General features: G+C 40.3%; 2 protein-coding genes and 1 pseudogene across 3 annotated transcripts; 2 read left to right on the top strand and 1 right to left on the bottom strand.

Moving 5' to 3' along the window:
* Positions 1-35810: 35810 nt before the first annotated feature.
* LOC143610494 (origin of replication complex subunit 2-like) lies at positions 35811-40009 on the top strand. The gene is made up of 6 exons (XM_077084961.1): positions 35811-35953; positions 36064-36170; positions 36372-36504; positions 37327-37618; positions 38449-38676; positions 39595-40009. The coding sequence occupies exons 1-6, from the start codon at positions 35819-35821 to the stop codon at positions 39792-39794; spliced, it is 1095 nt and encodes a 364-aa protein (XP_076941076.1). The 5' UTR covers positions 35811-35818; the 3' UTR covers positions 39795-40009.
* A 3093-nt stretch (positions 40010-43102) lies between these two features.
* LOC143610495 (protein WEAK CHLOROPLAST MOVEMENT UNDER BLUE LIGHT 1-like) lies at positions 43103-65048 on the top strand. Its single transcript, XM_077084962.1, has 5 exons — positions 43103-43128; positions 57107-57425; positions 61967-62057; positions 62124-62254; positions 63213-65048. The coding sequence occupies exons 1-5, from the start codon at positions 43103-43105 to the stop codon at positions 65046-65048; spliced, it is 2403 nt and encodes an 800-aa protein (XP_076941077.1).
* On the bottom strand, positions 64165-68579 carry LOC143610492 (uncharacterized; annotated as a pseudogene). The gene is made up of 5 exons (XR_013149599.1): positions 68514-68579; positions 67243-67608; positions 66963-67158; positions 66170-66300; positions 64165-66037 (listed from the first exon to the last, which is right to left on the bottom strand). The product of XR_013149599.1 is annotated as an uncharacterized LOC143610492 (transcript).
* Positions 68580-72089: the final 3510 nt, after the last annotated feature.

Below are 72089 nucleotides of genomic sequence, written 5' to 3'. Positions count from 1 at the left end.
AGAAACCGTTAAAACTGAATTGTGAACGCCTATATGTAACATGCTACTTTTTTTAATTGAAAAAAACTATAGCAATACCATACACAAATTAAAGACAATAAAATGCTCGTTTTTATGGTGTAATTTTTAAAAAAGTGTATTAACGTATGAAAAAGTTACAGCCGTTGGAAAATCGTTGGTGGAGCGTGGCAACACGTCCGCCACGTGTCGCCACGTGGAGCGGCGCCTGCCACGTGTCAACACGTGGCAGGTCTAGTGTGTGACTGGCCAAGCCTACGTCGCGGTACGCGACGGGCCAGCCAAAGGACCGGGCACGGTACGCAATGGGAGCCAATTGAGGCCTATAAATAGCGACCATGGGCATCTCAAATTTGCACACCAAAACAGCTCTCACATCTCACTACTCTCTCTCTCTAGCCATACCTCGATAAACGTGCCATAATATCTCGTTAAGCGAGCCCCGATCCCTCGTTTGTGTACAACGTTTCCTCGAAGTGTGTGCCACCCTCCACCCACATTCAACCAAGCAAGGAGTTTGTTCTCGAAAGGCGTGCCAATAAAGGTGTGTCCAAGATTGATCGAGAAAGTAAAGCGGCGTTGAAGTGTTGCTCGAGTCCCTAGGGTTTCTATACGCCACTAAGGTTAGGCGTAATAATGAATTCAATATAATTTAACATTATATTAAAGGCTTAAGTCTTAAGTCGATGTTATACTCGATACCTCGATAAAAGAGAAATAAACATAACAAAGAAATGAATAAAAGATTTATTAGGGAATATGATGAATACGTATATATGTGTGTAAGTATATATGTATATTTATTCTTTGTTATGAAAATATTATTTAATGAATAAAGAGTATTCTTAAATAATAAAGAAAATGATTACGTTTCTTGGAGAAGAAGAAATGTCGGGTTTTTAATATAAACTAAAGGTTTATAATTTACTTTTAAACTAAAGGTTTTCAAGTAAAAGAAAATGAACTAAAGGTTCATCGAGGATTGAGATAAGACTAAAGGTCTTAAGCCGGATCGTGTATCCGACTAACAAATATTTATACTCGTACTATAGGTGCGAGATAAAGAAGGGAAAGACCCTTGGACGGTGAGTGAAGCCGATCCTAAAGAGATAAGGTGAATACGCCTCCAAACTTTTATAAATTGTTTTAAAAAAATGAGTCAACTTGTTATATGAAATTGTTTACAAGGAACTATGTGTTCCTAAACCGATATAAATAAAGGGTATAAACCTAGCCCTCAGGCTGTGGTATACGTATGTCTGGATCCTTACATAGGTGGTACTATGCGATGTATGGGCATGATCGCACCACCCTTGGTCGTAGGATGCTCTCCTGCATGGAGTACGACCGTTGTGTATATTTACGGGTACTTAACTAAGTCGAACGATGCGGTGTTTGCTGAGGTGACCTAGAGTAGAGGCTCGTGTTTATAATGTGTTATTTAACTTTGTTATTCCTAAGCCACGTTGGGCCGAGGAAGTTGTAGTCTCGAGGGGTAATAAAGTAAAAGAAAATATTTTTGCGTCAGCGTGTTCACCAGCATTCGTTGCTGACGTATTTTATTACATTTTGCAGGTGAACAAAGTTAGAGCTTGGAATTGACGAAGTACTAATATCCGATGGCTCGGATTCATTTTGTATAAGTTTAATATGGTGGTTTGTAAACATAAACAAGTAATATTATTTGTTAACAACTTAAACGGGTATTTTATAATCCCGTCTTTTGAATGTATATATAAATTACACTTTCGATCGTTAAAGTTTTATAAGTCTTCCGCAAACTAACGCAACTCTGATTTATTTACAATTACGATACCAACTTATGGGTCGCACTCCTAGGCCTAAGATGGGGGTGTGACAGGTTGGTATCAGAGCCATCGATCTTAGCGAATTGGGTATCATAAAACAATACCTAAGCTTCGATCCAAGTATAGGAAATAATTGTTTATGTGTTTTAGGGATTAGATAGGCTGGTAATCTTTCTTTCTCACTCTACATTCTAAATCACCTATAATATTAGATGTCATTTAAAGCTCATATCGAAGAATTTGTACGCAAGGCCAAGGAAGCCGGAATAGCCGAACCATACCCCAAAGACAACATGAGCGACGGTTACTATGAAGCGTTCTTTGATCAAGACGTGGAACGATACCTGTCCAAGCCTTTATACTATCCTGGAAGTAAACATTACCCGATTGACATCCCCGATAGTTCACCAAAACCAAGTGTTGAGCCACCGAGGCACTCAAGCTATCACCCACCAACAATACCGATGTATCATCCCTCTGAGATCCCGACGTATTACCCATCGGAGATCCCAACTTATCAACCCGTGGAGATACCACAACATTTCCCGACTGGATATGTACCGCTAAATCCACATCCATCATATGCCTTCCTGTCCAACATACCTGTCAAGGAAGAACCAAAATCCCCATCCTCCGATTGGATGCAATGTCACTCCGATCCATGCCGATGGTTTACTGGAAGCTCCACTTTTAATGAAGTCAACTCACAACCCAACAATGGAGAAGGGCCGTCCCGGAAGCCCAAGATGAGGATTATGATGCCTATGGAGAGTTTCCAGATGCCCCCAATAAACATTGAGACCACACAAATCATGGAAGAGGATGAATCAGAAGAAGAGGAACCGGAAGAGGAGGAAGAACTAGAAGGGGAGGAAGATCTTGAAGAAGATGAGGACACTATGGAAGAGTCCGAGAAAGAACCGGAAGAAGAGCATCCTGATAACCCTAATGAAATGTCAAGCCCAATGGAAGGATCACTCACTTCCCAAAACGCAAGCTATGGTTCTATGGATCCGTATGTCCAATACTTGGAGAAACTTAGGATTCGAACTTCGTCAAGCTTTCCGCCATTTCAAGGAGAAATACCCTCGATTCAAGAGCAAGCCGACGAAATCCGAGAGCAGAACCGAACTGCCAAGACCTACCTCTACCTTGATTCCGACAAGACTTGTGTTCCGTATCCGGAACCGAGGAATCATTACGAGATGTTGACACTGGGTTACCGCGACCCACCTCCGTAGTACGGATACCCCAATATAGTCCCGCAGTCATATGAAGAACATATGGATCGTGCACTGCATGAGACCGATGACTGGAGAAAGAAGGTAGATAAGGAAGGAAAGAAGAAGAAAAAGATGGGAGAGAAACTTCTTTACAAATGCAACAAGTTAACAAAAGTTGTGAAGAAGTTCTTGAAGGATTAAAGATGGTGGAACGTGATGTGAAGTTATGTGTAAAATAGTGTTGTATGTAATGTGTGTACAATAAAGAACGTTTGAAACGTTCTTATGTAATGATAGGACAAGTTGTATATATATCGTTGGAACGATATATATATGTATGTGTATTGTGAAATATATATATATATCCTTAAGATATATATATATATATATAATTGTGTAATAAATAAAATTTGTGTGTTTAATAATAGAAATATTATTAAAATTTCAGACTTAATTAAAAAAAGAAAATGTCTGAACAAAGTAACAATAACGAGAATGCTCGTAAAGAAAGAGAGATAAAAGCTAAGGGGAAAGGCCCCGAGAATGAGAACGAGCGAGAGGAAGAAATTCCTGATAAGTATATGAATAAAATTCAAAAGATGATCAAAGATGCGGTTAGGGAAGAATCTTTGAATAGAACCCATTCTAGACAATCCAGAAATTCCCAATCTGTAAACCCTTCCGTTCATCCCTCTCAAAAATCCGAAAAAATCTCGTCCGAACCCGTCTCGTGTCGAGGAAAGTGTGCGTGAATCTAACGTCAATGGTGGTGTTAGACGTGAGTTCAAGAAATGTAAGGCCCCGTTACCGGTGCCTCACATTTGGACGTTGGATTTACTCATAAACACAGTTCATAATATCATAGTTAATAAAAACATTCGCGGAATCTTAAAACATTCAAACCATCATATTACAAAACCATACTTTGTTGTCTTAACGGGCATTCAAATCATTTAAAACATAAAACATTGTCTTTAGAATAACATAACATTTCTTGAGATGCCAGCTTCTTCAATTCCATGTCATGTGCTTCCTCTTATGCAAGCTGCCTCAATCTACTCACCTGCGTGCATACTAAAAGTCAGCTACGCTGAGTGAGTTCTAGTTAATCATACAACATACAATCTGTTCTCATACTTGCACACGTGCCCGAAGGGGTGTACATTATTCATACTTACTTTTCATACATAACTATCCGTTCTATTTAAAGAGCCTTCCACTCTATAACCTCACAGATATTATAAGGGTCTGGTCCCTAACATCACAGATATTATAAAGGGTCTGGTCCCTAACATCACAGATATTATTAGGGTCTGGTCCCTACCATCACAGATATTATTAGGGTCTGGTCCCTACCATCACATATATTATTAGGGTCTGGTCCCTACCATCACAGATATTATTAGGGTCTGGTCCCTTTGTTTCGTGTAACTGTACCGTACCTGTTCATACATACTTTCCTTGACAATACGTGCAATCTCTGAAGTGCGTTCACGTACCATCATCATAACATACATACATTATGCATACATCATATATTCATACATACATCATATCTTTCATCATACTTATCAATCATATCTTAACTACCACCTAACGGTACATGCAATATCCGAAGATCGTTCACGCACCGTCAAACAATCATCATACATAAATCATACAAGGCATACACTTACCACTTAAGATAAGTGTATTAACTATCACATCGAGTATGCACACAACCCCGAAAACATAACAAGGAAGTGGGGCTAGAAACTCACCTCAATGCTTGCGTTCACCGTTTACGGTTATTCCCTTCTTGAGCTGTGCACGACTAACTGTATAATAATTATACGTATCAATAAACTATCACTACACATATCGTCTTTCTAGTTTAATCATTACCCTCAACGAACGGGGGTCCGGGGGCAGCGCCCCTGGCAGCGGGGTTCTAGGGGCGGCAGCCCCTAGCGGGGGTCCAAGGGGCAGAGCCCCTGGCTGGGGTTATTTTCATTAACTGTCTTAACACATTTTCCATTAGCATTTTGAATCATTGAATAATATGCTACTTAAAAGTTCAAGGGCTTATTTGTAATTAAATCATTCTTTTCTAAGTCCAGGGATCATTCTGTCATTCTGTTAAACTTCTAATTCGTTACTTATCCTTAACGAACTGACTTGCCATGACGAACTGGTTCTTGTAACGAATTGGAACCTTTAACGAACTGGTTTACTTACACGAATTGGACTTTTAACGAACTGGACTCTTAACGAATCAGTCCATGTAGCGAACCAGTCCAAGTAGCGAATTGGACCTTCTAATTCGTTATCTCCTTTAACGAACTGATCATAATGAATCAAGGGTAATTCGTTACCCTTTTCCCTTAACGAATTGGATACGAACTACAACTAGTCCGTTAATCTTTCCCTAGCGAATCAGATGGCGAATTACCTCTAATTCGCTAGTTATTTCTTAGCGAACTAGGGTTAGGTCAGATTTGTCAGAACATTCCCTGACAACCTCGTACACGTTTTTCCGGCGCCGCCTTTCCGGCGCCGCCATTGCCGGAAAACTCACCGGAAAAACGTATCTTCACCGTTTTACACCGTTTTTTATCGTTTTTCGTCCCGTTCGATCCAGATCTGAGCTAGGGTGACCCCTAAGCTCATATTAGGTTCGGTTTATACCCGATTCCACCCGGATCTCATGACTTAAACGGTTTAACGGTGTCGGCTCGTCGTTTCATGATTATATCTAACGGATTTAAGCTCATACGACAAAATACTATCATACCTTGGGTTGGGATCCGTTTCCTCCTCGATATTTCGGCTAGAGAGAGAGAGCTTAAGTGTGTGTTTTTGTGGTGTATGGAATATGTGTGAAATGAGTAATAAATGGGTAATTAAGGTTTATATAATTATGGATCATGGGCTTAAGCCCATGGTCCTTTCCTCTTTCTTTCATAATCCAAGTCCATAATCCATATCCATTTAACCCAACTGTAGGTTCCCTGGACGGATCGCACGAGATATCTCGGTCTACTCAGGTGCGGAATCCCTGCGTAGATCGTTACGAGTATAGAACACGAGTCACACGAACACACGAGACGAACACACGTTATATATTATAACTCAAACACGTGATGTAATATCACTGTTACAGACTCTCGTCCTCACGTTAAAATGAACTCGAACAATTGACACGAACTTAAACAACGATTACAATCAAGCCGTAACCTAGGACTATTTATACACGACAACTTCGCCTGGCATGTTCAGGCGAAGTTGTCCATAACTTCGCTTGACTAACAAGTTCGCCTGTTAAGCGAACTTGTCAGTAACTTCGCTTAAACATACAAAACATAATTAAACATTACAGACTCGATTACAGACACTAGACTATGAACTACTGACATTATGCACCAACAGACTCCCCCTTGGCAGTAGCTTCATATCTTGATCTTTAAGCACTTGTCTTGTAATCTTCAATCTTGTATCTTCACGCATGCACTCCTTCTCTAACACAAACTGACACAACTCTTTGATACTTCCTCGCTTCGTCCTTCCAAGCAAGAATATAAAAGATTTTCTTCTCATTAAGCACCTTCAGATCAGCTTGCGATAAGTTTACCAAATGCATCGGATCATAAACTCTTAGGAGCTCTTGTTCATCCTCGTCTTCCATCACCGCCTCTGCTGTCTCACAATCCACATACCACCACTTTAGGTCTTTAAGCACATCCTTGGGCATTAGCTTCATCGGTACTTCTTTAAGGCACCGGATCGGTTTATACTTCATGACCATCCAAGGTTTTCCATCAGCTCTCAAACCTCTATCCTTGTCTTCAACTAGTTTTCCCTTCTGTGGTTTCAACAGCTCAAACTTCTTCTCTTTTATACTCTCTCTCCATACAATTTTCTCAATGACTCTGGCCATATTATCGTCATTTCGATTGATTAACCCCAATCTGGCTAAGTCTTTCACTTCACATTCCGGCAGTGTATTCAACGACCTTAACATTCTTTTAAAATACTGAACGTCGTCATACCGTTTAATCACAAAGAGCTTCAACTGCTCATCATAGATCCAGCAAATAATCCCTTTCTTCGCTTCAGCATAGCCTTTAATATTATAACTCTTCTTGAACATGGTTGGAACAGCAGGCTTCTTAGTTTTGATAAACCAATGAGCATAGCCTTCCTTCCACCTAGGCTGCTCCTCCCATTCAGTCTCATCATTTTCCATATCATTACCCATATCGGCTTTCTCCACACCTGGAATGTCATGCTCTACATTCTCTTCTACTATTTCACCTTCTTCAACATCTTCTTCAATCACAATCTGTGCGCCAATCTTCTCAATCTCCTCAATAGACAGCACATCATCATCAAACATCACATCATCATCTAGCATATCATCATCTAATTCTTTCAAAGCATCAATCACATCATCTTCATCATCAACCATCACCACCTCATCACCACCAACTGCACCTGCAGACTCCCCCTGAGCTGTGGAAGTCCCAAGAGCTTGAGTAGTTCTTGGCAACTCACCACCTGCACCTTTCAATGCATTGGGATCATCGTCTCTATCATTTCTCTTCTTTGTCCTTAACTCGTCGCCTCTACAGCTTGTCTCCCCCTGAGATGCCAAGAACTCCTTCATAGCATCTATAATTCGCCCATGTTCAACCAGGAGGGACGACTGTAGTTGATTCTCTGCTACAAGGCGCTGAATAGCCTGGGTCTGGATAAAGTTTATCCTCGATTGCTCTGCCACGACCCGTTCAAGTGCATCTATTCTCTCCGAGTCTGAGAGGGTTGCATCGAAATCAAACCTCATGTTAGATGTGTCTTGAGTATACTCAACAGGGATCTCGAATGTAACCGGGACATCAGAAGCAGTTGTGGACGTAACCGCAGGTGGTATCGTGACCGACAACCCTGCAGTTGCAACGACTGTCGACTCTACAAATTGTGCCACCACCTCTGAAGGAGTAAGCGTTGGAGGTGGTAAAGACACAATCTCCGGAGTCGTCAGCTGGATAGTAGTGATTGATGGGATGCCGACAGCTGATGTAGCCACCACGAGAACTTCCGCGGCGCTTAAACTTGTAACCTGTACAGATGTAGGAACAATCGACATACCTGACAGTGCGGATGGAGCGAAACGTACAACTCTTGAAGTCTCTCCAGCTCCCATACCTGCACCTGTCCTTTCCCGTCTTGAACGTCTAATCAACTTGTGAATATCCTCTTCTTCTTCTTCTGACTCAGTATCCTCAACTGTCCTCTTTCTTTTCCCTAACGTCCTTTCTCGTGTCACCAACATCCTTCTCGCCTCATCCATAACATCATCAAGATCTGAGTCAGCCACCGTCGTAGCTGCTCTAGTAACATTCACTTCCCGAACCTGTGCAGCAAAAGACCTGCACCTCTTCTTGCGGATCAAACCGGTCCATGTCGAAGAATCCTTGGCCGCCAAATGCAGCATCAAGGTCTACATCCTCCTCAGCCGACACAACAGGCACAGCAGGTACATCTCGAGGTGCTCCTACCTGTCGTGGTTGAGGGTCTCTGAACTCATCCCCAGTAGCAGGAACATACTCCGGGTTTATTAAGTACCCAAAGAGTGGAGTATGCCTTGGACGCAGTTCAGGCTTGCTCCTCGCACTGGATGTTCGGCATTGAGCGAAGATACGTTTACTCACATTCTCCACGTATCGTATTGGATGTCGTTGAGGCAACGTGGGAGCAACATGATTCAAGATCATCTGAATGAATCTTGGATACATGATGAACCTCTCACGAGCCATCGCTCTCCTCTGTCTATCGATCTCATAAAAGACCATCTGACTGAAGCTATAACGTTTGTTATAAGTCAGAGCAGTCATTGCTTACTGCATGGTTGCACCCATCCCGTCAGTGCCCGCCTTCCTCCCTGACATGCAGACAATCATTACGTGCATGAGGAAGCGTTACTTTTCGAGTAGGAAACCCTTCCTCCTCTGAGTATCACCTAATGGACCAGAATAGCCCATTCGGAGAAACCCTCCATCACGGAACGGAGCCACAAACTCTGTAGGGTCATCCCTAGTCTCCTCACCGAACCATAAAGCCACCCGTATTTGTTCAGATGAGAACTGAACCTCTTGATTGTTGACGGTTGCTCGCATAACCGGGGGCTCAACGCGGCAAACGTATTCCACAGTCTGCCAGAAATCCTCGATATTGGGTAAGGATATCGGCAGAGTCGTAGTGATAGCGTGGAATATCCTCGAGCGAAGGAGGAATGTGATTATCTCGCGGTAATCCTCAACACCGCTCGCTTCCGGGTCTAAGGTGATGAACATGTTGTGACCTGGGAAGAATTGCCTCTGATTATCTCCATCGTCACCTCCAGCACCTCCAGCACCTGCTACTGCAGCCATATCTGCAACAAACGAACCAAGTTAGATAAACGTTAATGCGTAGCACAAGTTCGCTTGTTACCATGTGCGAAGTTGTGATAAAATCTGTATAGGCGAAGTTAAAGTTGGGGCGAAGTTGGGAACAACTTCGCTTCATCTTTAAGTTCGTCTAATAATTAAAAAATTAAAAGGTCCAGGCGAAGTTAATGATAACTTCGCCTCACCACAACATCGCCTCAGGCGAAGTTGAGCCTCAGGCGAAGTTACGGATAACTTCGCCTAAACCTTAAGTTCGCCTGAATCTGAAACGGCGACAGTAAGGTCTATTCAACATCGAAAATCCGGTGTTTCGGTCAATTTTGACGATTAAGAACTCCCAAACACAAGATATTAAGGATATTTAGACGATAAGGTTGTTCATGAACACGTAAAAACAAGTTTGGAAAATGGTTTCAAAAATCCGACGGTCCGAGGTTTCGTAACGGTTCGACATGTCCTTTGATAAAACACCAATGACAAAGATTATTAGCTATGACGACACTACGAACCTTGAATCGGTAACAGAAACTGAGAAAAAGAACAAAGATGAAATCAAAAGACAAGATCGCTTGTTTATCGGATAAGTTCGCTGGAATTTTCGGAATAAGTTCGCTGATAATGAAAATAATGAACGAATGACTTTAAGTATTCTTTATATAGGGGCGGAGTTATACAGGCGAAGTTACGGTTAACTTCGCCTAGGCGAAGTTATTCACAAGTTCGCCTGTTTAACAACATCGCCTATATTTACAAAATCAACCCTTATAATTCCTACATTTTGCAATTAACTTTTAAAACTTCCCTTTAAGAATTAAATAACACGATCAAGTCCAAGTAACCAGATACAAAATTATAAAACTAACTAAGTACAAGAAACTTTTTAAAAATTAAAGTATAAGGGATCAAATTTCAGTCTCGATAGGGACTACTACGTTTTAGAAAAGATCCGAACAGAAATCATACTAATTACGTGACTGTCACATAGATCCGTGTTTAGCTGTATTATGACATAAAGAAACAGGTTGTAAGCAGGTAAATAACTTAAGATGGTTTTCATCGTTTCTGTGATACGAGTTAAGTTCAATTAAGCCTCAAAATTTAAGTGGGCAACAACTCAGAGATTATGATGCCTCCTATCTATTCTCAAAGCATATTTGGCTTTCCCCAAGTCACCCCGAATTGACTTCGACCCATAGTGTCTGATTAAGTTTGTAAGTACTCTTCATCTGCTTCCCGTTCTCTTTCTTACTCCATGATTAAGAAGTCTTGATATTTTGAACTCTAGAATGTTTCAATAACTCATAAGTTTTTTTTTTTTTTTTTTTTTTTAATCAAACATTCATATAGACTTCAGAGTAGTAAACAACTGCAAGTCCCGAATCTGGATCACTGCAGTTTCTTGAAACGCTATCTTCACGGGAATCAGAACACTTACGGGCTCGTGTATGACTGGGTAATCGCTTTTCTGCCTATCATTCGGAAAGATATATATGAAGACATGCAAAACTCGTAAGGAGTTTCCACGTAAAATCAAGTAGATTTAGTTTGTATCACCTCCACTTTTACGCACCATAAAAAGCTACCATGACATACAATAACTGTCCTAAAGCCTTTTAAGCCTAATAACTTCACTAGTTAAGCACACAGAATCAGTATATCTATCATTTTCCAAGGTTGGATCAATTTTCTGTTAAACATAGCAAACGAACTTCTTACGAAGTAGTAGACTTGAAAAATAATTTCATTTCCCTTTTAAAAATTTTAACATTAATCGCCCCGACCGAAACAAAGTCTTTAGGTAAACGGCTATCCCGAAGATCCAATGGATCAGCTGGACCGACCACATACTAGTATGTGTCCTTCTAACTAAGTATGATCGACTAATTTTAAGCGAAAGAATGAAAACTCATCATAAACCGCCCCGGTCACTTTCAGTCCTTTGGTTAATGGCTATCCTCAAATACTACAAGTAGAAAATGAGGACCAAAACATATCCGAAGACAAGTCCTTCAAACTGAGGCAACCGACATATTTTTAAGCGATAGTGACGGTTTTTTTTTTTTTTTTTAAATATAACATGAAAAGCATGGTTACTCGGGATTGATCATCCCATTCAACTCGATAAGGTTTTGAAATCTTGTTTTGTCAAACGCTTTAGTATAAAGATCAGCGAAATTATCAAGCGTATCCACCTTTTCAAGCACAATTAGTTTCTTCTCAGCACAATCCCGTATAAAATGATGACGTATGTCAATATGTTTAGTTTTACTGTGCTTCACGGGATTGTTAGTTACTGAGATAGCAGCTGTGTTATCAATGCAAATAGGAGTAAGTAAGAAATTCAGACCATAGTCGCGCAACTGTTGTTGAATCCAAAGAACCTGGGAGCAGCAGTTGGATGCTGCCATGTATTCTGCTTCACAGGTTGAAATTGCGACCGAAGTCTGTTTCTTGCATTGCCACGACACCAATCTGCCACCAAGAAACTGACATCCTCCAGTTGTTGACTTCTGACTCTGATTGCACCCTCCATAATCAGAATCTGTGTAAGCGACTAGCTCCAAGTCTCCTTGTCTCGGGTACCACAACCCCAGCTTCGGTTTGCCCTTGAGATACCTCAGTATCCTCTTCACACCCTTCAGATGAGATTCTTTTGGGTTTGCCTGAAAGCGTGCACAAAGACAAACAGCAAACATTATATCAGGCCTAGAAGCAGTTAAGTACATTAAAGAACCTATAATAGCCCGATATTGAGTTGGGTCCACATCTGCATCACCGTCTGACTCAGCACCCAATTTGTGATTGACGCAGATTGGAGTGTCGAATGGAGTGCTGTCCTCCATCTTGAAGCGTTTGAGCACATCATGGACATACTTGGTCTGATGAATGAACATCCCATCCTTCTTCTGATCAACCTGCAATCCTAAAAAGAAAGTTAGTTCACCCATAGCACTCATTTCAAACCTCTTTTTCATGACGGCCTCAAAATCTTGACACATGGAGACTTTTGATGCAGCAAAGATAATGTCATCCACGTAGACTTGCACCAGCAGGAAGTCGCTTCCATCTCTCTTGAAGAACAACGTGCTATCTATCTTCCCTCTTTCAAACCCATTTTCAAGCAAGTAATCTGATAAAGTTGAATACCAGGCACGAGGTGCCTGATGTAGTCCATACAATGCTTGCTTAACTTGTACACGTGATCAGGAAAGTCTGGGTCAGGAAAACCCGGAGGTTGCTCAACATACACTACCTCATCAACTTTCCCATTCAGAAACGCACTCTTCACATCCAACTGAAATACCTTCATCTTCTTATAAGCAGCGAACGCCAAAAACAATCTAATGGCTTCCAACCTTGCGACAGGAGCGAACACTTCATTATAATCAATCCCCTCTTGTTGATTAAAACCTTTAACGACTAGCCTCGCCTTGTTTCTTATGATAATCCCTTTCTCATCTTTCTTGCACTTAAACACCCATTTTGTGCCTATCGCATGCACATGCTTCGGTTTTTCAACCAAAGTCCAAACTTCCATTTTCTTGAATTGAGCCAACTCTTCTTGCATAGCTTCGACCCACGAGCTGTCCTTGAGAGCCATTTGATAATTCTTCGGTTCAATCTGGCTGATAAAGCAGGTGTACAAGCATTCGTTGATTATCCCTGTCTCCTTGATGCTTGTGTAAACACAGGTGTGCTCATTCAAGCTACGTCTTGTTTATACACCGGAGGACACATCACCAATCACATTCTCCAAAGGGTGATCTTTATGAATTCTCGTGGTCGGAACAGAACCAACATGCAAATTGTCTTCCAAGTTAGAAGAGAGCTCGTCAATGGTTGTTTCATGCTGAGAGTGAAATGGATTGAAAAATTCTTCTTCAGTCGAGGCAGCAGGGGTATCGACAGCATTTGATGAGGAAGGTTGACATTTATCGATCAGCTGTCTTTGCAATAGGTTTTCTTCCTCATCAAGGACTTCGTAGCAACTCTCTCTTCTTCTTCAGCAATATCCAAATACGGTATGTTAAAAGACTTAAAAAGTTTAACATAGTCGAAAAACTCAGCAGGTCCGTTGCTTGGTTTTGGCGGTTGGTAACTTGTGATATCGGTGTTACACACCACCTCAACCTTGCTGGTCGATGTATTAAAGACACGTCTGTTGGGAGTCCCAACAACATAACCGACTAAGATTCCTTCATCGGCTACTTCACCAAATTTAGAATTTGTCTTTAAAATCGAACAAGGGGACCCGAATGGTTCAAGACCACTCAAGTTGGGCTTTCTCCCATGCATAAGCTCATAACACGTTTTACCAAGTCTTTTAACAGTCAAGACTCTATTCAGAACATAACAGGCTGTAGCAACAGCTTCAGCCCAAAACACCACAGGAAGCTTTGAATCAGCCAGCATTGTTCTGGCTCCTTCAATTAATGTTCTGTTCTTCCTTTCAGCCACTCCATTCTGTTGCGGTGTATACGGAGCGCTGTATTGGTGTTCAATCCCTCTCTGAAGGCAGAAGATCTCCATCTCAAAATTCTTGAACTCCGTTTCATTGTCACTCCTGATGAACTTAACCCTTTTATCCATAACGTTCTCAACTTTGGTAATCAAATTCTTCACCATCTGAGCCGTTTCGTCTTTTGATTTCAGGAAATATACCCACGAATATCGTGAGTAGTCATCAGTGATCACCAAGCAATAAGAAGTACCTCCTAGACTTTTTGCATTCACGGGACCGAAGAGATCCATGTGAAGCAATTCTAGAGTACTGGCAATTGAATTGACTTTCTTGGTGAGATGGGATTTCTTGTGCTGCTTTCCCTTCTTGCACGCTATACATTTATCTTCAAAATTGAAATTCTTCAAGAGAACGCCCAGCACAAGTCCATTCTTGACAATGTTGTTCATCTTCCGAAGATGAATGTGCCCCATTCTTCTATGCCACAATTCGGACTCCGATTCGCTCGCTTTTGTCATAAGGCATGATTCTTCCGTGGCCATTTCAGTCGACCTCATATCCATAATATATGTATTCCTTTCACGTGGAGCCATCATCACAATCCACTCCTCTGGTATCTGAAAACCAGGTTGCAACACAATCGCCTCATTCTTAGTAAAATGAACGGTGTACTCCTTATCACAGATCTGCGACACACTCAGCAGATTGTTCTTCAATTCTTCCACAAAGTTAACTTTCTCCAATGTCATCTTTCCGTTCGACACCATTCCCATTCCTGTAATCTTGCCACCACTTTCACCGGCAAAGCTCACTCTCCCTCCTTGAACAGGTTTCAAATCGTGTAACAAGTATTTGTTACCCGTCATGTGTCGGGAACAGCCGCTATCTACAACCCAAAGATTGTTGGCAGCCCTGTTCAACTGTTCCTGCACAATAAAGCAAAAGATTAGAATTTAGGGACCCAAGACCAATTGGTCTTGGATCTATACATCCCAAACTTTGGCTTTCCAAAGTTAGTATCTCGATAATTCCTGTAAGTCCTATTAGGATACCTCCTTGAAGATTGATTGTGAGGCCTTCCAAACCTTTGTGAATTGAAAGAATTATAGCTTGTAGTTTGGTTATTAGCAGTGTAAAACTGAGATTTGTTTCTATGAAAACCTGAATTAGTCACATTTTTGAATTTTAAATGGTTTTCATTTTTAGGAGCATAATAATTACTATTAGGCTTATTCTCAGTTTTAGTAGGCCTTACACCTCTGAATCGCAGCTTCAGAGGGCAATCTGCAACCAGGTGCCCTAATTGATTACATCTAAAACAACACCTATGCTCAACCTTTTTATCAACCGGTGTTTTAGATGTCGAGGCTTTATTACCGCCCGTTCGTCTCACATATAGTGGGACGTACGGGTTTAGTGGAGTACTCTTTTTATTCGTCTTATCTTTCTCTCCACCATTGGGTAATACCACCTCCTCTTTTGCCTTACCAGACTCGGATGACTTATCCGAATCCGATGAGACTGGACTTGGATCAGAAATTTTAACACTTGAAACAGGCGAACTTGTTTCGCCTCCACTAACATTTGGTTCTTTACAAGTTATTTTAACTGGTACTGTCTGAGCAACCTCAAAGTCAACAGATTTCTGAACACTAGGGTTAAAAGTGTAATTGTGATTATAAGGTGGTGGAACCTCATGATAACCGATTCCTCCTCTCTTAGCAGAGGAACCTTGATCACTAACAAGGTGATCAAGAATAGCAGAGGAATTTCTGAACTGCTCTAGTTTTCTATTCAGTTCCACCACTTTTACCTGGTGATCAGCAATCTGTTTTTCTCTATCAGCAATTAGTTTGGTTTTTTCCTCAAAAACTTCATAGCTTAAATCAATCACTTCAATTTTTTCAGCAAGTTTTGTTTTTAGACTTTTAACATCTTTTTCACAAGCTTTTATTTTGACTTTATAGCTATTTTCTCTTGCTTTTGTAAAATGATGATCTTCTTTTAGGGTTTTAAATTCAGCATCCAACCTAACATATTGATCGGTTATAGTTGCTAATTGCTCAGACAAGTTTTCACATTTAGAGCATGTAGGTTTAGAACATACCTCGGAGAGCTGGTCATTAACGTCTGCCATAAGAGCTTTTTCTTCTCCGGTAACCTTCTCATTTTCTTCAGTTTCAACCTTCGCCAAATTTGCCTGCTCAAAAGTTTCTTTAGAATGCAGGTTCCAGTTGTATTCCCATCTTGTCTGGACATCATTGCACTATAATCTTTAGAACCCCCACTTTGCTGTGGAGACCTGCCCTGATGTAACGATTCCGGCAAATTCAGGTATACCTTAGCCGGAATATACCATTTATGTGTTATTTAATACTGAATATATAAATTATAATATATTTATACGAGTATATAAGATTCACAAGTATGAATTATACTCGAATGTACAGCTAGTCGTATTGGAATTACGATTAATCGATGAACGATTATTGAAACCCGATCGAATCGGGGATTACATTATAGACGAAATATATGATGTTTAGTAAGGTTCACGAAGTATTAAGGCTACGGGATAAGTGAATTATAGCACAGAAAAAGGATTTCGATTTATTGGTACGTCGGTACGATAAACGAAACCTTTAACATCAAACCAAGCAAGAGAAGATCGATCAAGCCGAAAAAGATGCACAATGACCGACAATATGATGTGTTGAGTCAATAAATGGCATGGTTTAAGTTTTTAAAGTTTTTAAATCGGTTTTATATAAATTTTATTTTTAAGCCGAAAAACGACCGTTTTAGCCTCGTTTTAAGCCGAATTAAGTGTTTAACCGAAAAACGAACTGAACCAGATTATCCACAACATTATCCGGATTACACGATCTGAATGTGTGGCCAAGGTTTGAGATGTGGGCCCCACCCCACACCATACATGGACCGATCGGTCCATTTGGTGCACAAAGACATATCATTTTCTTTTTTTAACACTCCAACTCCACATTTCTCTCAACACTCTTCAACATTCATCCAAAAACCCAAGTTTTTAAGCAAGAATCATAAGGTATAAACATGTTATTATGGTTTAATCTTGGTTTTTAATTCCAAAATCTTGAGAAAATGAGGTTTCAAGTGAAAAATGGGTGAAAACCCGAGATGAAACCGATTCTTGCATGATCAAGTGATGTATACAAGTTATACAAGGGATCTTGGTCCAAGAAAGGAGTTAAAAGAGTCAAAAACGAATTTTTACGGTTAAAATCTTTGTTTTGATGTCTTAACCGAAACCATGAAAGGAATGGCTTGATTGTGGGTATAACTTGCTTGGTTTGGTGTTATTGTGCTTGTAGGTGTTATATCTAGTTGCTAGCAAAGGCTAGAAAACAAGATCTTTGCGATCTAAAGCTAGAAACACAAGGTAGTTCGGTTTTTCGTATGATTTGTGTGATTTGGACAGATTGTGGTAGACTTAGAGTTTGGTCATGAAATTTCACAGAGATGATCTACACATGAAAATATGAGATCTGTGAAATTTTGGTAATTTTTGGATAAAGGATGAATATTTGGTGAATTTAACGCTCGGTTTTGGCTAAAAATGGTGAAAAATAGCTAAACATCATGAAAAATTCTGGAAAAATTCAGATAAGCTTTTTATAACATATAAAAGTCACACACAAAATTTCAGGTCCATTGGAGAAGTCTAAGTAGGCTTTTCGGTAAAACGAGTTCTAGGGTTTTCTAGCTCGGTTTTGGTGAAAATGGCATGAAAAATAAGTTTTTGGTTCTGTAAAAATTAATGGGAACTATGTGGATGGCAGGAGTCATCCCAGAAAAATTTGGGATTTTTCTAAGGTCGTTTGGTATTTTCGACATATTTGGTGTTTAAATGACGTTTAAAAATAGATAAATAAATGTTAAATATAAAAATTAATTCTGGAAATATTTTTATAAAATTCCTTACTGTCAAAAACTGATTTTTGCAAAATTTCAAGATCCGAGACTAAACGGATAATTATTTGTGCTAAACAGAACATAAAAACAAACTTTTAAAGCTTAAAACGCGTAAACCGGCAAAGTTCGCCTAAGCGAGCTGACTGGTGTATAAAAACCCTAAAAATGGACTATTTTCATGAAACTAAGTTAATCAAGTAAAAATAAATCATCCGAAAGTAATTCGGATGATTTGGGTAATTTTACCCGATTTAGCAGTTTCCGGTATACTAAAGACGGAAACGGGCCCCGCGGCCAAACGGGGTGTCTAAACCGAGCTCTAATTTCACCACTTTAATTAAAATATCAGTAACAACTATTTTCGGGTCGTATGTGACCAAACTCATTTTTGAAAACATAAAGACGGTTAACCGTGCTAGGCACGCAAAACGAGAAAACAAACTAATGGTAATTTTGACTAAAGAACTCTAAGTGGTATCACAATCTAAGTCCTGAGAAGTGTTTCGGGGTTAACATTGTCCCCGGATCGTGTACGGTACTGGGTTAACAGTGTCCCCAGACGTACCGGTTAACACGAATTTAAGTTATATTAATAGAAATTGTGTAGTAACGACTTAGGGATCGTATTACAGATCCGGACCGGTAGCTGTGCACAGTATTACATCTTTGCTCACAAAAAGGTGAGTTTCACGAGCCCCTTTTTACTGAACTGGTTTAAATATTTTCCCGGGGCGGAAAGCATGTTTTTATCAAAGTGTTTAAGTACATGCCGATCGCATGGAAATGAATGTATTATATAATGTTTATTGTACGGGAATCGTACGGTAATGTATCAAGATGGTAATTGTCTGAATTGCTAATATTGTAAGGCCCGAAACAGTGTTCTGGGTTAACAGTGTCCCCAGAGGTTATTAAATGTATTTCTGGGTTAACAGTGTCCCCAGAGGTTATTAAATGTGTTTCTGGGTTAACAGTGTCCCCAGAGGTTATTAAATGTGTTTCTGGGTTAACAGTGTCCCCAGAGGTTATTAAATGTGTTTCTGGGTTAACAGTGTCCCCAGAGGTTATTAAATGTGTTTCTGGGTTAACAGAGTTTTCACTTGTAGGCTCAGCATAATTACATCATTAATTTATGATTATTAAAATGATTTGTCATGGTTTATTTAAATTAGTGAAACTCACCAACTATTCGTAGTTGACCCGTTTTCTTTACATGCTTTCTAGGTACTCCCAAATTGGAATGAGTGATACGTGCTTGATGATGTGTGCTATTTTGTGGAAGCTTAAGGGTCTTTATTTTGTATTAAACATGTTAACATACTATTGGTAAAACTTATGTGATAACGCCTAGTCGGTAACGAAACTCGGAACAATGTAATACGTTTAAATTATTGTAGTGGTGTTTTCTTTATAAGCAATGCTGTTGATATCAGATGTGTCTGTTGCATCCCGTTTACGTTTCCGCTGCGGTTACGGGGTGTTACAGAACTTGGTATCAGAGCCATTGGTTATAAAGAATTAGGATGTCTTTAAAAGATACCTAAAATATAACCAGTAGCTCAAGTGTTATAGGATCTGAATATCAACTAATAATTTATTGTGACAAGGTCTGGATGAACTTGGATGGACAAGTGAGTTATTATGGTCCGGAACATAATAACAGACTTGTCCGCAAGAGGGAATTCAGGGGAAGTCACGGGGGACTTTAATAGGTAAAATTGGCAACATATGTGCAAATATATGATAATATTGTTATGTGGTCAAGTTGTATAAGTAAGTGCATATTAATTTGTTTATAATTTACACTATGGAAAGAACTATATGTTTGTTAACTTGTGTGCAGGAAAGAATGTCGAGGACTCCTAGTTTGTCGGTGGAGGAGGACCCGGAGGAAGTCAGCTCCGGGAACTCTGGGAGCCTACGCGTATCATCCAGCTCTGAGCCTAGCGAGGCTAGTCGTAGGAGCTCTGGCCAGTCCTCCCCAGTCAGGATTGTCAGATCTCCTACCCCGCCCGCACCACAGGTCATCCCTGTTCCGCCCGGATTCGGACCCCGCCTCACGGCGCGGATCAGTGTCCCACATGTCCCACCTACCTCTCCCCCACCCAGACCTGCTACCCGCAGGGGCGAGTCCTCCCGCTCCCAGCCCGAGCCTGTGACTCCACCTGTGTGGGGTCTCCCTAGGCAGGAAAGGGACGCGGCGGCATGGCTTCGAGTGCTCACCGAGCAGGTGAATGAGCACTCCGCCGCCTTGACAGTGGGTGTGCAGAGGCGAATGTACTTGGGGGACTGCATACTGGACCACCAGTATGCGATTTCGCAGCTGAAGAGGGAGTGCTCATACTCCCAGTGGATGATCGGCCGTATGGAGACGCGGATCCGGGTTATGCTGGCTGTGATGGTGGTGTTGGTGGCTGTTTTGGTGGGGTTGGTATACCACCGTGTTTAGTTGTGTTAGAATGGGAGTAGACAGAAACCGCTTTTTGATACTCTGTGTAAGCATTTAGTGGTGATGCTAACATAGAGTGATTCTTGGGTAGTTATAATACAACCACTGGCCCTTAGGGGGGTCTCTTTTGGGGTATATCGTTATAGATACTTTTGGGTATCATTCAGGCACTGACCCATTGTGGGTTATGTCGAGATGATGCCGACATAGGCCCTATGTAGGAAAACTTAACTTATGTAATGATGACAGGAAAGTATGTGAACTGACATGGATGTAATATGTACTAATGTTTGTTAATGAATGGAATGTTTGTTGTGTTTTATGATTGGAACTTGTATTAATTATATGTATTTTCTGATGATGTGTAGAATGGCACCAAAACGATCAGCTCAAATGTCGGAAGTAGATGTGAGCCGTTTGATTGCTCAACAGTTAGAGGCGGCGATACCGGACATAGTATCGCGCATCGCCGCCAGTATTAATAATTCGACCAATCCAACCCCTCCGAGCAATCAAACGACCACCAATAATGACGGGGAACAAAATGTTAATCCTCCACAGAATGATAACACGATTCCGAGTAATGACGCACCGCCTAGAATGGTCGTTACGGACAGTAATGGCCCTATACCAACTGTAGAGACGAACCGTACTGAACCGATTCCTGCATCCAGGGGATGTTCGATCAAAGACTTTATGTTGTGCAAACCTCTAGAGTTTAGCGGGTCTGAAGGACCAAATGGGTCAGGCGGCGACAAACCGCATGACCTGGACAGAGCTTAAGGCTCTTGTACTGGAACATTTCTGCCCGAAAAACGAATTGCAGAAATTAGAAAATGAATTGTGGAACCTGGAGATGCAGGGGGCAGACCATTTGGGTTATACGAACCGGTTTAATGAGTTGTCGTGATTGGTACCATGGTTGGTCACCCCAGAGTCGAAGAGGGTTGAGCGTTATATTTGGGGTCTAACTCCGGTTGTAAGGAGTATAGTCAATTCTGGGGGACACCAGACGTATGAGGGTGCGGTGACGCAAGCTGGTGTCGTTACGTATGATTTCGTAAGGAGCGGGTCACTGAAGGTGGCGGGAGAATCCGCTGGGGGAAAGCGGGGTACACATGACCATAGGATCCAGGAAAAGCAGCAAGGTAAACGTGCTAGGCCCGCTGCCCAGAACTACGCTATGACTAGTTCGGGCGGAAGGCAAGAACCGCAGACAAGGACGTTTCCCAGGTGTGGGAAATGCGGTTACCAACATGGAGGCGAGTGCAGGTTGGTAGTGTGCCATCGGTGTGGCAGGGAAGGGCACTCCGCACCGAGATGTAGGACAAACCTGAACAACCTGAACCGACAACCGCAACCTATCCGTGCGCAGCCATTTAGGACCCAACCAGCCCGACAACAAAACCCACAAGGAAATCAAGTGATGACCACCAGCCGTGCTTGCTTTGAATGCGGCAGCACAGAGCACTTCAAGAGAAACTGTCCGAAACTGAACCAGGGAGGAAATGGGCGGCAAACCGCGGGTCCGGCATCGTCGTCCAACCCAGCGCGAGGACGAGCATTTGTGATGGGGGCGAACGAAGCATGCCAGGACCCCAGCGTAGTGACAGGTACATTCCTCGTCTCTGATCATTACGCTTCTGTATTATTTGATACAGGCGCCGATAGAAGTTTTGTTTCTGTTAAATTCCTATCGATTGCAAACCTTCCAATTAGTGAAACCATAGAACCTTACACCGTAGAAGACGCTAATGGTAAAACCATGATAGTTAATCAGATAATTCGGAATTGCCCTTTTATTCTGAACGAACAATCCTTTCTGATTGACTTGTTACCGGTAGAATTGGGTAGTTTCGACGTGATAGTGGGAATGGATTGGTTAGCACGTAACAAGGTAGAAATAAACTGTGAAAATAAAATCGTCAAGATCCGGGTGTCGGATGACGAAGAGGTATTAGTGCAGGGTGAGAAGTCGGGCAATATGATACCGTTTATATCCCACCTCAAGGTGTTAAAATATATACGCCAGGGATGCGTGGCATACCTAGCGAGCCTGACGGCCACGGATCCTGAGGAAAAACGGGTGGACGATATCCCAGTGGTACGCGAATTTCCACAAGTTTTCCCAGAGGAACTTCCTGGATTACCGCCAACTCGACAGGTCGAATTCAGAATCGATCTATTACCTCAAGCTGGCCCTGTTGCTAAGGCACCCTACCGACTTGCACCATCAGAGATGCAAGAATTATCCAACCAGTTGCAAGAATTGTTGGATAAAGGATTTATACGTCCTAGTTATTCCCCGTGGGGTGCACCGGTACTATTCGTGAAAAAGAAGGACGGAAGCCTTAGAATGTGCATTGATTACAGGGAGCTGAATAAGTTGACAATCAAAAATAGGTATCCTCTCCCCCGAATTGATGACCTGTTCGACCAACTGCAAGGTGCGAGCTATTTCTCAAAAATTGATCTTAGATCGGGATACTATCAGGTTAGAATTCAGGAGGAGGATATCCCAAAAACCGCATTCCGGACTCGCTACGGCCATTATGAGTTCTTAGTTATGCCTTTCGGGCTAACAAATGCGCCAGCAGTGTTCATGGATCTCATGAATCGAGTCTGTAAACCCTACCTCGATAAATTCGTCATCGTGTTTATTGACGATATTTTGATATACTCGAAGAGTAAAGAAGAGCACGAGCAACACTTAAGATTAATTTTAAAGCTTCTAAATCAGGAGAAGTTGTATGCAAAATTCTCCAAGTGTAACTTCTGGTTACAAGAAGTGCAATTCCTTGGTCACGTTATAAACCATCAAGGAATACACGTTGATCCAAATAAGGTTGAAGCAGTTAAGAATTGGCAAGCGCCTAAATCGCCAAAGGAAATCCGCCAATTCTTAGGCTTAGCTGGATGTTATCGTCGATTTATAGAGAACTTTTCCAGCATCGCCCAACCTTTAACCCTTCTGACCCAAAAAGATCGAAAGTATGAATGGGGTGAAGAGCAGGAAACGGCGTTTCAAACGCTAAAACAAAGATTGTGCCAAGCACCGATCTTAAGTCTCCCCGACGGAGACGATGGTTTTGTCGTGTATTGTGAAGCATCCCGGAGAGGGTTATGATGCGTGTTGATGCAAAATAATAAGGTTATAGCCTATGCTTCTCGACAGTTAAAAATACACGAGAAAAATTACACTACTCATGACTTAGAACTGGGAGCAGTTATCTTCGCACTTAAAATCTGGAGACATTATCTCTACGGTACAAAGTGCACCATCTTCACCGATCATAAAAGTTTGCAACACATATTCGATCAGAAAGAACTGAATATGAGGCAACGAAGATGGGTCGAGTTGTTAAGCGACTATGACTGTGACATCCGTTATCACCCCGGCAAGGCTAACGTCGTAGCCGATGCCTTGAGTAGGAAGGATCGGGTTAAGCCATTGCGAGTGCGAGCACTGGAAATGACAGTCCAGTCGAACCTTTCGGACCTGGTTCGAGTCGCTCAACGCGAGGCGTTGAAAGAGGAACAATTGGTAAAAGAGGGACTTTATGGTAACGAGAAGAATTTCGAACAGCGCGTGGACGAAATTCTCTATTTCAAAAATCGGATTTGGATCCCGACCCTCCATGACCTCCGAGAATTAATCATGGACGAAGCGCATAAATCGAAATATTCCATACATCCGGGATCGGATAAGATGTACAAGGATGTGAAGGAGTTCTACTAGTGGCCGGGTATGAAAAAGGATATAGCCACATACGTCGGCAAGTGTACGACGTGTGCGAGGGTTAAGGCGGAGCACCAGAAACCCTCGGGGATGTTACAACAACCGGAAATTCCCGAATGGAAATGGGAGCAAATCACGATGGATTTTGTGACACATCTCCCTAAGACGTCCCGTGGACACGATGCAATTTGGGTAATCGTGGATCGACTAACCAAGTCGGCACATTTTATTCCGATTAGAAATAATTATAACACCGAAAGACTTGCGCAGATTTATATAAATGAAATTGTGTCTCGTCATGGGATACCCATCTCAATCATCTCCGATCGAGATAGCCATTTCACCTTCAATCTTTGGCAAGCTGTACAAAAAGCGCTGGGAACGCGTATTGATCTAAGCACAGCTTACCACCCTCAGACCGACGGTCAGTCTGAGAGGACCATCCAAACACTGGAGGATTTGCTTCGTGCATGCGTACTGGATTTTAAGGGAAATTGGGATCAACATCTCCCACTCGTTGAATTTTCCTATAATAACAGTTACCATAGCAGTATAAAGGCAGCACCTTACGAAGCATTGTATGGACGGAAGTGCCGATCACCACTCTGCTGGACTGAAGTGGGCGACACACAGGTTATTAGATCAGATCTGGTCCAGGAAACGACCAGCAAAATCCTTGAAATTAAGAACAATTTGAAGGCCGCACGGGATCGGCAGAAGAGTTACGCCGATACCCTTAGAAAACCGTTATCATTTGACAAAGGTGATAAAGTGTATTTGAAAGTATCACCTTAGAAAGGAGTAGTCAGATTTGGAAAGGCGGGGAAGTTAGCCCCTAGATACATTGGACCATTCGACATTACTGCAAAAATCGGTCCTGTATCATACCGATTAGAACTGCCTGATGAATTAAGTGCAGTTCACAACGTGTTTCACGTGTCAAACTTGAAAATGTGTCTGTCGGATAAGACATCGGTGTTACCACTAGAGGGTGTCCAATTAAACGATAAGCTTAATTTCGTAGAGGAACCCATAGAAATAGTGGACGCGAAAATCAAGCAACTTAGACACAATAAGATCTCGTTGGTCAAAGTTAGATGGAACTCGCAACGAGGCCCAGAATATACATGGGAACGAAAGGACGAATTTCGGAAGAAATACCCCCACCTATTTCCTCAAAAGGAAGTAGTTGACGCGTAAAATTTCGAGGACGAAATTTTTGTAACGGGGGGAGAATGTAACGATTCCGGCAAATTCAGGTATACCCTAGCCGGAATATACCATTTATGTGTTATTTAATACTGAATATATAAATTATAATGTGTTTATACGAGTATATAAGATTCACAAGTATGAATTATACTCGAATGTACAGCTAGTCGTATTGGAATTACGATTAACCGATGAACGATTATTGAAACCCGATCGAATCGGGGATTACATTATAGACGAAATATATGATGTTAAGTAAGGTTTACGAAGTATTAAGGCTACGGGATAAGTGAATTATAGCACAGAAAAAGGATTTCGATTTATTGGTACGTCGGTACGATAAACGAAACCTTTAACATCAAACCAAGCAAGAGAAGATCGATCAAGCCGAAAAAGATGCACAATGACCGACAATATGATGTGTTGAGTCAATAAATGGCATGGTTTAAGTTTTTAAAGTTTTTAAATCGGTTTTATATAAATTTTATTTTTAAGCCGAAAAACGACCGTTTTAGCCTCGTTTTAAGCCGAATTAAGTGTTTAACCGAAAAACGAACTGAACCAGATTATCCACAACATTATCCGGATTACACGATCCGAATGTGTGGCCAAGGTTTGAGATGTGGGCCCCACCCCACACCATACATGGACCGATCGGTCCATTTGGTGCACAAAGACATATCATTTTCTTTTTTTAACACTCCAACTCCACATTTCTCTCAACACTCTTCAACATTCATCCAAAAACCCAAGTTTCTAAGCAAGAATCATAAGGTATAAACATGTTATTATGGTTTAATCTTGGTTTTTAATTCCAAAATCTTGAGAAAATGAGGTTTCAAGTGAAAAATGGGTGAAAACCCGAGATGAAACCGATTCTTGCATGATCAAGTGATGTATACAAGTTATACAAGGGATCTTGGTCCAAGAAAGGAGTTAAAAGAGTTAAAAACGAATTTTTACGGTTAAAATCTTTGTTTTGATGTCTTAACCGAAACCATGAAAGGAATGGCTTGATTGTGGGTATAACTTGCTTGGTTTGGTGTTATTGTGCTTGTAGGTGTTATATCTAGTTGCTAGCAAAGGCTAGAAAGCAAGATCTTTGCGATCTAAAGCTAGAAACACAAGGTAGTTCGGTTTTTCGTATGATTTGTGTGATTTGGACAGATTGTGGTAGACTTAGAGTTTGGTCATGAAATTTCACAGAGATGATCTACACATGAAAATATGAGATCTGTGAAATTTTGGTAATTTTTGGATAAAGGATGAATATTTGGTGAATTTAACGCTCGGTTTTGGCTAAAAATGGTGAAAAATAGCTAAACATCATGAAAAATTCTGGAAAAATTCAGATAAGCTTTTTATAACATATAAAAGTCACACACAAAATTTCAGGTCCATTGGAGAAGTCTAAGTAGGCTTTTCGGTAAAACGAGTTCTAGGGTTTTCTAGCTCGGTTTTGGTGAAAATGGCATGAAAAATAAGTTTTTGGTTCTGTAAAAATTACTGGGAACTATGTGGATGGCAGGAGTCATCACAGAAAAATTTGGGATTTTTCTAAGGTCGTTTGGTATTTTCGACATATTTGGTGTTTAAATGACGTTTAAAAATAGATAAATAAATGTTAAATATAAAAATTAATTCTGGAAATATTTTTATAAAATTCCTTACTGTCAAAAACTGATTTTTGCAAAATTTCAAGATCCGAGACTAAACGGATAATTATTTGTGCTAAACAGAACATAAAAACAAACTTTTAAAGCTTAAAACGCGTAAACCAGCAAAGTTCGCCTAAGCGAGCTGACTGGTGTATAAAAACCCTAAAAATGGACTATTTTCATGAAACTAAGTTAATCAAGTAAAAATAAATCATCCGAAAGTAATTCGGATGATTTGGGTAATTTTACCCGATTTAGCAGTTTCCGGTATACTAAAGACGGAAACGGGCCCCGCGGCCAAACGGGGTGTCTAAACCGAGCTCTAATTTCACCACTTTAATTAAAATATCAGTAACAACTATTTTCGGGTCGTATGTGACCAAACTCATTTTTGAAAACATAAAGACGGTTAACCGTGCTAGGCACGCAAAACGAGAAAACAAACTAATGGTAATTTTGACTAAAGAACTCTAAGTGGTATCACAATCTAAGTCCTGAGAAGTTTTTCGGGGTTAACATTGTCCCCGGATCGTGTACGGTATTGGGTTAACAGTGTCCCCAGACGTACCGGTTAACACGAATTTAAGTTATATTAATAGAAATTGTGTAGTAACGACTTAGGGATCGTATTACAGATCCGGACCGGTAGCTGTGCACAGTATTACATCTTTGCTCACAAAAAGGTGAGTTTCACGAGCCCCTTTTTACTGAACTGGTTTAAATATTTTCCCGGGGCGGAAAGCATGTTTTTATCAAAGTGTTTAAGTACATGCCGATCGCATGGAAATGAATGTATTATATAATGTTTATTGTACGGGAATCGTACGGTAATGTATCAAGATGGTAATTGTCTGAGTTGCTAATATTGTAAGGCCCGAAACAGTGTTCTGGGTTAACAGTGTCCCCAGAGGTTATTAAATGTATTTCTGGGTTAACAGTGTCCCCAGAGGTTATTAAATGTGTTTCTGGGTTAACAGTGTCCCCAGAGGTTATTAAATGTGTTTCTGGGTTAACAGTGTCCCCAGAGGTTATTAAATGTGTTTCTGGGTTAACAGTGTCCCCAGAGGTTATTAAATGTGTTTCTGGGTTAACAGAGTTTTCACTTGTAGGCTCAGCATAATTACATCATTAATTTATGATTATTAAAATGATTTGTCATGGTTTATTTAAATTAGTGAAACTCACCAACTATTCGTAGTTGACCCGTTTTCTTTACATGCTTTCTAGGTACTCCCAAATTGGAATGAGTGATACGTGCTTGATGATGTGTGCTATTTTGTGGAAGCTTAAGGGTCTTTATTTTGTATTAAACATGTTAACATACTATTGGTAAAACTTATGTGATAACGCCTAGTCGGTAACGAAACTCGGAACAATGTAATACGTTTAAATTATTGTAGTGGTGTTTTCTTTATAAGCAATGCTGTTGATATCAGATGTTTCTGTTGCATCCCGTTTACATTTCCGCTGCGGTTACGGGGTGTTACACCTGACTTCTTTCCACACGCTCATTCCTGCATTCCTTTGCAAAGTGACCGTTTTGCTGACAATTGTAGCATCTCACCTTCGCCTTGTCAAACCCTGGCTTTCCACCGACAAACTTTCTTCCGGTCTTTCTCATAAACCGCTTCACTCTTCTTACAATCATGGCCATCTGCCATTGCAGATCCATTTCCTCCAGATCATCAGCATCAATCTGGTCATAGTCTTCATCCAACATAGCTGGATCAACAACCTTCCCTTGAATGTAGTTCTCATAGGAAGCAATAAAAGAAGCATAGAGACCAAACTGCTCTTCAGCAGACTTGACACTCATAGGCATCTTGGAGTAGTTGTTGCTGGGAGTACTTGGAGAGCAACTACTCTTGCTTACCTGGGGTTGAGAACCACTCGATCCACCTGCTACATAGCAAACATCACCATTTGTGTTGACTGACACATGACCCTCATGTGATGAGTTTGCGCCCGACTCTCCCTTCGAGTAGTAGGCAGCAGATTCAATCTTCGATCCTGAGCTAGTGTTGACTTTAGCTCCATACATACCTGGATCTTGAACCTAATCCATAGGTGTCTCTTTTCTGACCATGTTAAGCTCAAAGGTTCTGAGCTTGTTGACTGCCGTTTCTAGATCATATGTGGGAAAGTCTTTGTCTTCCCTCATCAGCACAGTGTACATCTCCCATTTTGGTGGGAGAGCATCTAGAAGCTTCTCAACTATTTCTTCTTCTCGGTAGGAAATTGAATAGTTGCTCAATTCAGTCATCAGATGGTAATATCGAGTGATAATATCATCTAAAGATTCATTCTTCAAATACTTGAAGACTGAGAACTGGGTTTTGAGCAATTTTATCTTTGAAGCACGGATTCCTACATTCCCTTCAAATCTGTTCTCAAGAGCTTCCCAAAGCTCTCTTGCTGACGTGTACTTTCTAAACGTATGAAGGATCTCTTGTGGAAGAGCCATAGTAATAGCAGCATGAGCCTTGCTCTCGGCCTCATACATCTTTTTCTCTTCTTCTTCCATTTTGCTATACTTTTTGATTTGATCACGACCTTCATACTCCATAACTGGTGGAATATAACCATCCTGGATGCATACCCACATCTTCGCATCCTGGTATTTGACGTATTGTATGAACCGATCCTTCCATGCAACGAAATCGGTTCCCTTCAGCAATCTTGGGGCCTTAGTAGCTGACCCTGCTTCAACTTCCATCTTCACTAACTCAGAGATGTTAATCGACGACATCTTTCCCGAAAAGTAAGAAACCCGAAAAAAAATCAAAAAATTTTCTGAAAAGTACTGTAGGCGAAGTTACGGATAACTTCGCTTAAGCCTTAACTTCGCCGCTGATTAACTTCGCTGAAGAACTTCGCAGATGATTAACTTCGCTTAAGGTAAGCGAACTTAGGAGGTAGGCGGAGTTGTAGAGAACTTCGCTGAGTTAGGCGAACTTGAGAAGGTAGGCGAAGTTGTGGATAACTTCGCTTAACCTTATATCTTCGCCGAAACCCTACGTATCCTGACGGCAACTTCGCCTGATGAACACGGACGTTTTTGCAGATCTGAAATCTGGATTTTACGAGATTTTTGACGGTGCAAAGGCTTGAACACGATGGTAGGAGGTAAGATTGACTCAAAAACACAGTATACACGTCCCGCGAATAGTCGAAACGGGACGATTTCTATACCCGCGTGAATATCCCGAACCACACAATCGAGCAAATGCTCTGATACCAATTGTAGGTTCCCTGGACGGATCGCACGAGATATCTCGGTCTACTCAGGTGCGGAATCCCTGCGTAGATCGTTACGAGTATGGAACACGAGTCACACGAACACACGAGACGAACACACGTTATATATTATAACTCAAACACGTGATGTAATATCACTATTACAGACTCTCGTCCTCACGTTACAATGAACTCGAACAACTGACACGAACTTAAACAACGATTACAATCAAGCCGTAACCTAGGACTATTTATACACGACAACTTCGCCTGTCATGTTCAGGCGAAGTTGTCCATAACTTCGCTTGACTAACAAGTTCGCCTGTTAAGCGAACTTGTCAGTAACTTCGCTTAAACATACAAAACATAATTAAACATTACAGACTCGATTACAGACACTAGACTATGAACTACTGACATTATGCATCAACACCAACACTAACCCAACTCCTAATAACCCATACTTTCATTTATTAACCGAAACCCGAAAAACGAGATGTTACAAGAAACTCAAAATTAGTGGTTGTTCGTTTAAAGACTTCAAGTACTATGGACCGAAAGAGTTCCATGGTGACAAAGGAGCCATTTCAACCGTGAGGTGGCTTGAGGAGATGGAAACTATTGTAATCACAAGTAAATGTTCTGATGTAGAAAAGATTCAGTATTCCGCTCTTATGTTCAAAGAAGAGGTGTTGGAATGGTGGAATGCTCTGTTGATGAGCAAAGGGAGAGATGTAATGTATGGTTTGAGTTGGGAAGAGTTTAAAGCTTTGTTGATGGCAAAGTTCTTTCCCATGCACGAGACCGACCAGATTCAAATGAAATTTCTTAATCTCAAGGTCGTTGGGACAAACCTCACAGTATACAATACCAAATTCCATGAGTATTGTCGCCTTGTTCCCCAGCTGGTTAACCTTGAGTCCAGCAAAGTCACGCGATATATATGGGGACTTCCGCGGGAAATCCGCGACATGGTAAGGTCTCGCCTACCACAAACCGCTGACTCTGAGATGGAGTTGGCTGGTTACTTGATGGGCGGCATGGTTCATAACAAAGAAGAAGACAAGAAAGTTACGACACCAATAACTCAAGGAAGGACAAGTGGAGGAAACAATCGATTCAAGGGTAAGGGCGTGAACCAAAGCCGATTTAATTCAAACGCCACACAATGTAAGATTTGTAGGAGGTATCATAAAGGACGATGCAACTTCGCCCCACCTCCTAAAGTTTGCGAATCATGCAATCGCACGGGTCACGATGCTGCTGATTGCTGGAAGAAGAAAATGACTTGATACAATTGCAAGGAAATGGGCCATTTAAGTTTCGAGTGCCCAAAGAACAAACCTGCTGCTGGTGGTGCGGGTGGTAGTGGCAATGATATAAAGGGAAATGCTCGAGTCTTCGTACTCGACACAAAAAGGGCCGCTGGCGTGCCAGAAACCATAACCGGTACGTTTCTAGTCAACAACACCTATGCTAGAGTTTTATTTGATTTGGGTGCCAACTTAATTTTTATAGATTATAGTTTTTGTAGTCTATTAAACGAACCTCTAATAAAGTTAGAAAAAACTCTAAGCGTCGAGACTGCTAGTGGCGAAATCGTTAAGATATTCGAAGCCCTTGAAAACGGAAAAATTCTTTTAGCCGGTTATATTTTGCCTATTTGTTTGTTACCCATGAGTCTGGCTGGTTTTGATATTGTACCTGGTATGGATTGGTTATCCGATAACCATGCCCGTATCATCTGCAATAGCAAGACTGTTGAACTTCAAGCCCCCGATAAACGAACAATTCGAATTGAAGGGGACAAAGACGCTGACCAAGTTAGCATAATCTCAATGATTAGGGCTAACAAATGTTTAAACCAAGGATGCCTCGCATTCATGGCCTACGTCACTGAAGAATCTAAGCCAAAAGAAATCAAAGACGTTCCTATCGTTTCTGACGTTTTTCCTGATGAACTACCTGGTGTTCCTCCCGAGCGTGAAGTAGAGTTTAGGATCGATCTTGTTCCTGGTACTGCTCCGATCGCTAAAGCTCCATACCGCTTAGCGCCAACCGAGATGAAAGAATTAAAGAAACAACTCGATAAACTTTTGGAAAAAGGATTCATTCGACCGAGTTCGTCGCCTTGGGGAGCGCCAATTCTATTCATCAAGAAGAAAGACGGTTCCATGAGAATGTGTATCGACTATCGTGCGTTAAACAAAGTTACAATCAAAAACCGATATCCACTTCCTCGTATTGATGACCTTTTCGATCAACTTCAAGGTGCTAGCTTCTTTTCAAAAATCGATCTTCGTTCAGGCTATCACCAACTCAAAGTCCAATCCGAAGATATTCCCAAAGACTGCTTTTCGAACAAGGTATGGACATTATGAGTTCACGGTTATGCCGTTTGGACTTACTAATGCTCCGGCCGCGTTCATGGACATGATGAACCGTATTTGCAAGCCTTACTTGGATAAATTCGTTATCGTATTCATCGACGATATACTTATTTATTCTAAGTCAAAGGCTGATCATGAAGTCCACCTTCGAACGTTGCTTGAAATTCTTAGAACCGATAAGTTGTACGCCAAGTTCTCGAAATGCGAGTTATGGTTACACGAAGTGCAATTTCTTGGTCACATCATCAACGTAAACGGTATTCAAGTGGACCCCGCTAAGATTGAAGCTATCTCTAAGTGGGAGGTCCCGAAGTCGCCAACTGAGATCCGAAGTTTCTTAGGTTTGGCCGGCTACTACCGTAGGTTCATCGAAAACTTTTCTCGTATCGTTGTCCCCCTAACCTCATTAACTCGAAAGAACATCAAGTATGAATGGGGGACGAAGTAACAAGAGGCGTTCGATATACTTAAACAAAAGCTCACCCAAGCACCTATCTTGGCTTTGCCAGAAGGTACCAAGGATTTTGTTGTCTTTAGTGATGCGTCTCATTCCGGTTTGGGATGCGTACTAATGCAACGCAAGAAAGTAATCTCCTACGCCTCTCGTCAGCTCAAAGTACACGAAAAGAATTACACGACTCACGATCTAGAGTTAGGCGCCATAATCTTTGCACTTAAGATATGGAGGCACTATCTCTATGGAGTAAGATTTACTGTGTACACTGATCATAAGAGCTTAAAACACATTTTCGATCAAAAAGAACTCAACATGCGCCAACGGCGATGGATGGAAACGCTCAATGATTATGATTGCGAGATTGTTTACCATGAAGGCAAAGCCAACGTCGTGGCTGATGCCTTAAGTCGCAAGGAACATGAGAAACCCAAAAGAGTCCGAGTGTTATGTTTAGAACTCCAAATTGATCTTTTCGAACAAATCAAATCCGCTCAAACTCAAGCGATAAATGAAAATCAAATCTCCGACGAAAAGCGCAATGGCACCATTGACTCGTTAGTCAAGGATGACGATGGTATCCTAAGACTCGGTAATAAGATTTGGGTACCAATCGTTGGAGGCTTACGTGAGAAAATCTTGAACGAAGCTCACAAGTCTAAATATATGATGCATCCCGGAAGTGATAAAATGTACCACAATCTTAAAATGAACTATTGGTGGAATGGGATGAAAAGGGATGTCGCTTCGCATGTGGCGAAATGTTTGACATGTTTGAAAGTCAAGGCTGAACATCAAAAGCCTTCGGGATTGCTTCAGCAACTCGAACTTCCCGTGTGGAAGTGGGAGTTGATTACCGTGGATTTCATTACCAAACTCCTGAAAACGACTCGACAACATAATGCTATATGGGTAATTGTGGATCGTCTAACGAAATCCGCACACTTCATACCCATCAATGAGTCGTACTCCATGGATAAATTAGCGCGTATCTATGTAAACACCATTGTCGCTTTGCATGGAGTACCGTTATCTATAATATATGATCGAGACAGTCGTTTTACGTCTCATTTCTGAAAAAGCTTCCAACAAGCTCTCGGTACAAAGTTGAACCTTAGCACTGCTTATCATCCACAAACCGATGGGCAAAGCGAAAGGACGATTCAAACGTTGGAAGATATGCTCCGCGCTTGTGTGTTCGATCTAGGAGGAATGTCCTTATCACCGCTCGTTTAAATAAATGCAACAATCATAACACAAATGATTGAATTTGTTTTGTATATGAATGATTAGCATAATCATGACATTGATTGGATCAAATAGAAATGTTTACAGACATGCACAAGTTCCTGTTCGGCGGCTTTTAACAAACATTTTGGAAAAAAATAAAATAAATCGGAAGCTACGATTTTAGAAAGCGGTAAACTGAAACGGCTAGTTTATCGGTTTTATGATTAAGTTTTGAGTTGAACCATTTTTTTTATTTTGTTAAAAGTCCTTAGTGTTTTAAATTATAAAATGATTAGGATGCTCGATAATTGTAAGACATACTATAACTACATATTCTTAAAATATACATAATAAAACAAATGAAAAAAAGGTTATAATCAAGTGCAATTTACATGACCGGTTACAAGTTCAAAAGCGTGATACAAACAGCTGAAATCCAAACTAAGCCTTATTAATCTGAAACCCATCTTTTGTAGTCTTGTATTGTTCGAAAGTCAATGGTTCAATTCCTCCTCTATCTTAAAGGACATTCCGGTGATAAGGTGTCTCCCCTCTATCTTAAAAGTCAATGGTTCAATTCCTGCTAGGTGCAAGCAACATGGTTACCAGAAATCGATTAGAAGAAGTTAAAACGAAAATTATTTAATGATATGTTATAACTTCCTTAGTTTAACCTAGTGGGTTAACTAACTCATTCATAAACTAATTTGACCCATTTTTTTTATAATACACCAACTCAATTAACACATTCAAAAATTTGAATATAATTTTTTAACCTGTTAAACATGTTCGAATAAATGGGTTAAACGCGTTACGGTTGGGTTACACAATAATAAAAATGTATGGACTAGAGGTGCACAAATCGGGTATTAGAAAAACCGGGGTTCGGGTATGATCGGATATTGGAAAATCGGGTATTAGCAATACCCAGGTCGGGGTCGGGTCCGAGTATAGCCTCTAAAAACCATACCCTATGTATCGGTTTCGAGTCGGGTATAACACCATGTATTCTAAAACTGGGTATTTGAATACCCTATTTCGGGGTATTGAAAAAACCATATTTTCGGGGTTTTTCCTAGATTGGAATTTTTTAGGGGTTGCACTTTTTAGGGGTATTTTTCGGGTATAGATCGGGTATTTGAAAAACCCAGTTTCGGGTATTGGAAAAACCCGGTTCCGGGTATGAAACCGGTTCGGGTTTTCGGGTATTACCGGGTACAAATCAGGTTCGGTTCGGGTAAGGGTTTGGTACTAAAATGCGCACTCTATCCGTACCCTGCGGGTAAGGTCGGGTACGGGTTCGGATATTAAAAACCCGGGTATAAAACCGGTTCTGGTTTTTTTTCCTATGGGTAATAATTTTGGACCGGGCTTTGATGGATCCAAAACAAGACCCCAACCAAAAACTGACCTCCAGTGGGTAATAAAAATGGCGGGAAACCATGAATATAATAATAATAATAATAATAATAATAATAATAATAATAATTAGGGATTTAGGGCACTACAAGATCTTCTTCTTCTCCGTCGCTGTGTTATTCTCATCCGAAACAGTGAGTGAAATGGAGGATGATCATGATATCGACGAAGAGGAGTTTGAGTTCTCAAGAAACTATTTCTTAGCAAAAGAGTCTGGTGGTAAATCAGGGAAGAAATCAGCTCGTAAGCTCTCAGAAATCGATCTCCTTGATGAACAGGTTAATAATTAGTAGTTGCTACAAAACGTTAGGCTTTATTATTTTTCCAATTGCTACCTATTTAGGATTAAAGCAGGTCTAGTTCCTGTGTAATTATTTTAAAATTGCAGGATCTTCGAACCGAGGTATCGAAAATTGAGCCGAAACATGAAAAGGAAATTGCTTCATTGATAAGTAGTTACAAAAGTTTGTACAATGAGTGGGCTTTTGAGTTGAGGTTTGTGCATTCCTGTTTCATTTCATTTCATTTCAATTCTAGTGTTTTTTTTTAAGTTTCATTATGCTTTACAAACAGGTTCATTAGGGAATTAATCTAGTATATCTTGCACCAAACTAAACAAGTCGATTATCGGTTTTAACCGAAAAGAACTCGTTTGACATTAATAAAATAAATTATGGTTTTCTAAAACTCTTGCAGATATGGCTTTGGTCTTTTACTTTATGGTTTTGGATCTAAGAAGACTCTGATTGAAGATTTTGCATCAACAGCTTTAACCGAGTATAGTGTGATTGTAGTTAATGGATATCTTCAATCGATTAATCTTAAACAGGTGTGATTTTTTTCACTACGCAATTGTAAATGCTCGCTGTTTTTATCAACGAACGAAAACGAATGGAGAATGTTCACGTTCGTTAAAGTTTAACCAAACAAACGACTGAACATGAACAATAGATGAATTAAATTTTCTTGTTCGTGTTTGTTTGTCAAGAAAAGGCATGTGTTTGTGCTCGTTAAAGTTTAACCAAACAAACGGTTGAACACAGATAAGTAAGTATACGAATGATTCATTTAAATTCATTTATGTTTGTTCATGTACGTTTGTAAATATATATTCATTTTAACTTTTAGGTCCAAAACAATTTTGTTTAGTTAATAACTTTTTAGGCCCCGCACATAATAGTTCAACTTTACTATTGATTGGTTTTAGCTCACTTATGTTTGTTCATCTGTGTTTGATTAGGTTTGTGCATTTATGTTTTATTCGTTGAGAGATTAACGAATGATTCAAGAACATAAATGCACAAACCTAATCGAACACAGATGAACAAACATAAGTGAGCTAAAACCAATCAATAGTAAAGTTGAACTATTATGTGCGGGGTCTAAAAAGTTATTAACTAAACAAAATTGTTTTGGACCTAAAAGTTAAAATGAATATATATTAACAAACGTACATGAACAAACATAAATGAATAAATGAACGAATGTTCACGGACATAAACGAACGAGCCAGACATGTGCTCATGTTTGTTCTTTTAACTAGATGAGCAAACAAATTTGTGCATGTCTGTTTGTTTATAAATAAATGAACTTCCCGCCGAGCGGTTCATGAACGGTTCACTGAACTTTCAGTTCGTTAACAAATATGTAGGTTGCAATGGCAATGGCTGAAGTATTATGTGAACAACTGAAACTACAACCGAGGTCTTCTGGAGGCTCGCTTAAAAGTCAACAACCGTTTAACACCCGGTCAATGGATGATCTCATTGCTTTTCTTGACGGGCCCCACACACAAGAAAGCGAATGTTTTGTTTGTCTTGTTATTCACAATATTGACGGGCCCGGGTTGCGAGAATCTGAATCCCAACATCTTCTTGCAAGAATCGCTGCTTGTTCTCATGTTCGTATTGTTGCTTCTATAGACCATGTGAATGCACCTCTTTGTAAGTTAAAATCTTTTTTTATTTATGGTCAAATCAAGAAAGTTTATCTTGAAATGAAATGGGTCAAATAAGTTGAATGGGTTGAAACTTGAAAGAGTGGAATTGTGTCTTTGGTACGCTTGCAAACAAACTGAACAGACACGAACAGATTATGTTCATGTTTGTTCGTTTAACTTTAACCAAAGTTACCAAACAAATGATGAATTAAACGAGTGGGGTTTTCATGTTCGTGTTTGTTTGTTAAGAAAATGATCATGCTCACGTTCGTTTATGTTTGTTCGTTAACAGTATAAATGAGCGGTTCGCTAATGTAAATAAATGAATATAACCGAACATAGATGAATGAACATAACTGAGCTAATATCAGTTAAAAGTATCATGAAGAACAATGTGTTGGGCCTAAAAATTTATTAAAACTAGACTAAGTTATAACGGGTCTAAAAAATTAAAAACAAATATATGGCTGAACATAAACTAACGAATATAAATAAACGTAAACAAACGGTTTTAGATGAACGAACATTCACAAACTTAAATTAACGAATGAACTTAAACAAACATAAACTAACGGACATAAATGAACGTAAACGAACGAACATAAACGTGCGTAAACGAACATTTATCAACATAAATAAATGAACGAATCTAAACAAAAATAAATGAACGTTTATAAACGAACATAAACAAGTTAAATATACGAACGTTCAACCTGAACTAGTGTTGTCGGGTCAACCTCTACTAAAAACAGCCTGTTTCAACCTGAACTCATATTTACCATGTTGCCACTTCTATTATAAATAGAAACTAAAGCTGCAACAAATTAATGACAGTGTGGGACAAAAAAATGGTTCACGTACAATTCAATTGGTGTTGGCATCACGTACCTACATTTGCACCATACAAAGTCGAAGGTGTTTGCCATCCTCTTATTCTTGCTCATGGAAGTGCGTCACAAAGTGTCAAAACAGCAATAATCGTTTTACAGAGTTTGACTCCAAACGCTCAGAGCGTTTTCAAAGTTCTTGCAGAACATCAACTAGCACATCCTGATGAAGAAGGTACACTTTCTGTTTTTTTCTTAATATTAAACGACTCATCGGTTTTTTATTAGGTTCGGTTAATTTGGTTTTATGCACACATCTAGGGTTTGGTAAAGGGTCAAAATGGATTTAGGTCAAAACAAAATGTTTTTCAGAAACCGGTTGATTATTGTTTGTCATTTCTTCTAAATTGTCATCATCATCATCATCATCGTACTCAGTATATCCCACCAATAGCAAAGCTGTAGTAGGGTCTGAGGAGGGTAAGATGTAGACAGCCTTACCTCTACCCCATAAGGATAGAGAGGCTGCTTCCGGTGAGACCTCCGGCTCGATAGTAGTTTTGCATCAAGCCTTGGACATAAGGCACATAGCACTCAATCATCGGGACACCGGCTGATCGGTGCATGTACCCTTGTCTTTCGGCTATCAACGCCACTACATGATGCCTGATTAACCGTCCGTCACTTTTAACGTTATTTTCACGAGATTAGTAAAATAACGTCAAAATTAGTGCAATTTCACTTTTGCCCACCCGAGGGTTCACACATATATACATCATATGTGCGCACCGCAAGCAGGGCTAATTTCTTCTGAATTGTGTTATAACTAATTTGTTGATTGTAATATGAATTTTTGTTTATTATTTAAGTTTAATTAGTGGCATCAAAATTGCTAAACAAAATGCAATGGTGATGAAACTAGGTCTGGTAAACGGTTGTGCTCATGGTTTGGCAGGTCGATCTCGACATGACCTCGAAATCATGAACCAAAACACAACATGTTTATCACAAACACAGCCCGTTAGCTAAACGAGTTTTTGGGGTCGACTCGAAGTTGACCCAAACTCATTTTGCCCAAACAACCCAAAAAGATGAGCTAGAAAGCCTAAATCGATACAGTGTCCTATGTTGACTTTTGTTTTCTTACATTCAGGAATGCCCATTGATGTATTGTTCACAAGCTGTAGAGAGCGTTTTCTGGTGAGCAGTCTAGTCACGCTAAATTCCCATTTGACCGAATTCAAAGATCATGAATTGGTCAAAGTCAGAAGACACTCGAACGGGCAGGATTGCTTGTACATCCCCCTCTCAAAAGATGCACTTGAAAAACTGATACAGGAGATCAATCAATAGGAGGTTGCCACATGTCACTCAAAACGTCATCTAACATACAGTTGGATTGTGTCATACATGAAAAAATTGGTAATGTAACTGTCATATTATATTAGAGTTGAGTAAGGGAATCATGTTTTAGGCAAAATTGTTGGTAGCTAGGAATTGGTGGTGTAATGTTATATTTTGGTACATGAATTGAGTTAAGGTGTATTATGTCTCATTTCATATGGTTATTGACAATGATGGAACTTATGAGGTTATATTGTGAGCATTAAGTGACCATGAGTTGGTTACATTACTACTTTGAACCATTTAATTGTATGACATTGTTAATAGGATCTTATGGATTGGGGTTTACATGCTTAAGATCGAATTGAATTAGGTTTGGTAAAATGTTGCCCTCTATAAGAAGATTCATGGTTATTATGGTTTAGTCAAGTAGCAATAAATTTGATACATAATCAACTTTTAGAAGATAGATCCAAGAATTGTATAAGTAAATGTACGCAATACATGAAAGATAGTCAATGTAGTGAGTGAGAGACGAGTTAAAAACTTGTCGATGTTCTCATGTTCATTTAGTTGTATGACTTTACAGCTTTACTGGACCTTTTGTTTTGTTTCTCTCCTCTCAACGGCCACCTCCTTCCCCCTCTCGCAAACTCACATTCCTCTTCCATGGACACAAACTTCCACGCTAACGGCCCCCATTCTCTCTTCGCCACCCGTGGATGAGGCTCTTTAATCTCGTGCACATCCTCCTACGAGCAGCGCACGGGTGACATAGTGACAACAGTCTAATAATAATTGATGGTTATTATATTTATGATTTATTTTATTTTATACAACAAAAAATCATTATTGTCTATTGATCACAATGTTAAGTTACACCACTATCATCTCTTTTTATAATTATTTTTTCTAAAACTATAAATTCATTCTTTCATTTCTCAAAATTAAAGATGCAATTAGAAGACATTTTGAAAACATTATAGGATTGAACTATATATCTCACTTATCAAACTAGGTTGACATATATACTGACAAGACTTATAAATAGGTTAGTATGGCCTATATTCAGGTTGAAGCGCCGCTATAAGCACGTAACCGCAACAAAATTAGTATACTTTAAAATAATGTTTTTTGAAGGTCGTAAAAGAAAAATGAAAATAAATAAATACAACTCTTAAAAAGAATAAGCCTTAAAGCAGCTTCGACGGCTTGTACATTTTTGTTCCAATGATCCCCTTTACATTAATATGTATAACTCTGCTTTGAACAAACTCTACGCTGGGAGTCTGGGACGGAGATAAAAATGAGCATGTTGCAATAGTATATTCAGAATTTTATAAAACATCATAGTTTAAAGTTGAAGAGAAAAACAAAACGTAACTCTTTTTATTGAGCCATGTGTCAATAGTAGGCTGCATAAAAAAAGGAAAAACAAAAATACGAAAATGTAAGGTATAAAGACTTAAGAAAATATTGAGGGACTCTATCGTAGATATGAACATCCATACATTAGAATAATGTACCATGTATTATGCTACGAGGTATAGGCACCGCTCATCTAATATCACCGCCCTCCCTTCCCCGTTGTGTGAAGCCCAGTCTATCCCCAGTTGCCTCAATATCAACAAGCGATGTCCCCTTCTTCCTCTTGCTACCATCACCACAACATGGAAGTCCCGCCGCCCAAACTTTTCTTTCGCCCAAGGGCGGAACATTCAAGGGGCTATTGCCCCCTCCTTAAAAATTGTCATAGAAGTGACTATTTATTTTGAATAAGGTCATGCTATTTATTTTTAAAGAATTAAGAATGTTGAACACTGATTCAACTATGACATAATAATTCTTTATTTCTTACATATAAAGATAAACTTACTTTATCTTTAGGTATATGCTATGAAATATCTTTTTAATAAAATAATTTGAAATAATCTTCGTTGATGAGTAACAAGTTTTTTTTTTGGATATATGGTATTTATTTAATGAAAAAAATTTGGTTTTTCTTAAGTTATGAACTTATGATTAACACCACCCCCACCCCAAATATATATGTTTAAGTTCCACCACTACTTTTGTCCTGTCCTTTCCTTCATGGCAGCCACATCATCACTCCCGCAAGGTAAAGCGGTGTCTATACTGAACATATTATATGCATATTATATGTAATATGCATATACAATTGTTTCATTTGTATGACATAATAATAATAATAATAATAATAATAATAATAATAATAATAAAAATGAATATTTTAAAAAACTAAACACCCTCGATAATAAGGTGACACCAAGGGCAGTAAAGTCATTTCCTTACACCAACCTATTAATCCTACAATAATAGCAATAATAATAATACCACGTACGGCAGCTGCATGCAAACTTCTCGCCGTCAAAAATCCCAAGAAAATATCACCTAAAAATAGACAAGTTTATGAAAAATTATTCGATTCTGTTGGTCAATTCGAAACGCATTATTCTTTAAATCTTCATCCAGAGTTCCAGAGGTAAGTTTCCTTTTCCGTTGGTTTCTTATTCCAGGATATGATCATTCATTAATATGATTCCAATGCCACGTGATAGGAGCTATAATTGTTGATTTATCGGAGTCTTCGAGAGCCAAAATCCAGAGGGATCTCGTAATAAGCTTCTGGATTTGACTCTCACGATTATCTGGTATGCATGCATGCTCTCCCTCCCTACATTCTTGATAATTTTAGGTTTAATCATTGAATTTTGGGGGGTTTATTGAATTTTTGAAACAATTGAACCCTGGAATCGATTAATACATCTTATTATTGCTTTAATTTGGGGATTATGATTTGTAAATGTAGATGAACTTGTTTATTTATTCTCCTTGTTTAACCTAATTCTGTTATATGAAAACATGGGATTATGGTACAGAATAATTAGTTATGTTTATATAAAACTGTGGGAAAAGGAAATCTAGCCTGCAAGTTACTACCATAAGGTTTACATGCTTGTAGACTTGTAAACGAACCTGACGAACATGAATGGAGCATGTTGTTCGTCACGAAAATGAACATTTTCGTGGTCATTTATATTTGTTCGTTTAGAGTATAAATTAACGTAAACGAATGAACAAACATAACTAAACATAGATAGTGATGAACAAACATAACCGAGCTAAAACCAGTTAAAAAGTTGCGTTAAAAATAATGCGTTGGCCTAAAAAGTTATTAAAACTAAACCAACTTGTCGTGGGCCAAAAAATTTTAATATAATATAACAAACGAACTTAAACATTGATAAACTAACAAACATAAATGAACTAACATAAACAATTATTCATGAACATAAATGAAGAAACGATACATGTTGAAGAGGTATGTACCCGCCTCAACACCGAGCAAGGCGGGTCAACCCACAAGATATAGACAAGAGGCTTGAAATCAAGACACTATGAAGGCACAAAGCCAAAACCTATGCGCATGGCGCATATCACATATGCTCATGCATCACATGCTCAGGCATCATATGCCCAGGCACCACACATGCTCAGGCATCATATGCCCAGGCATCACATATGCTCACGCATCACATATGCTCACGCATCACATATGCTCACGCATATCACATATGCGCGTGGCGCATAAGCGCGCGGCACATATCGCATGCTCGTGCATATCACATCTGCGCATGAAACATCTGCGCGTGAGAATAAAGAGAAGACCTCGCGCATCCTCAGGATTGGCGCATATCATACATGCACATAATCAACCTCGTCCTTATCCAAATCAGGATTAGGGCAACCTTGATTGTGCACGTCAGACAACCTTCCAGAAGGTATCTTTTTAAGGAATAAGAATATGCTGATGTCGACAGCTGCCAATGAAAAGTGGACAACTCAGCATAAACCATGTGCTACCACGTGATTATAACCAATGAGAAAGCACCAGGTGTCCCAGAGGACACGTGGCGCAGAGCAATTGGAGGAGGCCAACAAGGCTGAGCCCAATCAGTGGAAACCCTAGCACTATAAATACAGCATCAACTCCACAAGGAGAGACATCCAATCATATTCAATCATATTCAATTACATTCAATCACAGACAGTTACAGTCAGTAACATACATCAGATAACATCCAATTACAGAGTATTCAGCTATTAAGCAATACACTCCAAATTCCTTACTCTCACATATTATTATCTTCTCCCACAAATACTTATTCTCACACCGGAGGGTTACCCCAAAGAGGACCCCTCTGTCCCTTTCTGAGGGGTAAGTTGACGGTGTTGTTCGTTTTGTAGGTGGAAGAACATCATATTCAAGAGAAACCATCGGTGAAATAGCATAATCACACCCGAGGAAAGTAGATCGTCTACCAGTGAGTCGATCCACGCTTCTTCATTGGCGCCATCCACTGTTACAACGGCAATCAGATCTCATCAGATCTATATATAAAAAAAAATCACCATAGTTTCCGGCGTTCATAACGTTGATCAAGTTCTGGAGGATATTGAACGTGAGGATGTTAATGAGGGACAGCAGTTTCTGAGGGGGCCGCGTGATTCTACGCGCACCACCAGTAACCGTCCCTTCATCACAACTCCTCACGGCCAGACTGAAACTCCTCCAGACGATCTCACGTTACAAAATCTTGCCGGCGCGAAACAAAAAGGACCAATGGGTCCAGAAGATGAAACAAATGATCCTAAAGAATGGCTCATAAACGAGCAGCGGCGTCTAATGGACAAGTACAATGAGATGGTCAAACAGAAAAAGCTAGCCGACTTAACGCAAAGGCAAGCGTTTGATAAGCAAACTGTTCATGGAACAAAAAGGCCGCGCGCGCCGGAAGAAGGACATTCTGTTCACACTGCACACACTGAGTTCAGTGATGAAGAAGTGCACAGCATGAGGAAGACGCGAGATACTCATGCAGGAGGCTCACAGCTCCGCGCGCCTGTGAACATGGCGCCTGGAGCCAGAGCCGATCTGGATCTGCACATACCGTACAGCCCACCAGTTAGAGGGCAAGTGGACGTAACCACACCGTACAGACCAGCCATCTTGGTGAAACATTCAAAGTTCACTGAGCGCATCGCTAAGGCTCCCATCCAGCACAAAACCAAGATGCCAAGTGGTTTGGGCAAATATGACGGCACAACAGATCCAGACGATTTCTTGCAAGGTTTTTACAACACGGGAAACCTAGAGAGCTGGACGATGCCAACATGGTGTCACATGTTTGCTCGCTGCCTCACGGGCGCGGCGCGTGTCTGGTTCGAGAGCTTGCCGACTGGGCAAATCGATGGGTTCGAGGAACTTTTGGAAAAGTTCCAAGCCCACTTCGTACAGCAGCGCAGACACACGCGCGACCCTGATGACATCATGCACTGCGTGCGCAGGAATGATGAAACGATTGAAGACTACATCACTCGTTTCAATCAGGAGTCTCTGGCAATCGGAGGTATCACTGAGCAACTATTGCGCGTGGCCTTTATACAAGGCGCGCGCAGTGATCAACTCCGCCGAGCTCTCGTAAGCAGAGATGGCATGCCCACCACGTGGGCCAAGTTAATGGAAGCCTCGCGAGTTTTCGCGAGAAATGAAAAACAAATTGCCCAAGATAGGGCAAGAGAAAGAGCGCATCAAGCTGAGTCACCGCGCAGCAAAGAAAAAAGGGGCAAACAGAACTCTGTATGGTCCAGGTTGCAACCAACCAGTTTTTCTTCCGCAGAAAAGCAGGCGCAACCAAGCTCACCCCAGCCCCAAAAAGATGTTCGTAATCGCGGGGAGGGTGACAAGAGGGAAGGCGGCAGAGATCCTAACAGACCTCTGCCAAGAATATGGACTCCCCTCACTAAAACGCCTTCACAGGTGTTAAGCACTAAAAATGTCCAATTCAAAAGCCCCAAGCCACTACACTACAAGGGACCATCAGACAGTGGCAAGTACTAGGAATTTCACAAATCCACAGGGCACAACACTGATGCATGCCACCACTTGAAGAATGCAATTGAAAAGGATGTGAAATCAGGCAAGCTGGCTCACCTGGTGAAAAACTCAAGACCAGAAAATGAACAACCAGAAGGAGCCTCTGCCAGCAAAAGGTACAAAAGAATCTGTGTAGCCGAGGGAGGAAGGCAAGGGCAAACATCAAGAAAAAGAAGCGCGCAAATCCAAGGAGATTGGCGCGAGCAACAAGTAATCTTCCCAAGAATCAGGGGAGGCCCTTCAATTAGCAGTCCTCTGGTCATCACTACACATATTGCTCATTACGAAGTGTCAAAAGTCCTGGTGGACACTGGCAGCGAGTCAGACATCATGTATGAGCAATGCTTCAGGAAACTGGATCCGGCAGACCAAGCAAGGCTTGAAATTGTGAATGCACCAATCTCTGGTGTTTCAAATGAAATCATTCATCCCCTAGGTCAAATACAATTTGAGCTAACTATGGGGGATGAGAAACACAAGCGAGCCGAAGTTGTTAACTTCTTGGTCTTGCCCACCACTTCTTGCCACAATATGATCTTGGGTAGGGGAACGATTGCCCAATTCAACGCCATACCGTCGCCAGCGCACGGCGCGTTGGGGTTCCCAACACCAACAGGTGTAACTTTTGTATACCGAGATCATTTGTGCGCAGTGACAAGTACTCCGCGGGAGGGGAGAATAAAAATTCCAATGGCAGAAAACGCGCCAGAGGAATGGATTCTCAACCCGAAATTCCCGGAGCAAAAAATCACAATTGGCGCTACGATATCAGACGACACGAGGTTGAGAATGAAAAGGTTGCTCACAGCGTATATGTCGGTCTTTGCGTGGCAACACTCTGATATGACTGGGGTTCCGCGAGACCTGGCACAACATTCTCTCAACACGTTCAAGTCTGTAGAGCCAATTGCTCAAAAGAAGAGAGTCATGGGGGATGAGAAAACGAGGGCCATGAATGAGCAGGTTGAGGATTTACTGCGCGCAAACATCATCCTCCCGATACGATACCAGACGTGGGTAGCCAATCCAGTGATGGTAAAGAAAAGTAACGGGTCGTGGAGGATGTGCATTGACTTCAAAGACCTCAACAAAGCGTGCCCAAAAGATTGTTACCCCCTCCCAAACATCGACGCAAAGGTGGACTCCGTGGCGCCATTCAAGCTCAAATGTTTCCTGGATGCCTACAAAGGCTACCACCAGATTCAAATGGCACCACAAGATGAGGACAATACCGCATTTAGAACCGACAAGGGTGTTTTTTGCTACACAAAAATGCCCTTTGGTTTGAAGAATGCGGGCGCCACCTACCAAAGACTTATGGATGCCGTTTTCAGCGAGCAAATCGGAAGAAACCTAGAAGTCTATGTGGATGATTTGGTGATCAAGAGCAGGGAGGAAAAGCAAATGCTCAAAGACATCGAAGAAACCCTTGGACGCCTAAAGGAAGTTAACATGAAGCTCAATCCGAGCAAATGTACTTTCGGCGTACTGGAGGGAAAATTTCTAGGTGTAATGGTCACCAAGGATGGTTTCAAGGTGAACCCGGAGAAGGTGGAGGCCATCCTTGACATGCCCTCGCCATCCACCATGAAAGAAGTCCAGAAGCTGAATGGTAGATTGGTTTCAATCAACAGGTTCCTAGCGAACCATGCAAGCAAATCTACCCCGTTTGTCAACACATTGAGGAATTGCTTAAAGAAAAGCCAATTCAAATGGACTCCTGAGGCCGAGCAAGCTTTCAGTGAGATTAAAGAATGTTTGATAAATCTGCCCGCGCTCACAGCTCCACTTCCTGGTGAAACTCTGACACTGTACCTATCAGCAGGAGAGCGCGCCATCGGCGCAGTATTGTTGGTGGATCGCAAGGGAATCCAAACGCCAATATACTATGTGAGTCGGGTGCTGACAGATCCTGAGACGCGCTACTCCATCATGGAAAAGTTAGTTTTGTCACTAACACACGCGTCGCGCAAGCTTCATAGATATTTCAATGGTCATCCCATTGAAGTACTGACTGGTTACAACATCCAGCAAGTCTTGCGGCGCCCCGCGCTCTCGGGAAGGCTGACAAAGTGGGCGCTGGAATTAGGAGAGCACACGATCTCCTATAAGCCCCGTCCAGCAATAAAGGGACAAGTTTTAGCTGATTTCATCGCGGAAATTCCAGAAGAAAAAATTGAAGAGGCTCAGCGCGAGGTAGACCCTCCGCGAGCCGATGATGAAGAAAATGTTTGGAGATTGTTCACTGACGGAGCTTCAAACAACGAAGGGTCCGGCGCAGGCCTAAAACTGGTGGATCCAGAGAATCATGAATATACTTACGCCATCAGGTTGGACTTCAAGAGCACCAACAATGAGGCTGAGTATGAAGCCCTGCTGGCTGGGTTGCGCATCGCGCACAAATTTGGAGTTAAAAAGCTAGAGGCCCATGTTGATTCATACTTGGTAGCAGCACAGGTCAATGGCCTTTATGATGCCAAGGAGAACACCATGCCTCTGTATCTAGAGCAGGCGAAAAAGCTCATCGAGCAATTTGACTGCTTCAGTATTATTCATATTCCGCGCAGTGAAAACAAATCTGCAGACGCGCTGAGTAAGATGGCATCAACCAGTTTCGATCACTTTGGCAAAGATGTCAGGGTAGAGGTAATGAGCAACCCGTCGGTGGTAGCGAAGTCTGTCCTTGTAACTCATACAACCCCTTCATCATGGATAACTCCAATAATGGAATTCTTGAAGGAGGGAAGAGTACCAGACGATCGCGCACAGGCGAGGAAGATAAGACACAAGGCGCAGAACTATGAACTGCTTGATGGTACATTATATCGACGCTCTTATCTTGGGCCGCTCATGAAATGCCTAGATGCTGAGGAAGCAAGCTATGTGATCAGAGAGATACACGAAGGAATCTGTGGAATTCATGCTGGCCCGCGCATGGTGGTTGCCAAGGCAATGAGCGCAGGCTACTATTGGCCAGGCATGTACTTGGACGCTCTAAAGGAGATCCAAAAATGCAAAGCATGTCAGAGCTATGCGCCAAACACCATGCGGCCAAAAAACAACTTGATTCCAGTAACCTCAGCATGGCCTTTCCACAAATGGGCAATCGACATTGTGGGTCCCCTACCGCAAGCGCCAGGGCGAGTAAAATTTTTGGTAGTGGCAGTAGACTATTTCACAAAATGGGTTGAAGCCAAGCCACTAGCAAAAATCACAGCCGAAGCGATGAAGCAGTTTATATGGAGCCACATCATATGCCGTTTTGGCTTGCCCATGGAAATTGTGAGCGACAATGGCAAACAATTCACTGACAAGAAGATATCCAGCTGGCTCAAGGAATTGCGCATCAACCAAATTTTCACCTCAGTTTATCACCCTCAGGGGAATGGACAAGTGGAACGCGCGAACCAAAGCTTGTTAAATGGGCTGAAGAAAAGGTTGGAAGGAGAATCCCATTCTTGGGTCGAAGAGCTACCTAATGTCTTGTGGGCACACAGGACATTAAGCAAAACCAGCAATGGCGAATCCCCGTTCAGCCTAACCTATGGAACGGAGGCAATGATTCCAGCAGAAATTGGATGCCCATCCCATAGAGTGCTCATGATGAGCAAGATTGATAACGAGCGCGAAAGAAGGTTGGATCTCAACTTACTTGAAGGGCGCAGAGAGGCGGCTATCATCAGTGAAGCCAAGTACAAGAAAAAACTGGAAAAATATTACAACCAGCGTGTGAAAGAATGCCACTTCAAGAAAAATGATTTTGTCCTTCGAAACAATGAAGCTAGCCGCGCGATACCCCCAGGAAAAATGTCACCCAATTGGGAGGGACCGTATCAAATCTCAGAAGAATTGGGGAAAGGCGCATATGCTTTAAAAGATTTGAACGGAAAGAAGATCCCGCGCGCATGGAACGCGGCACAGCTTAGAAAATGTTTCATGTAAAAAATATCAAGTTTGTAATCAAGGCTTTTTAAGCAATTATGAATAATGATACGCGCTATCTTCTCTTAATGTGGATTCTATTTTGCATACATGTTTCACACTTCCCTTTATTAGTTTTGAGCAATATGACAATATTGTATTGACATCAAAACGAAATAAAAACGAAGTAAAACATACATGCGCGAGCTTCAAGCTCAAACGCGTTAACGAGTCTTAACTCTAAAACGTCAGGGCCTTAGCCCAATTCTATTACCTTTTGCATACATGTTTCACACTTCCCTTTATTAATTTTGAGCAATATGACAACATTGTATTGACATCAAAACAAAATAAAACGAAGTAAAACATACATGCGCGAGCAACAAGCTCAAACGCGTTAACGAGTCTTAACTCTAAAACGTCAGGGCCTTAGCCCAATAATGTGAGCCTTAGCTCAAATCACTCACAACATCCATTCTACATGCTGCGCAGACTGACCATAAAAATACCTAAGCACAACTAAGGCAAAGCGAATGCCAAAACATAGTTGTTAAGGTCTCAGGTCGAGGTCGCGCATAAAATTGTAATGGATATCTGAGTAACGCAGTGACGCGTAAGGCTAAAAAACTCATAATTCCATAAACGCGCGATAACGTCGCGCAAAAGAGGAATAATGACAGCGCCAAGACACGTGTCAACATAATCAAGATATGGCAAAATCACTTACAATATGACAAGGGTTAAGTATAATAAATTCCTTACAACCTTGTTCTTATTCCAACGTGCAAGCATATCTTATATAAAGAGATGAATGGGAATGCGCAAGATGCGAAGAAGGGAAAAACAAAATTTCATTCCAAAGCATTGAAATTTACAAGTTTACAAGATGAGATACAAACTACAAATAAAAAAAAAAAAAAAAAAATGAAGGGCTTCTAAAGTCTCCACGTTGACATCAGCCTCTTCATCATCCTCATCACTGCCCTCAGCATCTGGCGCAGCCTGCTCCTCGTCATCTCCAAACTGACCATAGTCAAGTTGTTCGTCTTGAATGGAGTCTTCTATCGCAACAGTGTCAGGAGCGGATCCTTTAGCCACGCCAGAGCCGCTAGCAACGCCAGCATTCCCCGCGCCATCATCGCCGCTACCAGCCCCTTTGCACTCGTCAAGTAATTTCTTTAGCGCGCCGAGGTCGGGCTGGTCAGCAAGCGCGGATATCTGCAAATCATAAGCAAAAATATGAGTACAAAAAGACTTAGAAAATAAGTCAAGGTAATCTCATTAAGGTTAAAATACCTGCGCAAGGATGGGAATGAGAGTATTCATATACTTCTCCCCCATCGCGGCCATTTCCGCGCAGGCAGCGTTGCTCTGATAAGGGTACTCGGATGGGTTCTTCTTCAACATGCCATATTCATAACCATCCGTGAACCCTTCAGCTCGGCCCACCAAGCGCGCGGCAGCGTTGCAATCCATCACCAGGGCCTGAAACTCGCCTAAGTATTTCATCGCGTAAGCGCAACGAGTCATGCCCTGTGAGATCAGCCAATGGCGATCCTGCGCGAGGCCAGCAACAGACGTCTCGAGGGCAGGAACCTGAGAGTTTAATAACTCAACAGTTTCCTTAGTCTTTTTTAGCTCCTCTTTGTCGGACGCTGCTTGCCGCCAAGATTTCTTCTTTTTCCGCCCGGCGCAGCATCAAGTGCTTCCTGGCTAGACGCTGCCGTCGCCAGGGCTTCATCTTTATCGGCCTGCGCGGCCGCCAGCTCTTTCTTCAGGCGCGCAACCTCACTCTCCAGTGATGATTTTTCAGTGATAGACTGGACAAGAGCTCGGTCACGCGCCTCCGCCTCCAGCTCCAAGTCGCGCGCCTCGGCGCGCGTACTTGGCCGCGTCCGCCTCCGCCGCATGCAGCTTCTCCCGCGCAGCCTGAAGCTCATGACCCCGCTTCACGAAGGCGCTGTTGGCACTGGCTCTGTTCTCACTGAGCTCTGCTTGGAGCTTTTCAGCTCTCTCGCGAGCATCAGAAAGATGCCAAGCAGACACCTTAGCCTCTTGCTTGGCTTCCGCAAGAGCATCACGTACTTTTACGTAATCAGAGCGAAGCTCTTGGGAGGCAGCAAAGAAGGCCGACCCAGCAAACATATGATCATTGAGCAAGTCGTCGCGAGCGCGGTCCTCCTGGAACCTCCTTTCGGATGGAGGCACAGCATGAGCCCAGAATTCCGCACCACACACCCATGGACTGAAATGTGCTGTCTTCAGTTATATTCCATCTCGGGCGGTAAATGTGATCGGCTTCCTGCAAAAGCAAAGTAATTATCTAAGTTATCAAAACATTAAGATGGAAGTCCGCGCAGCGGAGCAAAAAAGAAACTATACCTGCGGGGATGAAGCAGAAAAGTCAGCGCCAGCCCCACGAGAAGGCTCCGCCGAGAAGCCTCGTGACGCTGCAGGACTGGCGCGACCCGCGGTCGGAGTCTTCAACTTCAAACTCCTCATCCTCCTCGGAAACAGGCCTTTTCTCCTGCGACCTAGAGCCAAAATCGGTCTCGCGAGGAGGCCTGTGCGCAGGAGGAGGTGAGGGAGGTCTCGACGCCGCCAGGTCGGCGCGCAAAACGGCCTCCTGCTCCTTAGTAATCCCGATGAGGGGAGATTCATTGCTTGCAGGAGCAGGAGCAGAGCCAACGGCGCTGGCACCGGCGCCAGGAGTGCCGCCAGCAGCTTGTACGCCAGCTACGGCTTCTATGAAAAAATCAACAAAAAGAAATGGTTCATGACTTGATCTAAAAGAAAGTCAGAAAATAAGAGCGCAATACGTACCTTGGCGCAACTGCGTTCGCGAAGCAAACATCGCCATGAAGTCCATTCTACCCTTCTTTGAGGGTAAAACGGGGGACTTCGAAGCGACCTCCGGCGCAGCCTCGGCATCTTGTCGCGCTGTCGCCGGCTCTACAATCATTTGAGTGAGCAAAGATTCATTAGTAATTCTATCAGAATCGCGCTCATAGAGACATAAAGGATAAGCAAAGTATACCTGTCGAAGGCGCAACACCGCTTCCCTTTTCCGCCGCGCGAAGGGAGGAGGTAGTGGCACCATGCCTCAGGTGGACAGGAGGTCTGCCCACTTTTTGAGGCAGGGAAGACAAGGAAACCTTGGTGGTAAACTCAAGGGTTTTCCCAAATACCCCCGCCTGAGTAGGAGGATCCTGAACAACAGGGGCAACATCTTTCTTCTGTTTCTTACTGGCCCCCGCGCCAGTTTTCCCCTTAGCTTTACGCTTTAGTTGGGGCGCCTCCTCCTCCTCCTCCTCTTCCACGAGCTCCAGCTCGTAGTTTTCAAGCGCATCTACAATACACGCAACAGAAGTGTTAGCAAAATTTGGTATTATAAAGGAAAATGCATAAGTACAAGGGCTTACCAGGCGCATCGCTGTCGAAGACAAATCCCAGATCAACAGGGATGAACATGTCATCGAAGCGATCGGGGAAACCAACCTCCCCAGCGCCGAGCGCGACGGAGCCACCCTCCATATGCTCATCATATGCGGCGTGGATATACTCCTTGGTGACTGCACAAAACAAGTCAAATGATATCAGCAAAAAGAATTATATTCGCGCAAAAGTAAAGCAATGAGATAAACTTACACAAGCCGTCGACTTGGATAACGGGCTCAAGCGCGCTGTCCGCCCACCTCTTGCTCATACCAACCCTCACCAGCGCCTCCTCACAAATGTTCTTGGCGGGGGATGGTTCAGCGGTCAACTTATTAACCCAGGCGCCAGTTGGGTTCTTGAGGACACCCACATCCGCAGGCGCAGAAGAGATCTCGCGCATGGTCATGCGGATAGGGATCACACCAGCCCTTATATAGAAAAACCTCTCAGACCAGTCATGAAGGCTCTTGAATGAAACAGTGGAGCACTTCACCTTCTGACTGCGAGGAACAAAAGAGAACCAAGAGTCTTGGATCTTGGGCTTGTAAAAAAACTGAAAGCGCCGAGGTGTGGGCTCCTCGCGCTGGGATTTGCACATGAACTCAAAGTGAGTCATGCGCACAAGTCCAAACGGATGGACTTGGGATATATGAATCCCATAAACTTAAGCAGTGCACCCACAAACCTTGTCATCGGGAGACGAAGGTTGCAGTGGGTGAAAAAATGGCTATAAAGGGATATATAGCCGGAAGGCGGGTCCGCCGCCGTTTGCCCGGCCACAGGCAACATGCAGCCAAACAGAGGGGGAAAACCCTGAGAGGCGATAAGGCTGTCAAGATCAGCCTGCCTCAGTTTGCAGGGGATTTCATTCCACCTCTTCACGGCCTTGGCCCTCCCTACCTCTTCCGATGAGACCTCAGCAGCCTTCTTCCCCTTGCCGGTCTTCTTCAATGTAGACATTACTAACGATTTTCTACGGCAATGGATGGGGGAGATTGTGTTGTCTGAGCTATCAGACATACAACTGTAAAATCGAACAGGGGAAACTTCTGAAGAACAGATAGCTGGAAGCAGAACAAGGGTAATCGGAATACAAGGAAAGAAAGAAAAGAGCTCTGAATAATAAACAACAAGATGAAGGATAAAAAACTCTAAGGGTTGGCTTTTATAGGCCCAGGAGAGAGGAAAATGGGTGCTGGTCGGACTTCACGCGCCCACACTCGCAGGTGTAAGCCAACGCGAGCGCGACACGTGTCCCTGACACTGTGTGAGGGGACACGAAAAGAAACTCTACACCTGTTGCCAGAATTCACGCGCCACCACTCGCAGGAACGGACCAACGCGAGCGCGACACGTGTCCCTGACACCATGTGAGGGGACACGAAAGGCAACTGTAGCACCTCGAGCACACGAAAGGTCTGACACGTCTCCATCACTGGCCCACGTCAGCAACAACCAACCACGTACAGGGACGATTCGTTTGCAACCAAAAGGATAGAATTTCGCGCAACGATGAATAATAAGAAGAAAAAGACGAACCCCTACTAAAAGAACAAATTGTTAAGTCTAATATCTATCTTGCCTCGCTAGCGCGAGACAACACACACATTAGACTGGGGGGGCTTGAAGAGGTATGTACCCGCCTCAACACCGAGCAAGGCGGGTCAACCCACAAGATATAGACAAGAGGCTTGAAATCAAGACACTATGAAGGCACAAAGCCAAAACCTATGCGCATGGCGCATATCACATATGCTCATGCATCACATGCTCAGGCATCATATGCCCAGGCACCACACATGCTCAGGCATCATATGCCCAGGCACCACACATGCTCAGGCATCATATGCCCAGGCATCACATATGCTCACGCATCACATATGCTCACGCATCACATATGCTCACGCATATCACATATGCGCGTGGCGCATAAGCGCGCGGCGCATATCACATGCTCGTGCATATCACATCTGCGCATGAAACATCTGCGCGTGAGAATAAAGAGAAGACCTCGCGCATCCTCAGGATTGGCGCATATCATACATGCACATAATCAACCTCGTCCTTATCCAAATCAGGATTAGGGCAACCTTGATTGTGCACGTCAGACAACCTTCCAGAAGGTATCTTTTTAAGGAATAAGAATATGCTGATGTCGACAGCTGCCAATGAAAGGTGGACAACTCAGCATAAACCATGTGCTACCACGTGATTATAACCAATGAGAAAGCACCAGGTGTCCCAGAGGACACGTGGCGCAGAGCAATTGGAGGAGGCCAACAAGGCTGTGCCCAATCAGTGGAAACCCTAGCACTATAAATACAGCATCAACTCCACAAGGAGAGACATCCAATCATATTCAATCATATTCAATTACATTCAATCACAAACAGTTACAGTCAGTAACATACATCAGATAACATCCAATTACAGAGTATTCAGCTATTAAGCAATACACTCCAAATTCCTTACTCTCACATATTATTATCTTCTCCCACAAATACTTATTCTCACACCGGAGGGTTACCCCAAAGAGGACCCCTCTGTCCCTTTCTGAAGGGTAAGTTGACGGTGTTGTTCGTTTTGTAGGTGGAAGAACATCAGATTCAAGAGAAACCATCGGTGAAATAGCATAATCACACCCGAGGAAAGTAGATCGTCTACCAGTGAGTCGATCCACGCTTCTTCACATGTGTTCATGCTCGTTCGTTTAACTAAATGAACAAATCTTTTGGTCATGATTGTTTACATTAAATCAGTGTTGTAAAACTCGGCCTAGGCGGCCGAGTACTCGGCCGCCTAGGCGCTCCTCGGCACTTCACTGCACCGCTTTTCTTCTCCAAGGTCAAAAAACTCGGAATCGGACCTAGGCGGCCCAACTCGGACCTAGGCGGTCCAACTCGGTCTTAACAAAATTTTGAATTTTATTAAAAAAACTCAATTTCTCCAAGAGCCCACCACTACTTTTTTTCTTTTTCACGCTAAAACGCAACCTAATTTATATTCTAAACTCGCAACCACCATTATTATCATCCGATTCAAAGTTCTAAACTCGCAACCACCATTATTATCATCCGATTCGAAGTTCTAAACTCGCAAACCTCTTATTTAAGTTCATTTGAGGTACGTCTTTCTTCAATTGAAACTTTTTTTTGAACTAATATGTATGTGCTATTGATTAATTGTTTTTGTATTTTTTGTGTGTATTCTGTAGAATATTTAGTAAACTTTTGATATTTGACATATATATAATCTCCGAAAAATGAATTTCTTTATAAAATACCATGTCCGAGTACTCCCCGAGTACACCCCGCCTAGACCGAGTACTCGCAACTCCCTAGTCGACCGCCCTGGGAGCGCCTAGCGACTTTTGCAACCTTGCATTAAATACGCGAACTTTTTGCCGAAGTGTTCGCTGAACGTTAGGTTTGTTAACGGGCTTGTTGGCCATTCTTAAAAATGATCAAAATCTACTCAAGATACAATTAGAGAGAACTAGGTCCGTAAGTGAACCGTACATTCAGTGAACCGTTCGACAAGAAGTTCGTTTATTTACTAAAATAACGAACATGAACAACTTTTTTGTTGTTAAGCGAACGACATGACCACATGTCTTGTTCGTTCATTTTATGTTAACGTTCGTTTATTTAGGCTCGTATATGTTTGTTCATATATGTTTGTTAGTTTAAGTTCGTTCACTGTTTATATGCCCATTTTAATTCTTTAGGCCCATTAAAACTTAGTCTTGTTTTACAGATATTACAGTTTACTCTGATTTTATGAATTTTTTATGCCCAACTGATATCCATTTTACTTTTCATTGGTGCTCACCCAGTTATGTTTGTTCATCTATGATCAACTACGTCCGTTCATAAACCGTTCGTTAATACTATTAACAAACAAACATGAGCAAACTCATAATTAGAAGATATGATTAAGTTTCTTTGTAATTATCCTCATTGTATCTTATGCTTCTATAAATAATTGACTAATAATATTTCAGAAACCGGGCTGACTCTGATATTTCCGGAATGGATGAAGAGAAGGTTCGGGATAATGATAATAACAATATTTCAGATACACGGCCACAACCGATTATTTTACCACCGGAATCAAATCCAGGTGATCGACCCTCCTCTGAACATGGCAGTGAAGATACATTTTTAAGTTTAAGTCCAGATTCAACTTCAGGACATAAAATTGTTGAGAATATTGGCATTTCTCCAAATGTAGACAAATATGGCTCAAATCAATTTTCAAAATTTGGTTCACCAAATGTTGACAAAAATAGCCCCTCAAATAAACCACAGGCTGATAAGTATGTATGGAAAGTTAATGACTACAGAAATGGCCCAGCAAATAGACAACAGCTTGCAAAGGATGATAACAAAGTTCATCATATTGATACGGCTGCACCGTTTGAGTCGGTTAAAGAAGCGGTTTCGAAATTCGGTAGCAATAAATTCGATACATAATCAAATTTTAGAAGATAGATCCAAGAATTGTATAAGTAAATGTACGCAATACATGAAAGATAGTCAATGTAGTGAGTGAGAGACGAGTTAAAAACTTGTCGATGTTCTCATGTTCATTTAGTTGTATGACTTTACAGCTTTACTGGACCTTTTGTTTTGTTTCTCTCCTCTCAACGGCCACCTCCTTCCCCCTCTCGCAAACTCACATTCCTCTTCCATGGACACAAACTTCCACGCTAACGGCCCCCATTCTCTCTTCGCCACCCGTGGATGAGGCTCTTTAATCTCGTGCACATCCTCCTACGAGCAGCGCACGGGTGACATAGTGACAACAGTCTAATAATAATTGATGGTTATTATATTTATGATTTATTTTATTTTATACAACAAAAAATCATTATTGTCTATTGATCACAATGTTAAGTTACACCACTATCATCTCTTTTTATAATTATTTTTTCTAAAACTATAAATTCATTCTTTCATTTCTCAAAATTAAAGATGCAATTAGAAGACATTTTGAAAACATTATAGGATTGAACTATATATCTCACTTATCAAACTAGGTTGACATATATACTGACAAGACTTATAAATAGGTTAGTATGGCCTATATTCAGGTTGAAGCGCCGCTATAAGCACGTAACCGCAACAAAATTAGTATACTTTAAAATAATGTTTTTTGAAGGTCGTAAAAGAAAAATGAAAATAAATAAATACAACTCTTAAAAAGAATAAGCCTTAAAGCAGCTTCGACGGCTTGTACATTTTTGTTCCAATGATCCCCTTTACATTAATATGTATAACTCTGCTTTGAACAAACTCTACGCTGGGAGTCTGGGACGGAGATAAAAATGAGCATGTTGCAATAGTATATTCAGAATTTTATAAAACATCATAGTTTAAAGTTGAAGAGAAAAACAAAACGTAACTCTTTTTATTGAGCCATGTGTCAATAGTAGGCTGCATAAAAAAAGGAAAAACAAAAATACGAAAATGTAAGGTATAAAGACTTAAGAAAATATTGAGGGACTCTATCGTAGATATGAACATCCATACATTAGAATAATGTACCATGTATTATGCTACGAGGTATAGGCACCGCTCATCTAATATCACCGCCCTCCCTTCCCCGTTGTGTGAAGCCCAGTCTATCCCCAGTTGCCTCAATATCAACAAGCGATGTCCCCTTCTTCCTCTTGCTACCATCACCACAACATGGAAGTCCCGCCGCCCAAACTTTTCTTTCGCCCAAGGGCGGAACATTCAAGGGGCTATTGCCCCCTCCTTAAAAATTGTCATAGAAGTGACTATTTATTTTGAATAAGGTCATGCTATTTATTTTTAAAGAATTAAGAATGTTGAACACTGATTCAACTATGACATAATAATTCTTTATTTCTTACATATAAAGATAAACTTACTTTATCTTTAGGTATATGCTATGAAATATCTTTTTAATAAAATAATTTGAAATAATCTTCGTTGATGAGTAACAAGTTTTTTTTTTGGATATATGGTATTTATTTAATGAAAAAAATTTGGTTTTTCTTAAGTTATGAACTTATGATTAACACCACCCCCACCCCAAATATATATGTTTAAGTTCCACCACTACTTTTGTCCTGTCCTTTCCTTCATGGCAGCCACATCATCACTCCCGCAAGGTAAAGCGGTGTCTATACTGAACATATTATATGCATATTATATGTAATATGCATATACAATTGTTTCATTTGTATGACATAATAATAATAATAATAATAATAATAATAATAAAAATGAATATTTTAAAAAACTAAACACCCTCGATAATAAGGTGACACCAAGGGCAGTAAAGTCATTTCCTTACACCAACCTATTAATCCTACAATAATAGCAATAATAATAATACCACGTACGGCAGCTGCATGCAAACTTCTCGCCGTCAAAAATCCCAAGAAAATATCACCTAAAAATAGACAAGTTTATGAAAAATTATTCGATTCTGTTGGTCAATTCGAAACGCATTATTCTTTAAATCTTCATCCAGAGTTCCAGAGGTAAGTTTCCTTTTCCGTTGGTTTCTTATTCCAGGATATGATCATTCATTAATATGATTCCAATGCCACGTGATAGGAGCTATAATTGTTGATTTATCGGAGTCTTCGAGAGCCAAAATCCAGAGGGATCTCGTAATAAGCTTCTGGATTTGACTCTCACGATTATCTGGTATGCATGCATGCTCTCCCTCCCTACATTCTTGATAATTTTAGGTTTAATCATTGAATTTTGGGGGGTTTATTGAATTTTTGAAACAATTGAACCCTGGAATCGATTAATACATCTTATTATTGCTTTAATTTGGGGATTATGATTTGTAAATGTAGATGAACTTGTTTATTTATTCTCCTTGTTTAACCTAATTCTGTTATATGAAAACATGGGATTATGGTACAGAATAATTAGTTATGTTTATATAAAACTGTGGGAAAAGGAAATCTAGCCTGCAAGTTACTACCATAAGGTTTACATGCTTGTAGACTTGTAAACGAACCTGACGAACATGAATGGAGCATGTTGTTCGTCACGAAAATGAACATTTTCGTGGTCATTTATATTTGTTCGTTTAGAGTATAAATTAACGTAAACGAATGAACAAACATAACTAAACATAGATAGTGATGAACAAACATAACTGAGCTAAAACCAGTTAAAAAGTTGCGTTAAAAATAATGCGTTGGCCTAAAAAGTTATTAAAACTAAACCAACTTGTCGTGGGCCAAAAATTTTTAATATAATATAACAAACGAACTTAAACATTGATAAACTAACAAACATAAATGAACTAACATAAACAATTATTCATGAACATAAATGAAGAAACGATACATGTGTTCATGCTCGTTCGTTTAACTAAATGAACAAATCTTTTGGTCATGATTGTTTACATTAAATCAGTGTTGTAAAACTCGGCCTAGGCGGCCGAGTACTCGGCGCCTAGGCGCTCCTCGGCACTTCACTGCACCGCTTTTCTTCTCCAAGGTCAAAAAACTCGGAATCGGACCTAGGCGGCCCAACTCGGACCTAGGCGGTCCAACTCGGTCTTAACAAAATTTTGAATTTTATTAAAAAAACTCAATTTCTCCAAGAGCCCACCACTACTTTTTTTCTTTTTCACGCTAAAACGCAACCTAATTTATATTCTAAACTCGCAACCACCATTATTATCATCCGATTCAAAGTTCTAAACTCGCAACCACCATTATTATCATCCGATTCGAAGTTCTAAACTCGCAAACCTCTTATTTAAGTTCATTTGAGGTACGTCTTTCTTCAATTGAAACTTTTTTTTGAACTAATATGTATGTGCTATTGATTAATTGTTTTTGTATTTTTTGTGTGTATTCTGTAGAATATTTAGTAAACTTTTGATATTTGACATATATATAATCTCCGAAAAATGAATTTCTTTATAAAATACCATGTCCGAGTACTCCCCGAGTACACCCCGCCTAGACCGAGTACTCGCAACTCCCTAGTCGACCGCCCTGGGAGCGCCTAGCGACTTTTGCAACCTTGCATTAAATACGCGAACTTTTTGCCGAAGTGTTCGCTGAACGTTAGGTTTGTTAACGGGCTTGTTGGCCATTCTTAAAAATGATCAAAATCTACTCAAGATACAATTAGAGAGAACTAGGTCCGTAAGTGAACCGTACATTCAGTGAACCGTTCGACAAGAAGTTCGTTTATTTACTAAAATAACGAACATGAACAACTTTTTTGTTGTTAAGCGAACGACATGACCACATGTCTTGTTCGTTCATTTTATGTTAACGTTCGTTTATTTAGGCTCGTATATGTTTGTTCATATATGTTTGTTAGTTTAAGTTCGTTCACTGTTTATATGCCCATTTTAATTCTTTAGGCCCATTAAAACTTAGTCTTGTTTTACAGATATTACAGTTTACTCTGATTTTATGAATTTTTTATGCCCAACTGATATCCATTTTACTTTTCATTGGTGCTCACCCAGTTATGTTTGTTCATCTATGATCAACTACGTCCGTTCATAAACCGTTCGTTAATACTATTAACAAACAAACATGAGCAAACTCATAATTAGAAGATATGATTAAGTTTCTTTGTAATTATCCTCATTGTATCTTATGCTTCTATAAATAATTGACTAATAATATTTCAGAAACCGGGCTGACTCTGATATTTCCGGAATGGATGAAGAGAAGGTTCGGGATAATGATAATAACAATATTTCAGATACACGGCCACAACCGATTATTTTACCACCGGAATCAAATCCAGGTGATCGACCCTCCTCTGAACATGGCAGTGAAGATACATTTTTAAGTTTAAGTCCAGATTCAACTTCAGGACATAAAATTGTTGAGAATATTGGCATTTCTCCAAATGTAGACAAATATGGCTCAAATCAATTTTCAAAATTTGGTTCACCAAATGTTGACAAAAATAGCCCCTCAAATAAACCACAGGCTGATAAGTATGTATGGAAAGTTAATGACTACAGAAATGGCCCAGCAAATAGACAACAGCTTGCAAAGGATGATAACAAAGTTCATCATATTGATACGGCTGCACCGTTTGAGTCGGTTAAAGAAGCGGTTTCGAAATTCGGTGTGATTGTTGATTGGAAAGCTCATAGGGCTCAAAACATTGAGGTATGATTTAACTTTTTATGATTTTATTATAATATAAAAAATATGCGGACCCAGTTTGACCAACCCGTTGGACTTATGTATAAGATGACCCGTTTGACACAAACTCGGTCTGAATGACTTGCCCATATTGCCACTACAGGTGCACAAATCGGTTCGTAACCCTAACCTGGTTCGGTTTGGTTTCCGGTCAACTTGGTCAAAACCGGTTCCTGAGCATCAGTTTGTGAACCATCGGTTCCAAACTGGTTGTCGCTTCAAAACTGTAAACCGGTCCCGGACCTGCGGTTAAATTTGGTTCCGAGCATGTTTCTATATCAACAGTTCCGAACGGGTTTGGTTATCATTTCTGGTTCGATTAACCGGTCTCAATGTGCACCTCTAAATTTAGGGGTGGCAGTTCCTGACACGACCCTAAACACGGGACAAAAAAAATCAGGTTTGGGTTGGAAAGTATAAGCTGTTTAAAAATAATGGGTCGTGTTCGGGTTGGCCTGTTAACCTGTTTAGGTTTCAAAATTTAAATATGTTTTGTCTTTACTATATGTTTGCACATACATTTTGGTTAAAATAAAAATACAAACTTTGCTAATAAATCAATTCATTTAAACAGATAAACTATATTGTTAAAATTAAATAAGATAATATCCTTGTGATAAAAACAAAATTATGATTTATTAATTTGAACATATCAGGTATAGATGACAAGTTTATACTCCGGTTAACTGGGCCGTGTTCAGGTTGACCCGAATTTATATATACGGATTAAGAGTTGAAATCTTTGACACGAATAAAAGTACGGGCTGTGTCCGGTTTCCACAATTCAACCTGTCACTGTTGCAGTAAAAATAATATATACATACATATATATATATATATGTTTTACCATTTTAGTTATTTTAAAAATAAACAAAATATCAACCTGACCCGTTTAACCCAAACTATTTTTTGGATCAAACAGAGACGCAAATACATCGAGCAAGAGCTCGAAAAAGCCGAACAAGAAATTCCAGCATTCAAAGAAAAATCTGAGCAAGCCGAGAAAGAAAAAGAACATGTGTTACACGAACTCGACAGCGCCAAACGTTGCATCCAAGATCTAAAACTAAAACTCGAACGGGCCCAAACCGAAGAAACCCAAGCCAAACAAGATTCCGAACTGGCCCATTTAAGGGTCCAAGAAATGGAACAAGGAATAGCAGATGAATCAAGCGTTGCCGCCAAAACCCAACTAGAAGTTGCCAAAGCCCGCCACCAAGCCGCTGCTGCCGATCTCATAACTGCCACTAACGAACTCGAAGAAACGCGTAAAGATTATCAAATATTAATATCCGAACGAGACGCTGCGGTTCAAAAGGCCCAACAAATAGTTTCACAAGCTAAAGAAGCTGAAAGATTAGTTGAAGATTTAACTATACAACTAATAGCAACAAAGGAAACAATAGAATCCACACATGCCTCACATTTAGAAGCCGAAGAACAACGGGTTCAAGAAGCTAAATACCGTGATCAGTACGCAATTAATATGGACATCGAGGTTAAACAAACCGAAGATGAATTGAAAAATGTTAAAGAACAGATAGTATTTGCTAAAGATTTAAGATCAAAACTAGAAACCTCATCCGGGTTACTTCGAAATTTAAAAGATGAATTAGCTATTTATATGCAAGGAAAGGTGCCTGAGGTAGAAGATGATGACAAATTTACCCGAAAACATATACAATCAGGTGTTGCGGGTGCTAAAAAGAATCTTGAAGAGGTTAATAGTGAGATAGGAGGAACTAGTGAAGAGATTGTGTGTTTGAAAACCGCGGCAGCGTCATTGACCGCAAAGCTCGAAAGCGAAAAGCAAGTATTAAACAACATACGGAAGCAAAAAGGGTTAGGAGCAGGAGCAGGAGCAGGAGCAGGAGCAGTCGTGAACCTCGAGTCGGATTTAAAACGAACACAGTCAGAACTTGATAACATTAGAAAACGAGAAAAAGAAGCCCGTGCAAAGCTCGTGGAGCTCCCAAAACAGTTCAAAAAAGCCCGTGAAGAAGCTGATAAGGTCCGAGCATCAGTCGAAAAGGCCCGCTCGGGTTTGAAAAAAGTTAAAGAAGAAGCCAAAGAAGCAAAATCGGGAGTGAACTCAATAGAGGGCCGACTCGCTGCAACTCAGAAGCAGATTGATGCAGTCCGGGCTCAAGAGAAGCTAGCTTTAGGAGCGATTAAAGCGCTAAACGAGAGCCCGCAAAAACCCGATGACCCGAAAGGCGGGGTGTCAATCTCATTACAAGAATATTATGAAATGAGTAAACGGGCCCACGCGGCCGAAGAGGCCGCAAACAAACGGATCAAAGAAGCCGATGCCAAAATAGACGAAGCGAAGGATTCGGAAATGCAAAGTTTAAAAAAACTCACACAACTAAACTCGGAAAACGCAGCCCGAAAAGACGCGTTAAACGCGGCTATACAAAGGGCGGAAACGGCGCGAGAGTCGACTTTGAGTATAGAAGAGGAGTTAAAGAAACGAAAGGGTGAAGATGACCCAACACAAAAGCCCGAGGCGGCTCCTAAGGTTGGGTTGTTTAAACGGTTGAGTCAAAAGGGGAGCTATGAGACACCCCCATCACCGGGCCCGTCAACGGGTAGTGCTTCGCCTAGCACGAGTAATGGCGGGGCCGAAGGGAGTAGTAACGCGGGTGAAGCGGCGCAAGACGGGAAGGGTTTCTTTAGGAGGAGGAAGAAGCTGGTGATGCCCAAGATGAACTTTATTAATATGAAGAAGAAACCACTATTTAGCAAGGGTACTTGAATGTTGTTGTATCATACAAAGATTTTTAAAATGCCATTGTTGTATAGAGGTGAATGGGTAGTTTGAATAATGTTAAAAAGATTCTGAATGTGGTAATTTAGGCTTGTAATACTAGTTGTATTATCATTAGAGTTAATTTTCTTATATGATTCATGTGGTTTTGCTAAATGTATTTATAGAGTCTAGGTTCCAAAAGTTGCAAATTTGAGTTTCTTCTAAATTTAATAACAGCACTGCACTAACTTTCCTTAAAATATCTGTTAATTTTATCATTTTTTAAGTAATTTATATCGACAGTCCATGAAGATAGTTAATTAGATGAATGGTCTCTATGGTGAAACACATAAAATCAGTCAATTTTCAGTTAATTCGATCATGATTTGATTTTTCGGTATTCACGCAGGGTTGTAAATGAGCTGACCCAGAGCTCGTTTAGGCTCGCAAACGTAGTCAAAACTAGATATGTGAAGCTCAGACTCATTTAGCAAACGAGCCACAATATAAGCTTGAGCTCGTTTATGCTTGGCTCAATTCAATCTTTTAGCTTCACCTAGCCCACAATATAAGCCGATCTCGAGTAGCTAATGAGTGACTTGACTCCTTTGCACTCGTCAACTAAAAACTATAAATTTTTTATTAGCTTCACCTAGGTTGAGTTACCTTCAAGCATTTTCAACACCTTTTTCTTAAATTGCAAAATAATTAATATATTAAATATGAATATATGATTACAAAAACTATACTAGTAAACTACCAATCTAATTATTGTGCCATATTCATTAACTAATTATTAATGGTCAACTTTTTGGAAAACTAACAAGTCCACCACAAGGTGGAAAATACAATCCACGTACCAGTTAAAACTGTCACGCATTTCGTTCAATTATTTCTTCGTTAACTGAGACTCCGGGCCTGTATATCAAACGACAACGGTCATCGAACGAACCAACCAGTCGGGTAACCACTTCCTTGAAGAACATAGATGCAATCTGCAGATCACCATCACAAACCAACTCATCATAATATTCCAAACCGATTATCTAAATATCATCAAGTAAATTAAATAACTTTATTATAACTTTATAACAGAATTCTCAAGGGTTTGAAAATATAATAATTACCTGTGAATATAAGGGTGACTGAAACTTAAAATCCACAAAGAAATGAAGGTTGCATGTTCCTGGTACGGGCCCCGGGTTGAACTCCCAAATGTTTATTAAATGACAAAAAGGCTGCTTTGTGATACCGTCGTCTGAAGTTAAAACAAAAGAAAGACAAAATGCATTAACATGGGGTGTTAATCGTGTCGGGTTTGCAGGTAGAATTGTAAATTGTTCAACCTGAACATGACTAGTATGTTTATTTGTAACAAAAGTACTAACCCTAACCTCGACACACATAAAATAGTGTAACTAGAACACAACCTATTTAGCCCATTTATCTAAACATGGCCAACAGGTTGTGGGTTTAATAATGTAATATATGGGCTAAATGGATTAAAAAACAGGCTGGCAAGTCGACGTGTTTCATAAAACGGGTTTAACAGATCAACTCGAACATGACCCGCTAAACCCATTTATCTAAACATGGAAAACGGATCGGTGGGTTGTAAATTGTAATATATAAGTTAAAGGGTTTGAAAACAGGTTGGCGGGTTCGGGTTGACATATTAACTTAAACATGTTAAACAGGTCAACCGGAATACGACCATTTTAATTAAATAACTCAACCCGAACACAGTCCATTTATTAAAAGAGTTTATACAAAAACCCCAAACCTGATTGTTTTCATGTTTTGTCGGAAATGTCCACCCCTGATTTCAACCTGTAAATAGTTGCGGACCCAGGATTTTTCAACGAGTAAATTTATTTTGGTTATAAACATTTCTACGTTTAGAAATTAATAAACCCTCACCTTCACCATTTTCGGTTTCACCAACTGCACGTGAGACACATAACTTTCAACAAGAAATTTAAAACCAATTTCCAGCTCAGCATCAAACGAAGAATCCGAATAACGCCTAACTATATCCGATCGTTGACACCAGGGAAGAAAATCCTGATACATATCAACAGCAGCCACTACTGCAAATAACTGCTCGGGAGAATATCTAAAACAAAAGCCAAGAAAAATAATTTTCCATTCATTAACACTTGAAAAAAGAAACAACGAGCGATCAAAATTACGAAATTACCCCATAACACGTTTCTCCTCATGAACTTTGGATAAAACATTACTTCCTTCATCCCCGTCACCGCATCCAAGAAATCCCCTCTTTTGAGTTAGAATATTAGGTGATGTATTTTGCAAAAACTGAAAATCTTTATGCGAGCGACAAATCGTTTGATAAGAAGACGGTAATGATTCAACATTTGTAACGGTTTTAAAACATCGACTTCGAACACGATGTTCAAGTTCAGGGTTGTTCTGTAAACGTCTTATCAACCATCTTCCACTGGTTTTCGATGTGATAAAGTGGCGCACGGCCTTTGAAGTTGACGTTAATGATGACATTGCGATAATATAGCGACACCGGGTGACTGTACAAATTAACAATAGACTTGTAAACAAACGAACAAACACGAACGAGGCATGCTCATGATCCTTGATTTAAACGAACAGTTTTCTAGTTCATGTCCGTTGGCTGATAGTATAAACAAGCGGTCCGTTGGCAAAAGAGGGAAGAATTAAAATGCGAAAGTTGTGATTTTAATTTACAATTGTGATGTTACTAGTAGAGACCTTAGGCCAGTAAACGAACCGAACGCTCAGTGAACAATTCATGAACTGCTCAGCGGGAAGTTCGTTTATGTTCGTTCATTTAATAATTGAACAAACATGAACAAAAAGTTTGTGTTCATTTTATCAAACGAGCGAACACGAACAAGTGTTTCGTTCGTCCATTTATATTCGCTTATTTATGTTCGTTTTTGGATGAATAATGAATCATCTACTTAATGTTTTATATTTGTTCGTTTGTGTTCGTTTATGTTTGTTTATGTTCGCTTATCCTTTTTCAATTATGTTTGTGAACTGTTTGTTGAGAATTTAAACAAACGAACACGAACATGTTTGTTTCTTAAACAAACGAACATTAACACAAATATTTGTGCGATTAAGTATTTGTCAAATACTCGTCAAAATAACAACTAATGCTAACAATATTCTTAACATTCCCCAATTTTCAAACCCTAATTCTGTGTAAAAAAATAAAAACGGATTGATCAGAAATATAAATTTCTGAAAAAACAATTGTTTCATGTAATGTGTAAATAGAGATGGAATAAGATAATGAAACTGAAACGAAATTAAAATTAACAACAATTACATCTATATATATTTTATGATATATCTGAGCGGATGATTTCAAAATGATATATAATACCTATTGCATTAAACTCCTTACTACGATAGATAGCAGTTAGTTAGTTAGTTAGTTGTGCCTTGATAAAAACAACTGATTACAGTTATGTGACCGGAGCAAGTGTTCAGACGTCGGTATGGGGGTTGTGTAATGACGGTGTGCAAAAAAAATCCGGAATATGCAGTCGGTTATTCGCATAATATTATATTAATCAAATAAAAAAAGTGTTATCACTCTTTGAATTTGGTGAGTCTTATTGCTCAATTTTGATCGGTCATGTTGGTTTAAAAGTTTGGCGTGGGCGTTTTCAGTGAAATCATTGTCGGCTGTCACTTGACAGTCATTATACCATCACAAGAACATAATTCTTTAGCGTAACATACGATGAGACTAAACCCGGGTAGACTTGATATTCAAACTAACAACCTTGCACAAGGCCTCCTATCAATAAGACACAAGTGATGGGTAAAAAAGGTTAACACAAAATATATAAATATAAAACACCAAAATATTTTATTATATTGTATTATATTATAAATTGTAAGATAAGTTATTGGCAAGCTTTAATTATGATATGATGAATGCAAACATTTTTTGATTTCTCTATTACAAAAGTCTGAGAGGTTGTTCCGGTTATATTGTGGCTCTCAAAACTTTTTCTTGATATGTAAAGCACGAGGTCCTGCAAACCCAATGCGTTACGCTCTGTTCTTGAGTTTTTTTAAAGTATGAAAAGGAAAGGAAAACTAAGGATAGTTAAAAATTGGGTGTTTTTGAGTTTTTTTTAGGATGGAAAGTAAAGGAGTAGGAGGAGTTAAGAGGGATTAAATTGATGTTTTGTCCCAATAAGTTATCCTCCCAAAAATGGGATGATTACTAAGGATAAGTTTTTTCCCAATAAGTTATCATTTCCTTTCCTCCAATTTCCTTCCAACTCAATAACACACCTGTTAAAAAAAATTCTTCCCTTCCCTTTCCTTTCTTATCATTCCCTCTCATTTCCTTTTCTTTCCTTGGTTAAAAAACTCAAGAACAAAATTAGTTAATGCGACTTTAGTTAATGAAAAAATAATAAAGATAACTCTTTCACAAATCTAATCAAACTCATTCACTATATATCAACAATCAAGACGTGGGGTTTCGTTTGAATGAGCTTTCTACATTTAGTTTAGATTATATACGTATTCACATTGACTCTTCCATGTTTGTAATCAGAGATGTTCAAAAAGCTGGTTTACTACCAACATAAATCCCGTTTGAGATAGACCGGTTTCCAAACTGACCCATCCCGGAGGTTCGTATAGCATTTCAGGCATTTCATAATCAAACTTGTTTTAAAACCGATCGTCCGATTTGAGAAAAACCTTTATTTTTCCTCAAACCGGTCTTTTAGCAGGTAACCGGTTTATAAGCTGAATCGAACCGGTTTGATCAAGTTTTACTCATAAACCGGTTTCTAAACCGCGGTTTTGACCATGGATTGACCAAACAGGACCGATTTCTAAACTGAAATGGTTTGGCCCAGAAACTGGTTTTTTACACCTTTATTTGTAAATGCAGTTGGGCTTATTTTGGGCAGTGTAGTAACCTGTATGAAGATTTTTAACTTGGGTTGAGTGGGTCACCAACAGCCCAACAACTTGATTCTAATTCTCTTATGCCACATGCTTATTTGGGCTTCACATAATCTTCTAGGCCATCGGTTTTAGTCCACCAGGCTTTACTATTCATAGAGCCTCTATGATAGAGGTAAATAACAAAACGTGTTACCAAAACCGTAACTAATCCGACAAAGAGGTATTGAGTAACTGGTTTCAAACTAATACGAACTGTAGTTTAGGGACTGTTTAGGATTTTAGTGTGTAGAATCCGTTAACTGAAAACCGGTTATTAATGTTGGGGGAAAATGTAGGATTTTAATTGCTATATAGTCGTTATAATTATTGTTTGAACCATCAACCAACCCCCCCCCCCCCCATCAATTTTTTTTTTAGTATATATAAGTATTGAGTGTGTTGATTTGATAACACTTCTCAAGCTCTCAAAACTTAAATTAAAAAACGCTCAAAAAGATACAAGAACACACAAAAACTCTCAAGTCTCAAAATGCTCTCACAGTAAAAGGAAAGACGCCTCCATTTCCCATTGATGAAATCAGTTACCATGTACTGCTACGCTTTAGTCCAACCTGGTAGGGTTAAAAAACCGATTTTTAGAAAATCCATACAATTCATTAAGGTACAACATATCTGGCACACTATACACGCAATCATGCATATAGCTAAATGATTAGTAAACTTAAGACAACCCGTGTTTGATAAATGTTATTGTATAAATTGCATTAAATTTATAATTTGGATATACAATATATCAACCGAGTAATTGGTTCTACTTTTTATTAAACTATATAGATTTCAAGAATTAAAAATGGCTAGCATGAGCCATGAATGATATAATATGATAATGAAAATCAAAGTTGGGACACGTATACCTGGGGTGAAGTGTATTTTAATTTTAAAACATAAGAAAATTTTTATCTTTGGATAATGGGGCTGTCCTGTTTTTTAACCTATATTTTGGATTTTGGATGCAACTCAAGATCATGTTCCCAAATTATTATACATATTTTTATCTGAGAGCATATTATTATAAGGCTTTTAATCATGTTGTTTTATTCCTTTTAACCTTCTTAAAGTGGTTTTCTATCTAAAAAAGTATGCTATGTATATGGTATTACAAAATGAGTTTTATCCAACAAAATTGTAGTAGTCTATACAGAGTTTGTCTATATATGCTATATATATACTCATTAATATTTTTTGAACGACAACTTTTTTAACACATAAACTTCATGTTTACTACGAACCTGCAAAGATTTAAACTTGCAACCTTACATTAAAACGTCATACCACTAGAACAATAGATTATGGTCGCCACATCATAATATATAAATACAACCTCACATATAAATGTACTTACTATAAACTAGCATATTTAAAAATATAAACATTACTTGATTTAGAAGTTTAAGCCATGAAAAAGGGCGCCACATTATTAAGGATATAATTAAGCCGCATTAGGTAACCTTATTGTGTATGTCAGCCTTTTGTCTTGCTTCCATGTGTCTCATTTTCTGATTATTTATGAAAATTATATACTATATATTAATAATTCAAAGGTAAGGATAATTAGTATAATACATACTTCAATGTTTATATTAAATTAGAAACTACGGTCTATTATTATAAACCAATAGCACAATGGGAAGCATGTGGGGGGAGTTGTGGTAATGAATGTGAAAGCCATGTGATAAAGACCCTTTCAAACAGCATGACTATCACACAAATCCAACTACTTTTCTTTTATCAACCCTTCAAATTACTAATGGGTCACATACTCATAGTATCATTTATACTTCATTCTTAAGAAGAAATTCATTATAGATAAGAAAATCTTATGTCCAAATGTAGAACAACATAATTCCTTTTATCGCATATGAGACTTGTCGACTTGAACCCAATATACCCCCTTTATTTTAATAAGTAAAACGCTTCAAATTACTTACAAGTAGGTCATAACTTGCTCGTTATTAATTTATTAATAACTCAAAACAATTTCATTTTGAGCTAACTAGCGTTTATAAATCTTCATTCCAAGTAGTAGCATGCCGTAACTCA

The sequence above is a fragment of the Bidens hawaiensis genome, unplaced genomic scaffold (assembly GCF_021521415.1).
Source record: "Bidens hawaiensis isolate Kalapana, Puna unplaced genomic scaffold, B.hawaiensis_p1.1 tig00026578_1, whole genome shotgun sequence".
In the NCBI taxonomy this organism is placed as follows: Eukaryota; Viridiplantae; Streptophyta; class Magnoliopsida; order Asterales; family Asteraceae; genus Bidens; species Bidens hawaiensis.
The sequence above is the reverse complement of the archived record's forward strand: the minus strand, read 5'-3'. Positions and strand labels throughout refer to the sequence as shown.

What these genes read in the sequence shown, in the direction of transcription:
- LOC143610495 (XM_077084962.1), top strand. Translation starts at nt 43,103, where the DNA reads ATGAAGAAACGATACATGTTGAAGAG. An exon ending in TGACAAAAATAGCCCCTCAA is followed by an intron (nt 62,058 to 62,123) that starts ATAAACCACAGG and finishes CAGCAAATAGAC; the next exon opens with AACAGCTTGCAAAGGATGAT. An exon ending in ATAGGGCTCAAAACATTGAG is followed by an intron (nt 62,255 to 63,212) that starts GTATGATTTAAC and finishes TGGATCAAACAG; the next exon opens with AGACGCAAATACATCGAGCA.
- LOC143610494 (XM_077084961.1), top strand. Translation starts at nt 35,819, where the DNA reads ATGGAGGATGATCATGATATCGACGAAGAGGAGTTTGAGTTCTCAAGA. An exon ending in GAGTGGGCTTTTGAGTTGAG is followed by an intron (nt 36,171 to 36,371) that starts GTTTGTGCATTC and finishes AAACTCTTGCAG; the next exon opens with ATATGGCTTTGGTCTTTTAC. An exon ending in AATCGATTAATCTTAAACAG is followed by an intron (nt 36,505 to 37,326) that starts GTGTGATTTTTT and finishes ACAAATATGTAG; the next exon opens with GTTGCAATGGCAATGGCTGA.